Here is a 72,089-nt window from a genome sequence, read left to right as displayed (position 1 = left end):
TAAATATAACACCAGTAGCACAGACACTGAGAGAAACAATCAATCAATGGGACCTGTTGAAACTGAGAAGCTTTTGTAGGACAAAGGACATGGTCAACAAGACAAAGCGACAGCCTACAGAATGGGAAAAGGTCTTCACCAACCCCATATCTGATAGAGGGCTGATATCCAGAATATATAAAGAACTCAAGAAATTAGACATCAAAATGTCCAACAGTCCAATTAAGAAATGGGCTATAGAACTAAACAGAGAATTCTCCACAGAGGAAGTTCAAATGGCTGAAAGACATTTAAGGAATTGCTCAACATCCCTAATTATCCGGGAAATGCAAATCAAAATGACTCTGAGATACCACCTTATACCTGTCAGAATGGCTAAGATCAAAAACACAGAAGACAGCTTATGCTGGAGAGGATGTGGAGCAAGGGGAACTCTCCTCCACTGGTAGTGGGAATGAAAGCTTGTACAGCCACTTTGGAAATCAATATGGCACTTCCTTAGAAAATTGGGAATCCATCTCCCCCAAGATCCAGCTGTAGCACTCTTGGGCATATACCCAAGGAATGCTCAATCACACCCCAAGGGCATTTGCTCAGCTATGTTCATATCAGCAATATTTGTAATAGCCAGGACCTGGAAACAACCTAGATGCCCTTCAACTGAAGAATGGATAAAGAAAATATGGTACATATACACAATGGAATACTACTCAGCAGAGAAAAACAATGACATCATGAGGTTTGCAGGCAAATGGATGGATCTAGAAAAAAATCATCCTGAGTGAAGTAACCCAGACTCAGAAGGACAAACATGTTATGTACTCACTCATAGGAGGATACTAGATGTAAAACAAAGATGACTAGACTGCTACACAACTCCAGGGAGGCTACCTAGAAAACAGGACCCAAGGAAAGACCCAGGGATCACCCAATGACAAAGAAATGGATGAGATCTGCATGAACAACCTGGACAACAGTGGGAGTAATGCAGGGCACGGTCTGAGGGAAAGAAAGCTTAGGGGAGCAGGAGATCCCAGCTGGATCAAGAACAGAAAAGGAGAACGAGGAATAACAGACCATGATAAATGAAGACCACATGAGAACAGGAATAGGCAGAGTGCTGGAGAGGTCCCCACAAATCCACAATGATACATCCTCTGTAGACTGCTGGCAATGGTCAAGAGAAAGCTTGATTTGACCTAGTCTGGTGATCAAATGACTAAACACCCTACCAGTCAAGCTGGAACTCTCATCCAATAACTGATGGAAGTGGATGCAGAGATCCTCAGCCAGGCCCCAGGTGGAGTTCCAGGAGTCCAATTGTTGAGAAAGAGGAGGGACTGTAAGAGTGTGAATTGTTGAGACAAAGATTAAAAGCACAGGGACAAATAGCCAAACTAATAGAAACACTTGAATTATGAACCAAAAGCTGTAGAGCCCCCAACTTGATCAGGCCCTCTGGATAAGTGAGACAATTGAATAACTTGAACTGTTTGGGAGGCACCCAGGCAGTGGGACCTGGACCTGTCCTTAGTGCATGAGCTGGCTGTTGGAACCTTGGGTGTACACAGGGACACATGCTCAGCATGGAAGGAGGGGACTGGACCTGCCTGTACTGAATCCACCAGGTTTAAATGAATCCCCAGGAGAGTCTTGGTCCTGGAGGACATGGGAATGGAGGGGAGGGGCTGGGTGGAAGGTGGGTGTGGGTGTGGGAGGGGGGAGGACAGGGGAACCCATGTCTGATGTATAAAATTAAAACACATAATAATAATAATAATAATAATAATAATAATAATAATAAAAGGACATGAAATTGGGGCATCAATAGGTGGAGGAAGATCTGAGTAGAGTATATTGTGAATATGATGAAATATATTGCATGATATTTGATATTATCATATTAAATAAAATAATTGTTTGAAGCCTTGGGAAAAAAAAAAAAGAAAAGTATCTGCTGCTGTGGACACAGAACCTGAGTATTGTATTTGTGATGTTCAGGAATAAAATACATATTTTATATGTGAAAAAAAACCCCACTGAAACAGGAGAAACTGATTTTGAACACAATCTTGATTCCTTTGGTATTCTTGGACCTGTAATCTGAGGCCAAAAATGCCTTTTATAGATGGATTTTTTTTTTTTGAGTTCTTCATGTTGTATGTGGTATTGATTTTAATTAGTGTTGTCCAAAGAAAAACATGGTGTTAGAATCCTTGCCTATGGATTCTAAGTCAGTGATTTATCCCTCCTAGGCATTTTGTTTGACCACTAACTTAAAACTTATTAACTTCAGAGAATAACTTTTAGTTGTGCTTTGTAAAATAATAAATGAATTAATTTCTTGAGAAAATAAAAAAAGAAACTAAAGTTATATGTATCTATACTAATTCAAGAAGTACACAGAATACTAAATAGACAAAGTCAGAAAAGAGAATACACTTCTTATCATAGTTAAAACACTAAGTTTACAGAACAAAGAAAGAGTATTAAAGGATGCAAGAGAAAACATATAAGAGACATATAAAGGAAATCACATCACAGTCATAGTTGGTTTCATAACTGAAACTTTGAACACAAGAGACTGTAGCAATGTACTCTAAAACCTAAAAGACTATGACTGCTAACCTAGACTAATGTAACCAGCAAAACTATCTGTTATAGTCTAGGAATAAATATTAACTTCCCACGGCACATACAGATTAGAAGTCATAAGCAGCAGACCAAAACAAAACAAAAACAAACTAACAAAATAACAGAATGCAATATTTCTCTCTGAAGAGAGAATAACCATAGCCAAGACAATTTAGAAGGAAATCAAAGGTAGTTGTAATTACTGAATCAAAAATTGACACTAAGTCACAAATAATAACATCCCAAATCATCAACATAGTGGCAATAATCAACACAAATCTTTCAATAATAGATTTAAATACTAATGGCCTCAGTTCTCTAATCAAAAAGGCACAGGCTGGGTGACAGTAAAAAGCAACAAAATTCATCTATTTGTTGTCTGCAACAAACACTACTTAGCTTTAAAGATAAGCACTATCTTAGAAGGAAAAGATGGACAAAATTATTCCAATCATATGGGACCAGGAAGCAAGCAGGCATGGCATTCTGATGAAGAAGTAGACTTCATTCTAATCAAGAGCAACAATTAACGAAGAAGATGCTACTTTCCTAAATATATACCCACCAAACTCTGGTGCATTAAATCTCATAAAAGTACACTACTGAAATTAAAGATACAGATCAATATTAAGTCATTAAGAGTAGGTGATTTTAGTACACTATTTTCTACAATAGACAAGTCATCTGAACAAATTAAAGAGAGAAAAATCATATTAAATGCCATAATACATCATAATCTTGCAGATATACAAAGACTGTTCAATTCAAACACCAAGAATATATTTTATATTCATTAGCTCATTGAAGTTTCACATCTTGGGAGACAAAAATAAATCTCTACTACATCAGAAAAGATGAAATAACTCTGTGTATCCTATTTGACCATAATGCAATAAAATTTAAATGTAACAGCAAGCAAATCTGTATCAAGTACACAAGCTCAAAGAGAATCATTATTTCACTAAATGATGAGTGGGTCAAAGAAGTGTTCAAGACAGACAGAAAGAAAAATTCCTGGAATTAATGTAGAAACAATGTAATAAAACCTCTGTGATATATTCATTTTAGTTATGGTTTCTATTACTATGATGAGACACCATGACCATGACAATTCTTATAAGGAAAACATCTAATTGGAGATAGCCTACAATTCAGAGGTTTAGTCCATTATTGTCATGGTGGGAAGCATGATGACAAGTAGACAGACATGTTGCTGGAGAGGTAGCTGAGAGTTCTGCATCTGGATTGGCAGGCAGCAGGAAGAACATGTGACACTAGGCCTGGCTTAAACATCTGAAACTCCAAACAAAGCCCACTCACAGTGACACACCTCCTCTGACATGTCCATACCTGCTCCAACAAGGTCACACTTCACAGTAGTGCCTGCCACAACTAATTAGCATATAGGGGCCATTTTCATTCAAACCACCACAATAGTTAATAGTCTTCATGGGAAATTTAATGAGACAACTAAAACCTGTAGGAAAGCAAGAACAACCCAAATATAAACAGAGTAGGTATATTACTTAGGGTTACCATTGCTATGAAGAAACACCATGATCAAAGCAACTTGATGAGGAAAGGGTTTGTTTGGCTTACACACACACATACACACACACATACACACACACACACACACACATACACATACACACAACACACATATCACTGTTCATCATTGAAAGAGTCAGGACAGGAACTCAAGCAAGGAAGGAGCTGATGTAGAGGCCATGAAAGAATGCTGTTTACTGGCTTGCTTTCCTTGGCTTGTTCATCCTGCTTTCTTATAGAAACCAGGACAATCATCTCAGTGCTGACCCCACCTACAATAGATTTGGCCTACCCAATATGATTAAGAAAATGCCCCAAGGGCTTGTCTGTTTACAGCCTGATTTTCTGGAGATATTTTATCTATGGAACATCCTTCCTCTAAGATAACTATAGCTTATGTCAAATTAAGTAGCCAGCACAGTAAAGTTCATGAAATAATGGAAATGAGAAAAGTAATTAATGAAATGGAAACAGTTAAAACAATACAAAGAACTAATGGATCTAAGAGCTGGGTCTTGGTGAAGACACAACTAACCAAAAGAAAGTGATGACCCTAATTCATATAATAAGAAATGAACAGGAAAAAGTTATAACAGAAATAAAAAATTCAGAATATTATAAGGGAACACTTTTAAAATCTGTACTTCATTGGGTTGGAAAGTCTAAAGGAAATGGGTGAATTTCTATTATTACCAAAACCAGTAGAAGTAAGTAAAAAATTATTATCAACAACCTTAACAGACATATAATGAAGGAGGAGATTGAAACTATAAAAAGCCATTATCCTAGCTGCTGCTGAGGGCCTTGTCTGGGTCTGTGGTCCAGTTGCAGCTGGGGTCTGTGTTGATGTCTATCCTGTGTAACCTCAGGGGATGGGGCATATGAAACTTACATTATGAAGTTAGATGGTCATACTGAGCCAGACCTGCTATCACTGATCCCAGGAATGTTAAGCTCTGCCCCTTACTGAATGGTTCAGCAAGAGAGCTATTCCTGATCTTCAATGGGGAGCTTGAGCCTGTACCCCAGAGAAATGACTCCCACCCCTCCCCACAGGTAAGCGTGAACTGACCATAATGGCATGGTATACAGGAGCTGGCTTCACCCCTTTCCCGAGGCAGGCAGCCCCAGTGGCCCAGATTGACAAGCTCAGCTCCCACACAGGCACACAGCTGTGCTTTAGGTTGGTCAACCCTAACATCTATCCCATCTAGGACCTGCTGGAGCTCATGAAGGGACTGGTTCTATGGAATGATACCCACAGGATCTCCATGGCAGCTGTGGGATATCCCAGAGGAGTTTCAGTGAGAATCCCATGATGATGGTGTACCAGAAACTAGAAGCCTTGAAGGAGACTAATGACTCATTTGCAATGAACATTTGCTAGTAAAGCTGACTGGACAAAAGGTTATACTATATGACACATCAATCCCAATGACACCAGGACAAATGAAGAGGTCTGGGAGAGGCAGAAAAGATGGAGAAGTAAAGAGGTTTTATTTGTTTTGTTCTTTGCTTGTTTTATTTTGTTTTAATTTTTTGGTGGGGTTGCTGCGGGATTGAGGGAAGGATAGGTGGGAACTGGAAGGTGAGTGGAATTGGGTGCATGAAGTAAAATTCACAAAGAATCAGGCCCGGTGGTGGTGGGGGATGCCTTTAATCCCAGCACTTGGGAGGCAGAGGCAGGTGGATCTTTGTGAGTTTGAGGCCAGCCTTGTCTACCAAGTGAGATTCAGTGTTAGGGACCAAGATGTCAGGAACCAAACATGAACCATGGAAAGTACTAGCTAGACCAGAGAACAAGTCATAAGCCCCTTCCCAGAGCAGTAACCAGAGGCCCCCAAAGATAAGAGAACGTCCCACAGTCAGGTGCCATGACAACCGAATGTAAAGAGCATTCCATGGTCAGGTAGCCTAGCAACAGAATAAACTGCCCCTAACCAGTGACCTTAGCTGACATCTCACAGTTGCACGATCTGCCTCACACGTCTTGCAACCCTTCCATGTTCTACATGCCCCTTTTCCCCTTCCCTCCTTCCTGCCCCTTCCCCTCTTATGCTATATAAGCCATGCAAAGAAAAATAAAGATTGGCGGCTTGATCAGAATCCTGTCTTGCTGTCATCTCTTGTGTCACCCTTCCCTTTCATTTGCTTCCACAGGTGGGTTGCCCCTGTTGAAACCACGCTGGGCGGGGCATCTGGCACCCAATGTGCGGCTTGACCCTTGTGTCATCGGGAGTTGAACGTCCTTCTCCAGGAAAGTCCCGATGTCTGGTGGAGATTTGAACACATCCTGGTGTTCCTGGGGTGTGGGGGTGTGGGGGGGAAAGCGGGAAGGATGAGGTGAGTCTGAGCTCTAGACTTCACCATGGGACAGGGAACTTCTCAGGACTTGTTCGTAAAGGGCATTAAAGATGCCCTCCAGACACAAGGGATAAGAGTTCGTAATAAAAAGACCTCATAAAATTCTTTAGTCACTTAGAGGATTGTTGTAACTGTTTTCCCCAAGAAGGGACGATTAATGAAAAATGCTGGGAAAAAAAAAGAGAGAGAGAAGGCAGCCAGCAGCTCTGGCAGGGTGTGAGTTGTGCAGTGTGCGGGATGTTTGTTTGTGTGTATGTGTATGTGTGTGTGTGTGCGCTGTGTGTGTCTGTATGTGCACGCAGTGAAAGGCAGAGGGAGGAGGGAGCTGGGAGGGCCAAGAAATGAGAGCACATGGCACCTCTCTGTGGCTCCTTCGCCTGGGTGGAAAGAGCCAAGCCAGCCTGAGTGCTCCGTTAAAAGGGCGCAGCAGCAGCGCCACAGTGTCTGGTCGGTGGTGAAGTGACCTTGCTGCTTCTTTCCCCACTGCTCCCTTTACCCTTGCATTGCTTGAAAACCAGAGCGAGGCTTGGTTTCTGAGCACATCCACCTTTGTGCGGGAGTTGGCTCCGCCCACACCATCAGTCTAGCTATTGGTGCAACCCTAAAGTCAATGGGTGCCCAAGAATTGAGATTCCCAACAAAGTCGTCTTTGCTTCTCCTGTAAACAACTGGGATATTTTGTTCGGGAATGCCCCAAGCGGATCCCTGCCCCCTGGGGGGGGCACGGTCATGGTGCCCCAGCTCGGCGTCACCACTACCAACCACCCCATGTCCTAGATGTGGCCATGGTTTTCATTGGGCGAGGGAATGTAAATCTAAAACTGATGCTCATGGTCACCTGCTCCCTCCCCCGCCTGTCGGGAAACTTTCTTCCGGGCCAGCCCCTGGCCCCTCCACTCCAGGGAGTGCCTCATGGGGCCTTGCAGGCCACTCCCCAACTGTCTGCTCTCTCCAACGGGCAACTCCAGGCAGCGCAGGACTGGACCTCTGTGACACCACCGACACAATACTAGATCCATTACAGGGCCCCCAGGTCATCCCTACTGGGATTTGAGGCCCTTATCCTTGGCCATGCCTCATCCACCTTAAAAGATGTCCAGGTCTACCCTGGAATTATTGATAATAACTATACAGGAGAGATTAAGATTTTGGCCTCGGTACTACAGGGTCTTGTTGCCATCTCCCATGGCACCTGCCTTGCCCAGCTGGTTACTTTCCCTGTGCTTTCCTCTGATAACCCTGTTCAGTCCACCCAGCCCCAAGGAGCTGCTCAGATTGGCTCATCAGAGGCTTATTGGGTTCAGCCTATTTCTCACTCTCGACCCGCACTTGCCCTTAAACTAGATGGCAAAAAGTTCCAGGGGATTTTCGATACTGGTGCTGATGCCACTGTAATCCCCCATAACCATTGGCCCACCTCTTAGCCTCTCACCCCCTCCCTTAGTGACCTCAAGGGCTTAGGTCAATACAGTAACACCCTCCAATCCTCTAAAGTCCTGGCCTGGACAGATGAAGAGGGTAATCAGGGTACTGTCACCCCCTTTGGGGTCCCTGGGCTCCCTGTCAACCTTTGGGGTCGAGATATTCTCTCCCAAATGAAGGTCATCCCCTGTAGCCCAAATGATATGGTTACCCAACAAATGTTATGCATGGGCTTCATCCCAGGAAAGGGTCTCGGTAAACTTCAACAGGGCTGAACCCAACCCGTCACTCCCACTAATAAAACAGATAGGCTCGGTCTTGGGTTTGAGGGTTTTTAATTGAGGCCACTGCTCCCCCTGTTAACCATGCAGATAAAATCACTTGGCTTACCCAAGAACCTGTGTGGGTAGACCAGTGGCCTCTGCCACAAGAAAAACTACAGGTGGCAGAGATGTTGGTACAGGAACAGCTCGCTGCCGGTCATATTGAACCATCCAATTCCCCCTGGAATATGCCCATCTTTGTCATAAAGAAAAAATCTGGGAAATGGAGACTCCCCCAAGACCTGCGAGCCATTAATAAGATTATGCAGCCCATGGGCGCCCTCACCCATCACCATCCCCGAAGACTATCATAAAATGATTATTGATTTAAAAGATTGCTTCTTTACCGTTCCCCTACATCCTGATGATCGAGCTTATTTTGCCTTTAGCCTCCCTCGGGTTAACTTTCAGGGCCCCATGCTCCGTTTTCATTGCCGCGTCTTACCCCAGGGAATGGCAAATAGCCTGACTCTCTGCCAAAAGTTTGTGTCCTAGTCGATCCCATACGCCAAAAATGGCCCGCTACTTATATCTTGCATTACATGGATGACCTTCTATTGGCCGCCCCTAGCTCCTCCATCCTAGAAGCAACTTTCCAAGATCTGTCACAGGCTCTTTTTGCTGCTGGCTTACCCCTGATAAGATCCAGTGCTCCGAGCCCTTTAGTTATCTGGGCCTTGAATTACATACCAATCCAGTCTTGGTCCTGCACATCCAGCTGCCCACAGATAAGCTTACCACCCTTAAAGATTTTCAAAAACTTCTCAGGGACATTCAATGGCTTTGGCCATACCTAAAACTCCCTACTACTGATCTTCTACCCCTCTATGACATTCTTTGGGGCCCCAGCGAGCCCACCCCCCCTGTCAATTGACCCCAGCTGCTCACAAGGCTCTATCTTTAATTGCCAAGGCCATTTCCTCCCAAGCCTCTTTTCAGAGTGATTATTTCCTCCCGCTAGTTTTTGTTGTCTTATCCACTCCCCATGTGCCCACAGGGGTCCTTTGGCAGAGTTCCCCTTCTACCTTAAGGGCCCAGGATAAACTTAAGGGTCACTTCCCCTTATGGATTCATATGCCTGTCAGTCATACTAAGGTCATTCCCACCTATCCCCAACTTGTTTCTTCTCTAATCATGCGTGGCCGCCAGACCTCGCATCAGAATTTTGGTAAATGACCCCAATTCCATCTTAACCCCCTACAACCGTGAACAAACTCAATTTTTGTTTCAGACACTGGATTGTTGGGGTGTTGCCTTTTCAGGGTTCCTGGGCCTTCTTGACAATCACCTCCCCAATGACCCAGTCCTTCATTTTGCATCCACTCATCCCTTTATTTTCCCAAAAGTCATTTCCCTCAGCCCCTTGCCTGAGGCCCTGACCTTTTTTACAGATGGGTCAGCCAATGGCACTGCGGCTTATGCCTTTCAAGTTCGCTCGTTTCCCTTCCCTTCACCCTTTCCTTCAGCTCAGCTGGTTGAACTTTTTGCTGTTTTACAGAATTTCCATGATCCCCCCCCCTTAACATTTACATGGATAGTGCATATATCGATCATTCGATACCCCTTCTTGATACAGCCCCCTTCATTAATCCCACCTCCAATGACACGCCCCTTTTCACTCAAATTTAACAAAAACTTAGAGAACACTCCCATGCTGTTTTCATTGGCCACATTCGTGTTCACTGGGAGCTTCCTGGCCCCCTCACAGAGGGAAATGCTTTGGCCAATATAGCCACTCGTCAGGTTTTTCCAGTTCTACAAGAGCCCATCCTGTGGGCTTCTCACACCCACCGCCTCCACCATCTTAATGCCAAAACCCTTCTATTAAAGTTCAAAATCACAAAAGAACAAGCTAGAGACATAGTAAAACAATGCCCTTCTTGTGTAGTTTCCCATCCCGTCCCCCATGTTGGAGTTAACCCCCGAGGGCTCTTGCCTAATATGATCTGGCAAATGGATGTTACACATGTTCCCAACTTTGGTAGATAAAAATATCTCCATGTTTCTGTTGATACATTCAGTGGTTTTATTTTTGCCTCCCCTCATACTGGTGAGGCCATCAAGGATGTTATTGCTCACCTCCTGGTCTGCTTTTCTACTTTGGGTGTCCAGAAACACATAAAAACAGACAATGGCCCGGCCTACACAAGTGGAGGACTTAAACAGTTCCTCCAACAATTTGAGATCTCTCACACTACTGGTATCCCTTATAATCCTGGATATCCACAGCTATGAGGAGAAAGATATCTGACTGTTGGAAATCATGCAATTCTGACAGCTGTGAATTGAAGGTATCTTGGATACCTATAGCTGTGAGAGGAAAGATATTCTGACTTTTTGGGAAGTCAGGCTATACCTGAAGCTGGGTTCCAGTGGGGGATGATCTCCCCGCAGCAGGATGTGGCAATCTTGCTCCACTCCCCTAAGAGAGTTTCAGCTGTTCCTTGCTTCTCTGCTCAACTCCACCAGGGAGTTTCCCAGCAAAGATGTCCTTTTATTCTCAGCTCTGGCCCACATAAATTATTTCCCTGCTTCTCTCTGCTAAGCCAGAAATGTTGCAGAAATGTAGCATTCTGCTCCAGCTATAACAAAGAAAAGTTGTTACTTCTGCTTTGCTCCTCTAAGGGAGTTTCCCAGCAGAGATTTCAATTGCTTCTCTGCTCCACTCTGCAAAGAGAGTTTCCCAGCAGAGATTCTGCTCCACTCTGGTAAAAGAAGGGCTTCACCCAAAACTCTTTGAAGAAATTTATTTGGGATGGAGGAATCCAAGAGAGTGGCTGCCTCTGCCAGGTTGGAAAAGGGCAGCTGCCAACTGAGTAGCACAGGGCTTATCTAGGGGTTCTTAGAGGCAGTTTTTCCAAGCAGAAGATTTTCAGGGTGAGAATTAGTCAGATTTTAATCCCCTGAGCTAAACAAACTCAGAGATTAGTTAAATTTTGTCCTCACAGATTGGTTGTTTTCATGCTGAATGATTATTTGTTTTTCCAGCTCAGAGATTGGTTGGTTTCATGTTCAGTTGGTCAGGGGCAGAGTGTGTTTCTTTAGCTCTAGTTTCAGAGCCAATGTGTGTTTCCTTCACTGGCCCTATTTTAAGATTTTGGCTCTAGTTTCAGGGAGGGGGGTGTTTCTTTCATTGACTCTGGTTTCAGGGTCTGGGTAGGTTTCACTGGCTAGCCCTTTTACCCTACAAAGGATTATGAGAGTAGTGTAAATAGAATACTCCCTTAATTTTGGTTTTCTTTTGTCCCAAGTGAGATGATTCTTTCTGACATGAGACAGAGATTTTATATTTTCCTTTAATAAGCATGCCTGGGCTAGAGGAGAGAATCACACTTCAACACCAAAGCCAGCTTTGGTTTTTGATTGAATTGGGACCACAAAAAGACCCTTTGCCTTTTATCTTTGTACAGAGCAGCAAAAACAAGCATTTGGGAAGATTTATGATATTCTACACTGTTAGAGGTGTGCTATGCCATTAGGCCAATTTATTCTTTTTCATGGGGCATTTTCTCTTGATGATTCCTTATTCTTTTTCACATGTCTCATTTTTCCAATTGTCTTTATATTCCTTAGTAAGATGCTTTTATTCTTCTGGAAAAAAAGTAGACAAAACCCTAACTTTGGGGAGTTCCTTTTATGGTAGGTTTTATCTTTGTTTGTTTGTTTTTGTTTGTTTGTTTGTTTGTTTGTTTCTTCAGGACAGGGTTTCTCTGTGTAGCTTTGTGACTTTTCTGGAACATACTCTGTATCTCAGGCTGGCCTTGAACTCACAAAGTAGCTCCTCCTGCCTCTGCCTCCCAGTGCTGGGATTAAAGGCGTGCACCCAATGCCTGGCAGGTTATGTCTTTGTTAAGACAACATGTTTTTTCACAACAGAAAAAACATAGTCTTTTAATAATAAATATATTTTTGATCAAGTGAAAGGCACTTAATAGTCTTAGAAATTAGTTGGATGGAATAGCCAAGCTGTTTGATGAACTATCAACTCTCCTAATCAAGATGTCTCTCCTGTCCCATTCTAATATTTATCAGTCTTGGTGATAACCATAGCTTTTCTTCTCCTGTGTAAATAAAAGCAAAATTTCTTGCCCAATGTAACATACATCCTGATATCCCCACAATGGACATGACTTCTAGTAAATGTGTAATTATAGAATCAGTCTTTTAAGAACTTAAAGCAGTTACCCATTGTATAAGTATATATGGTATGGTGCACATATTTTAATTTTACAAATTCTTCAAAATGTAACACAAACATTTGCTAAATTTCATTTCTTTGAGTACCTTTTTGGTTACTTCTGGCAGGTAAAGGAATTTGGTTATCCAAAGAACATGTAGATCTTCTTATAATTACTTTGGTTTGTTGCCAAGTGGTAGAAAAATCTTTCTTCAATCCTTTGCTGTTAACATTGTGTTTCTTATGAAATTATGAAGCTTTGAGCACATTTCCTACCAATAGCTGATAAATCATAATTACCTGGTAGACCCATGTGAGATCTCATATGTATTATATACAAGGGGTGATTTATATTTCTGATTATTTCTTGCAATTGATTAAAAATATTAATTCTGAATCATCTGGAATAATTTCACTGGTTTCAATATGTAAAACAACTTTTTCTGTATATTGAGAGTCGGTAACTATATTAAGAACTTTGGGAAATTCCTAGAATACCTGGAGAATAGCATATAATTTTAATTTTTAACTGACTCATAAAGGCTTTGAGCCACATTACTTATATTTCCTGATTTATAACCTACTTTTACTGATTCATTTGCATCAATAAAGAATCAAAGGGGTTCCAGAAATTGGTGTTTCTCTTACTATTTGAGGGAGAATCCAATCAGTTCTTTTTATATACTGAAGTATCTTGATTTTGCGATATTTGCTGCTAATCTTTCCCAATAAATTACTGCAAGCTCTTTGTCAGTGTTTGTTTTCTGCCCATAATGAATCAATTTCAGCATTAGTAAAAGAACCACAATTTCTGCTGGATCTATGCATGTTAATTAATGAAGTGTCAATTTCCTTCAGAATCTATTAAGTACCCTTTTTTACATTGGCTTATAATTTTTATTCTGTGTTGTAAAATTATCCATTTAAAATATTTTCTTCTCTCTGCATAAGAATTCCTATAGGAGAATGAGTTAGAAGGTAGTATGACTTGTATATAATAAAGCTCTGGATCCAAGTTATCCACATATGTACCCTTTTAATTTCTTTTCTACCAGAACCAATTTTCTTTCATCTTTAGCTGATAATTTTCTTAGACTATTTAATTTAATTCTTTATCACCTTGTAAGAATTGGAATAAATTACTTAGCTCCTGAGTAGTTAATCTGATTGTGGTCCTTAACAAGTTAATATCTCCCAGCTCTTTTTGAAAATCTTTAAGAGTTTGTAGTTGATCTCTCCTGATTTGTACTTTCTGTGGTTGAATTTTCTGTAAACCCATCTTGCAGCCTAAGGTATTAATAGATTCTCCACTTTGTATTTTTTTCAGGAGCAATTTTTAATCCTCAACAAGGCAAAATTCTCTTTACTTCATCAAACATTTTTTCTAAATCATCTGTATCTGAAACATCCAGTAAGATATCATAAATATTATGGCAAACTACAGATTGAGGAATTGTTTATGAATTATGTCTAGTGGCTGTTATATAAAAATTGACATAAGATGGGGCTGTTTAACATTCATTGTGGAAGAATATTCCAATGTTACCTTTTAACAAGCTGGGAATTATTAAAAGTAGGTACTGTGAAGGCAATTTTTTTTCTATCTCGTTCTTGTAAATGTATAGTAAAATAGAAGTCTTTTATATCAGCCATTATAATAGACAATTCTTTAGGTAATAAAGAAGATAAGGAAATTCCAGGCAGTAAAAAATCTCATTGGCTGAATCACCTTATTAATAGCTCTGGGATATGTTACCATTTTCAATTTTTCAGATTTCTTTCAAATAATAAATATAATTCCAAGAGCTTGTTGATTCTTCAACATGTTGAGCATTTAATTGCTTCTGTACCAGATTTTTCAGTGCTTATCTTTTTTCTGATGTCAAAGGCCATTGTTGTATCCACAGTTTTATTTTTAGTTAACCATTTTAAAGGTAGGGCTGTTGGTACCTTAAAAAGTCTTACAGCTGTTGTGCCCTGCTTATTTACAACTTTAAAGATGTGTGACTTTCCTAACAATACCTTTTAATATTTTAATATCAGAAGCATTACTTATTTTGTGGTTTGTGTCTGAGATTGGAGGAATGTTGCTCTATGGCTCTAGCTTCTTTTTCTTCACCATTTCTTCATTGTAACTGAGGACTATCCTCCTATATTTCTGTAGATATATTTCTATTCTTGGGGGATAGTTCTGTTCTGAGTTGACCATGAATTTAGCATCCACTTCAAATAGAGTGAATACATACCATACAAAATGACTGCTTCTTTAAATATCCTCAAATCGAATGTTTCTACAGGATTCCATTGAACTTCTATATAACCTTGGGGATAACTATCATATACTAGTTGTTTTTGTATAGTAACTGGATAACCAAAGGTTGGTTTTCTAATAACCTTGGTACACACCCTTCAGTTTTATTATGCAGTGGTGCAGTAGACACTTTTCTAAATTACTCTGTCTGAGTCTTTTTTTTCTTATTTTTATTAGTAGTTCTAAGGCTTGTGTCTTATCTACAGTAAGTCTTTCTAAGGCTTGAAGCTATTTGGTCAATTTTTCATATAACATACATATGATATTTTCATAAAAAACATCTGACCATGTCTTTAAGGATAAAATATGAATTACCAAACTGATAGTAATTGTAATAGCTATTATGGCAAGCCCAACTAAGTCAGTTCTTCCTTCATGATTTTTTTTTCCATTCTCAAGCCATCTATTGTGTCTCTATACAGAGTCCTAACTTCCTGCCTTGTGATATTTCCCATTCTTAACATGGAAAGATCTTTCTGTGGACTTCCCAGGTGTTTTACCAAATCTGTTTGTTGCAATGTCTGCAGTGGCCAAGCTGTGAGGCATTTTGCGCCAGGTTGAGAGGCAGCTGCAGCAGCATTGGAAGTAGCTGGAGTGGCTGCTGTAGTAAGAGCTGATGTGGCAGCAGGGCTATGAGACACAGGGTGTGGATGCAGAGGGACTGGTGGAAGAAGGCACCTGAGGAGCAGCTGTGACAGCAGGCCATGAGTGGGTTGAGGGGTGATGGCTTCCAAGAGATCTCATGCTACATGATGGAAGCCACATGTTTTTATATGAGTTGTTTCATTTATAAAATAAAGACTCAGGATTCAGATATTGACGTGAAAATCTGTTATATCAGAAAAGCTAAGAAGCAACAAGCTTGCTTTCCTTTTTGGCTGAAGAGCCAGGAAGAAAGCATGTCTCTTATCACCCCAACAAAAAATGCCTATGAATTTCCAAGTCCTTCCCTACACCTTTCTGTTCATCTCTCTATCCTCCCAGGTCTTCAGTACTCTCTATAGCTAATTCTAGTCAATAGTAACTGGCTCTGCCTCCTAATCCAAGGTTAATTTTATTAACATAGTCTCAGAGTATCACAGTGTGATCATATATACCACAATATCTCTTAGATATCCTGCTGTCATGCTGTGTCATAGAGATCTTGTAGCTTTGGATCTACAGATCTGGCCCCTTCACATCCTCCGTCTGTTCATAGATGAGGTGGTTATTATGGTGGACAAACTTATAACCCTGGACTGGGCCTGGCTTGTAGCTGGGTTGGTCAGCCTTCCAGCATCCCCTCATTGTCAACACCAGGGTGAGTTCTCCACTATCAATGCATCAGGCAGCAAGAAGAAAGGCCAGTTCTTGTTCTCCCACACCCACACCACCAGGGATAGCTCTACTATTTTGCCTAGGTGAAGTGTATGACCTACTTTCCTGATTGCTGCACTTGGTGAGGGATAGGGCTGGCTCTTCTAATCCTCATGCCCCTGAGGTCAACTCTTACACCTGCCGTAGGTGGTAAGGGGCAGGGGGGTCAAGTGCATCTTTCTCTCACCCATGCTACCAAATGAGTAAGTGGGATCAGTTCTGCTTTCACACCCTCTGGGTTGGCTCACTTGTGCCCCCGCCAAGATGGTCAGCTCTACTGTGCTGTCCTGGTAAGGTTCAGTGCCAATTCTCCTACTTTCATGACCCCAGGGCCAGCTTTTGCACCCACCACAGGCAGTGAGGTACAATACTCTAACCCAGTCCAGCATATGGCATATGGTGGCTAGGGCCACATCTCCCATGGGCAAGGTGTGTTTCAGACCCCAATTGTAGCCAAGGACCATGACTGGGTTCATGGCTCTACTGTGGCTTGGGTCTATGTTGATGTCCATGGCTCAGATTACCAGTGAAAGCAAAGTGGATGCCTGGTATCTGAGCTGCTGCTACCTAGGGAAATGTTAGAATTTGAGGGCCAAGCTGTCACTGGGGTCATGCTGATCTGAATGATCTTCAATGCCAACTATTGCCATGACATCCAGGTCTTGACTGTTTCCAAGGACTATGTCTGAGTCCATGGTCCTACTGCATCCTGAGTATATGTTGATGTCTGTGGCCTGTCTTGCCACCAAAGGCCACATGGAGGCCCAGAATCTGAGATGCCACTTGTCCCCATGTTCGTGTCAGAGGGCTGTGGCACTTCCAGGCCCATACAGACTTGAGTGACATGCATGTGTTATCACCTGGGCCATGGCATTTTATGGGTCCTAAGATATAGTTGGAGCTATGTCTAGGTCTGTGGCCATGCTACAGGGTCTGTGTTGATGTCTAAGGTTCCTGTTGCCATCAAACAATATGTAGATGCTTGGGATCTGAGCTGCCACCTTTGGTCAGCTGGGTATTCAAGAGCCATGCTGCTGCTGTGTCTATGTCAATCTCAATGGCTTATACTGTCCACTGGGGCCATAGTGGCATCTAAGTCTAGGCTGCTGCCAAGGACCATGTCTGGGTCCATGAACAAACTGCAGCTAAGGTTTATGTGGATATTCATGGTCTAAATTGTTACCAAAACGAATGCAGACATCAGGGGCCTGGCCTTCTACCTAGGGCCATTTTAGTGCCCAAGGGCTGATCTTGTGCTGTACTGCACAGATCTGAATATTATTCAGCTTTTAAGAAAAATGAAATTACACGTAAATGTATTTATCTGGAAATATTCTATGTGAGGTAACTACCACAAACTCAGATAGATAGGTCTCATGTTCCCTACTATATGTGGATTCCATATTTTAATCTTTAGATATATGTATTTAAATTGGAGTTTCAAAAGAATCTGAGGAGCCATGGAGTTGGTGGGGCTTTTAAGATAAGGAAGACAGAATGCAGGTAATATGAAAGAGGTAGGGAGTAACAGAGCACAAAAGGTTAAGTGGGGTAGGAGCTCAGGGTAAAATAACATATATAAAGAGGGATAACTAATATAAAAGATTTTTTTAAAGTCAAAATAAAAAGCTACTACTGAAGACACTTCCTGAAGCATCCACATACATTTTTGTTATCTTTCTTTTCTTTGCTTTGTGAGACAGGGTCTCAGTATGTAGCTGTAGCTGTCCTGGAACTTACTATGTAGACCAGGTTGACCTTGAACTCAGAGATATGCCTGCCTCCTTCCCCCAAGTGCTGAGATTAAAGGCCTGCACTACCACACCTTGCTTCCTATGCATTTATTAAAACACGTTTAAATTGAGTTACTTTAAAACAAAATGACAGTGATTCTCCTAGATAACAAAGGTTATCAAATAAAACTCTCTGTGCTAAGAATGAGTTACCTCTTTTGGAGCTGTTGGTCAGTGGTGTCTCACGGATTCTATAGCATTGTAGACTATTGGCATTTTACCCTTCAGAATTGCTAGTAAGATTGTGTTGCTGCAGACTCCACATAGAACATGGAGAAATTATGATGGTATTATTTGGAAAGATTCATACCCATTGAATGACTTTGATAGTGCTGGAAGGTCTTCCTCAGATGTGAACCACATAACTCACAATAATTACTAGCCTGGCAAAATATTCCAACTGCTACAATAGTGACACAAATGATGTAGAAATAACCAACTACTTTTTAAAAATAAGATTTAAGGTCCACTACACAAGACAGAACTCATGCGTGGCACTTGTGATGGGGACAAGAACCCGAGGTTACATAGATAATAGGGGGAAATCTAATACTCCTGCAACTTCAGGATGGATCAGATTTTTAAGCACTAACATCAGTGGTTGCTTACAGCAAACCTGTTTTTCAGAAAGAATAGCCAAATTTCACGTGAACTGAAAAAAGCTGAGACTGCATGCATGCAGGTGACATAATCAAACCAGCTCTTTTTAGCCTTGTCTTCTAGCCCATTCCTATATTTTTTTGAGATCTTCAGAACCACAGACACATTTTCTACCTGGGACTACTAGTTATCATACTAGGCTGAGACTTGGTAAGAAAATTGTGTTTTCCTTCCTGTCTCCCATCCTGCTTTTACCAGACTTACTCTTAGTCCTGTTGCAGTCTATCAGTAGGAGTGCCTCCTGCCACACAACTTGACCCCCTAGGGAATCTGCCTCATATAGTGGACCCAGGGTCCTCCTAGTTCTTTATAACTACTTCCCCTAGCCTCCCTATTTGACTAAGATCCAGAGTGGACAACAATAATCAAAGAATGGAACATAAATACAATACCAGAAAAAAAACAATACTAGATATGTAGTCCAAGTAATGCTTTAAACATCACAATAATGGATGCTAGTGCAAATATAATCATAGACAGCCAAGACAATACCACTTCTCTAGAAGCCAACAATCTTATTGCAAACAGGTCCTGAGAAAAATCAATTTAACTGAAACTCAATGCAAGGACTTCAAAATAGCAATTATGAGTATTTTCATGAAACTTGAGGATGATGTAAATAAATGCATTAATGAAGACTGTAAAAACACAAATAACTATTGAATGGAAGTAGAATTTAACAAAACTCAGAATCAGTATATACATAGAGGACCTAGTGACAGCACTTGTAGGCCATGTGCATGTTGCTTAAGTCTCTGAGTTCCTAACAGCCTTTGCTCATGTTGATTTAGAGGGCCTTGTTCTCCTGATGTACTCCATCCCCTTTGGATTTTACATTTTTTTCTACATCTGCTTATACAAGATTTCCTGATCTTTGAGGGGAGGAATTTGATGGAGACCTCCAACTTAGACTCTCTCTCTCAGTGTAATGTTTGGCTGCTGATCTCTACATCTGTTCCCATACACTACAGGAGAAAAAATATCTTACACTAGCTGAATATGACACTGATCTACAAGTATAGCAGACTGTCACTAGAAGTCATGGTAGTGATACAATTTTTTTTCTTTTTTATATCAGTAGAGTTTGGTTTTATCCTAGGTCTCTGTGCTATCTAGACTCTGGTTCTTTGCCACCCAAGCAGTGCCAGGTATGGGTTCTATCTCATGGAGTGGGCCTTAAGTCAAATCTGTCATTATTTGGATACTCCCACATGTTCTTTGCCATCTTTACTCTAGCACATCTTGCAAACAGGGTAGATTATAAGTCAAAATGTGAGTGTAAGAACAAGTAGGTCTCTGGTTCTTGTTCATGAGTTTATATGCTAGTTTTTGCTTTATCTTATTACATTTTATCTTGTCATGTTTGGTTTTTATCTCTTAGAAGCCTGTTTTTTTTTTTTCCTAAGGAGAGACAAAGGGAATGGATCCAAAGTGGAAGGGAGGTGAGGAGAAACTTTGGAGGAACAGAGGGAAAGGAAACTGTGCTGTGCGATGTCTTTCTGTATTCTGTGAATGTGTGTTACTCACATTGGCTACTAAAAAAAAAGCTGCATTGGCCTATGTCAGGGTAGGAAAGAGCCAGGCAGGAAAATTCAAGAGATATAGTAAAAGGAAAAAGAAAAGTAAGGGAAGATGCCAAATCGCCATCCAAGGAGCAACATGTAATGGGACACAGGTAAAGGAATGGAACACATGGCAATACATAGATTAATAGTTATGGGTTGAGTTAAGTTGTAAGACCTAAGTACCAAGAAGCCTGAGCTGGTAGGCCATAGCATTTGTAATTAATATTAAGCCTCTGAGTGATTACTTTATAAATGGCTGCAGGACCACAGAGCTGGGTAGGATAGGAGAAACATGGGACCCTGGGGCTGGGTAGGACAGGGAAACTTCAGGCTACAAAAGTGTAATCAAGATTTATTGTATGAGAAAAAATTAAATAAAAAGAAAGATAAAAAATATCAGTTCTTCCAATGAATGAATATAAAAGACATCCCTATTTTTCTTTCCTTTTTTTTAAATTTAATTTATTTTTTAAGAAATTTTCTACTCAGCCGGGAGGTGGTGGTGCACGCCTTTAATCCCAGCACTTGGGAGGCAGAGGCAAGTGGATTTCTGTGAGTTCGAGGCCAGCCTGGTCTCCAAAGCAAGTTCCAGGAAAGGCTCAAAGCTACACAGAGAAACCCTGTCTCGAAAAACCAAATAAATAAATAAACAAACAAACAAAAAAAACAAATAAATAAATAATAAATTTAAATTAAAAAAATAAAAGAAATTTTCTGCTACTTACTCCACATACTATCCACAGATTCCCCCTCCTCCCTCCTTCCACCCCCCAGCCCTCTTTTCCCAAGCCAACCCTATTCCCCACATCACCCAAATCGAGGTCTCCCATGGGAAGTCAGCAGAGCCCAGCACACTGAGCCTAGGCAGGTTCAAGACTCTTCCCACTGCACCAAGCCTGTGCAAGGTGTCACACCACAGGCACCAGATTCCAGAAGACTGCCCATAGATCAGAGGCAGATTCTGATCCCCCTGCCTGGGTGCTCCCAAAACAGTTTGAGCCAAACAACTGTCTTCCATATCCAGAGGGCCTAGTCCAGTCCCACGGGGGCTCCACAGCCACCAAACCACAGTTCATGGGCTTCCACTAGTGGGGCTGGTCATCTCTACATGTCCTCTCATCATGATTTCAACGTCCCTTGCCTGCAGTATCACGCCTCTCTCTTATCAATTGGATTTCCAGAGTATTCTATAATTTTAATTATAGTGGTCTTTTCATGTCTTGGTTAAATGCATTCCTAGGTATTTTTATAACTTCTGTGAATGGTGTTTTTTCATGATTTCTTTCCCAGTAATTTCATTGTTGATGTATGAAATGCTGATATTTGTTCTTTTTTTGCATGTTGCATCTTAATTCATATATCAGTTCTAATAATTTTGATAGAGTTTTGTTTCTTTCAATGAAGTCATATCATCTGAAATCTGAAAAAAATACAGATTCACTAAAGAAAACTCAACTGAAATAAAACTGGAAATGGGAAACTTAGGATGTCAAGTAATAACCTCAGAGGTAAGTCTCATGAAAAAAATGAAAATCACAGAAGAAAGAATTTCCAGTCTCAAAGACAAAGTAGAAGAAAAAGATAGCCCATTCAAATAAAATGATAAATCTGAAAAAATCCAGCACAAGACATCTGGGAAATCCAAGACTCTATGAAAAACCAAACGTACAAATGATAGGTGTAAAAGAAGGGGGAAAACCAAGGTCAAAGGCACAGAAAGGAATATTAACAAAATCAGAAAAAAAATTATCTCCAATCTAAACAAAGAGATGCCTATAGATCACACAGAACACCAGATAGACAGGACCAAAAATTGAATCTCCCAAAACACCACATAATAATCAAAACATTACATGTACAGAAAAAACAGTATATTAAAACCTGTAAGGGAAAAACATAGACTTATACATAGAGTCAGGACTATTAGAATAACGTGTGGCTTCTATGGAGACTCTGAAATCCAGAAGAGCCCTTGCAATGGATATTCTACAAGTTCTGAGAGACTACAGGTGCCAACCCATACTTCTATACCATGGATAAATATCAATTTCCATAAATAAAGAAAACATTCATGATAAAACCAGATTTAAGCAATTTGTATTCATCAATCTAGTTCTACAACAGGCACCAGAAAAAGCAAAAATAAAAATTTCATTCTGAAGAAATCAACTATGCACAAGCAGACACAAGGAATAAATAATTCCTGAAGAGTAAATAAAAGAGGTGGGGGGGGGGGGTGAAATCCATACCTCAACAACAAAATAATAGGAGTCAATAAACACTACTCATTGATAACTCTTAACATTAAAGATCTCAATTTTCCAATAACTAGACAGAGACTAATATACTGATTAGAAAACAGCATGCATCTCTCTGCTGCATCTAAGAAATACACCTCATCACTGAGGACAGGCATCTCCTCAGGGGAAAAATTTAGAAAAATTTATTTCAAGCAAATAGAACAAAGCAGCAAGCTGGTATAACTACTTTAATATCTGATGAAATAGACTTCAATTAGAGATAGTGAAGTATACTACATATTTACTGAAGGAAAAATTCATCAAGAGGATTTTAAAATTCTAATTATTTATGCACCACAACAAAAGCAATCAAGTTCATAAAAGAAGCACTACTACAGCTAAAATCACATATAAAGCATCACTCAATGATAATTGATGAGTTCAAAATTCAACTCACACAAATAGTCTGATCTTCCAGACAAAAATGAAGCAGAGAAATGCTAGAGTTAAATAATGATATAAATCAAATAGACGTAGCAAACATTTGCAGAACATTCCACACAAACACAACAGAATACACTGACTTCTCAGCGCCTCATTGTCTTTAAAGTTAACAACACAAAGAAAGTCTCAGCAGATAGAAGGAAACTGAATGATACCCTGCATTTTTTTATGACCACTATAGATTAAAGCTAGACATCAATAACAACAGAAATAGCGGTAGTGGAAAACAGTGTTATTGCCCATTAACTAATGAATAGATAATGAAAATGTGGTGCATTCACAGAATGGAATGTTATTCAGCTGTTAAGAAAAATTAAATTATGAAATTTGCAAGTAAATTTATTGAAATAGAAAAAATTGTTCCCAAGTTAGGTAACACAGACACATAAAGACAAATATTTTATGCATTCTTTTCTTCATGAATTTTAGCTTTTAAGCTTTAGGTATATGTACTGTAATCCAAATAACAGCAGTTAGGTAGCTAGTAAGGTCCTAGGAGGGCGAGGAGGATCCTCCAAGGAAGAGAAGTAGAATATAGTGTTATGATGAAATAAAGATGAAACTAGAATAGCAAGATTAGGTGGGAAGGAAGATGGGAGATAGAGGTATAGCAACAAATATAGGAAGGAACAATTAACTTTATTAGGATAAATGACCTTATAAAAAGCCATGTGCCAGGCATTGGTGGCACATGCTTTTAATCCCAGCAGTTAGGAGGCAGAGGCAGGCGGATCTCTGTGAGATCGAGGCCAGCCTGGTCTACAAAGCTAGTTCCAGGAAAGGCGCAAAACTACACAGAGAAACCCTGTCTTGAAAAACAAACAAACAAACAAAAAAGCCATCTGGAGATATATTACTATAAAAATTTCTGTATGTGTATGTATTTGTGTATTTGAAAGGAATTTAAATGGAATAACTGTATAAAGGGGGAGACAATGCCCCAAATAGACATCTTATGCCACCAAGTAAAACTTCCAGTTCTAGGAATAAGTTATTTCTCATTAAATCATTGGACACAGGATTCCAATGGAACACCTACCCACCGACTACCAAACATCACAAGCTGTTGCCAAGGCTATTGGATTCTCTCTACAACTTAAGGGTGTGATCATATTGCTTACTTATGTCACTGAACCCTGAGAATTCAAGTAGAGACTTCACCCCCTACTAAATAGAATTCACTGCACTGTAAGGTACTCTGCATACTCTGTGCCCTACAGTAGTGACTGGCATACAAGACATACTGGTAAAATAGAGACACAAATTTTTTGGAGGTAACCAACTACACTTTTATTTGTTTTAAGGCTCACTCCATGAGATGGAATTCATACCTTAAACTGATAACTATGGCCAAGAACCTGAGGCTAGATAGGTCATAGTCCTAGGGGAAGACTTACTACTTACTATTTTTCTGCTAAAAGAACATAGCATTAAAATGATTTCTAATGACATATTGCTATACCCATAGTTCAATGCCTCACTCAACTCTCAACAGAGAAGCATCTTGCAGCAGATGGGAATGAACCAAAAGACTCACAAATGGACAATGTTCAGAGAGTGAGAGACATTAGAACACTCTTTTCTAAATGGGATATCTTTATCAAATCCTTTCTTCAAGGCTCAGTGTTCTACAAGGAAGAAAGAGTGCAAAGTTTTTAAGAGCTAAAGGGAATGGATGACTTCAAAGCAACAGTTTCTTCCAGATACTCTAGGACTTATGCATCTTTGAACTCAAACAGACTGTAGTTGCAAGCACAAGGCTCACATAGATTCAATCCAAATTGTCCTAGTACTGAGAAAGAAAAGACATGAGGACCACCTCTGAGAAGCTATTTGAAATTGATACTTGCTGGCAGAGGGAGAATCAATTTTCTCCAATGAAGTGGCCCTGGTTTTATCAACCACATTCCATGACAGGTTCCATGCCCAGGAGTAGTAGGCCAGCACAAAACAACTCCATGATTGTGTGTGTGTGTGTGTGTGTGTGTGTGTGTGTGTGTGTGTGTGTGTGTGTGTGTGTGTGAAAGAGAGAGAGACAGAGACAGAGACAGAGACAGAGAGACAGAGAGACAGAGAGAGAGAGTGAGAGACAGAGAGAGACAGAGAGTCTTAGCTTTTTGTTTAGTTTGAATTCATTTTTGTCTTAATTTTTATTGTTTTGAGTTTCACTTTTTATTTTTAAAGAGAGGAGAGAGAATGTAAAACTGGGTAAGTTAACATCTGAGAGGAATTTCATCACCGGGCATTCAAGATGTTGAATAGAAGACATGGTGGGTCCTCTGGAGTGAAATTCTGGATTTCCCTGGGTCTTCCAGTAGGAGCTATGATCAACTGTGCTGACAATACAGGAGCCAAAAATGTGTATATCATCTCTGTGAAGGGAATCAAGGGATGACTGAATAGACTTCCTGCTGCAGGTGTGAGTGACATGGTGATGGCCATGGTTAAGAAAGGGAAACCAGAACTAAGAAAAATGGCCCATCTAGCAGTGGCAATTCGACAATGAAAGCCGTATCAAAGAAAAGATGGGGTGTTTCTTTATTTTGAAGACAATGCAAGAGTCATAGTAAACAATAAAGGTTGAGATAAAAGGTTCTATCACAGGTCCAGTTGCAAAGGAATGTGCAGACTTGTGGACCAGGATTACATCCAATGCAAGCAGCAGTCCATGATTCTTCAGTATATTTGCAAAATATATTCATTAAAAAGTCTTTGCTCCAAAAAAATTCATCAAAATATACTGGGTGAAAAAAAACTTTAGGGGAAAAAATAAAATATTTATACCATACAAAAATCTCAGCATAAAAGTGATAAGCATCAGAAAATCTCAACTCTAGCTGAAGTTGGCAACTGATGTCTCTTGGGAAAGAAATTTAGTTTTCTTCAGGAATGCACCCATAAGAGGCTACCTACGTATACACTGGCTACATTAAATGGAGATTGTAGGTTAAAAAAAGACAAATTGAAAAAAGAAAAAAAAACATGGAATTGTGAAGTCATAGTGATGGTAAAAACAGGGAGGAATTAGAGGAGAGAAAATTAAGGGGTGTAGTGTGCATAACACACTATGTTCACTTATTGATGGTTGTCTTGTTATATAAAAAACACAGAGCCAATTGCAGAGTTAAGGGTAAGGTTTTCATCTTTCAGCTATTGCTCTGACCTCTTGGCTTTTAACTGTGTAATTGGCTCTGTGTTTCTTATTTAAAAAGAAGGTTACATCTACAGACATTCTTTTTTTTGTTGTTGTTGTTTTGTTTTTTGAGACAGGGTTTCTCAGTGTAGCTTTGTGCCTTTCCTGGAACTCCCTTTGGAGACCAAACTGGCCTCCAAACTCACAGAGATCCGCCTGCCTCTGCCTCCTGAGTGCTGGAATTAAAGGCATGTGCCACTACCGTGCTCTACAGACATTCTTAATCAATAAAAATATTTTAAGTCAACTTAGTCTCTACAAATTTGCTTTAACTAGGCATTATCCATTCATCTTTATTTCAATTTGTTTTAGAGTTGCTACTATTCTATGCTGTATACAATCAAATAACATGTTAATAATACTGATATTGCCTAGTTTCTTTTAATTTATAGTTAGTTTTGTTATTGTTAGTACCTCACTATCAATGCCTAAATAAGTGCTCATTACTTTGTGAAATTCTGGTACACACATATTTCACACAATACAAATTATTCATTCATCTACTCTGCATAAATGTTTTAGCAAATGATAAAGACAATGGCTTTGTTTTAGGTAATTCTGGAACTGAGGTAGGATTAGCCTCCTCACTCTCTCCACACCCAAGGAGATAATAATTGTAGCCACCAAAGTGACTAGTTTAGAAAATAAGATCTTGGCCTTTCTCATCTCCCATCCCAGGTCATCCATACTATTACTCGTCTGTAACTTCCCCCTTCCTTTGAGGTGACCTCTGCAAAATTTGTCACACTATCAACTGACAACTGTATTTCTGGGTCTTCTTCTCTTATAATTTTTTGATTTTTTTTTTACAATATCCTCAGTGCCAATCTTTACTATGTCATTAGAACCTAGTTCTTGGGTTGAAATCTCATGATATAAAATTTTCCTAGAATGCAGAATATCCAGAAGGATATGTATTACAACAAAATACATCAAATTCCAGTTCACCACTCACATTTGTCTCTGAGATTTCTCATTCCTCAAGTGATATCTGCTTAGCTTTATGTGTAGAGGCATTGAAAATACACATGTACTAAATAGCCTCTGTGACTGAAAATGAAAACAACAACAAAAAAGGATTCAACACTATGAAGAATGTGACCTTGATCATCAGAAACAGCTCCCAGTTCATGCACAACTCTGATGTTATCATATGTGATGAGGACACATAACAGGTTTCTTCAGTAGGGATGTCTAAAGATGAAATGGTATACTGATATAGATGTGATAGGATGAAAAGGTAGATTATTGAATCAACTTTTAAAGAACAACTTGTTTAAAATATTTTACATTGTTATAGATTTTAGTTTATTGATACAAGTTTAAACTTAATTTTGTTATACTGTATTTATATTTCTATTCTTGTTTGAGGTATTATGTTTATGTAACTCATTTAAATTGTAATGGATAATTAAGAAATACAGATTAATAATTTGTCTTCTATGATAGTCAAAATTATAGTCATGTTAAGTTTCCTTGATATAAATGGATATAGTTCAAATAGGTAGGTAATCTTCAAACACTTAAAAGGCCTACAGAATATGGCATTTAAAATACTTTTAAAATTTAGACTTTCTGGACAGTGAGACATGTCTGCTCCTGGCAGCACCAATTTACTTCAGAGAGGAGGATGGGCATTGAAGACACTTCATATGGAGTTTATCTTCACCTTGACAAAAATAGCCATTTAGACAAGAAACTGTTCTTGCCTGGACTGCTTGATCAACTGGACATGCAGGACCCATATAAAGGTGACCACTGAACTTTGCTTGACAGAATGGTCCTTCAGGCTCCTGCTTCACAGAGAAAACTGCCAAAAATTTTACAATGTGAGAGAAAGGCGTAAGGTGGTATCTCAGAGTCGTTTTGATTTGCATTTCCCAGATAATTAGGGATGTTGAACAATTCCTTAAATGTCTTTCAGCCATGTAAGCTTTCTCTGTTGAGAATTCTCTGTTTAGTTCTATAGCCCATTTCTTAATTGGACTGTTGGACATTTTGATGTCTAATTTCTTGAGTTCTTTATATATTCTGGATATCAGCCCTCTGTCAGATGTGGGGTTGGTGAAGACCTTTTCCCATTCTGTAGGCTGTTGCTTTGTCTTGTTGACAGTGTCCTTTGCTCTACAAAAGCTTCTCAGTTTCAACAGGTCCCATTGATTGTTTGTTTCTCTCAGTGTCTGTGCTACTGGTGTTATATTTAGGAAGTGATCTCCTATGCCAATGTGTTCAAGACTGGTGATCGGATGGCCAAACACCCTAATTTTCATGCTAGAACTCTCATCCAAATCCTTCTGTCTAATATTTCCTACTGCTTGCACTCAAGAAACCTCTGGGGAACTGTGGGGTTGGTGGGTAAACACCCACATCCAAGTCTGGGTTAACTCAGAGTAATTGTTTTCATCTCCATCCATTTACCTGTAAATATCATTTAATTTTCTTTAATGTTTGAATATCATCCTTTTGTGTAAATATATCATAATTTTATTCATTTATTAATTGATAGACATCTAGGTTGTTTCCATTTTCTTGCTATTGTGAATAAAGCAACAATGAATATGAATGAATGGGTATCTCTAGAGTAGGATATGGAGTCTTTTGGGTATATACCTGGGAGTGAAATGGCTGGATCATATGGTAGATCTCCATTTAGATTTCTGAGTATTTTCCACACTGTTTTCTATAGTGACTGCACAAGTTTGCCATCCCATTAGCAGGGAATTATTGTCCTCTTTCTACAAAACATTGTTATCATTTGTTATGATTTGTTTTCTTGATGAAATAAAGATTTGTTTTCATTATTCTACTAGTAGCTGTTCAGTTTGGCCAACACAATTTGAAGATGTTGTATCTCCCAAAGTCTATTGTTGGATATATTGTAAAAAAAAAAAAAAGGCAGTTTGAAGAGTATCCATCTTAAATTTTATTCTACAGATTGGTGAGTTTGTTTATGAACTTGATATCAAATAGGCCCGTTTTTATGAAATTTAAATAACTTCTTGTTAGTTATTTGGCGCTAGAAACACGTCCCTTAGTTGGAAATCTTTTTCATTAAGTAACTCTGAAAGTACAATTAAATCTGGTGAGGTAAGTAAGGCTGTCCTCTGTCCCCGACAATAGAAAGAAGGAGTGACATCCTAAAACTCCCAGGTCTGAGTCAATGGCTCTGGTGTCCAGAAGGAATGAAACTGATCGCTTCCCTGTTGAGTTCTGGGTTCCCTGCTGTGTCTGTAGCCAAGCCTAGGTTTGCTGGAGGTCTTAGCTTGCTGTACCCATGCGTCTTGGCGCCTGGGGGCAGTCAGCTGACTGGTTGTCTTTCTAGGCAGCACAAGGACAAGGCTGTTGATGGGCAGGGCATTCATGAGCCCATGGCCTTTTTCATTTAAAACAGGGACCCAACAGCTTTCAAGAGTCGGCGAGTGCCAGCATTTGGCAATTTCGTTTTCGGGCTTTTCTTTCCTGACATACCTTAAATGCCACAGATGACTCTTTTGCCTGTGGGGTCAGGAGCCTTGTTCTCCAGATACTTAACTTTTAGCCGGGAACAAGAGATGGATTTTACTCTATGTCCTGAATTTTTTCTGATGATTGGTGGCTTAAGGACAGCTTTTGGAAGGTCTGCCAGTAGGCAGACTGTAAACCGATCCTTTGGAAGACTTGCCTGAGGCTATAAGCTGATTCCTTTTGGCTTAGGAGCCATCCCGATTATTGTAAACTTAATTGTTTAGATCTCAGCTACTTTTAGACCCGTCTGTGGTTCTCAAGGCAGTTTGAGAATGAGTGGGTGGAGTTAGAGTGGGGGTGGAGTTAAGGTGAGTTAGGGCAATTCTTAGGAACCGCCCAAGCCCACGCGTTTGAGCCCGCCCAGGTTACACATGGCAGACACCTTAGTGGGAAAGGAAAGGGTTTAGAGCTTTAGCAGAAAGTTTGGAGATGAAGCAACTCTTATTTTCACGTTTACTGGCTGAAGTACCTGCCATACTGTTATGTGGTCAGGTTTACCGGTACCTCAAAGCTGTTAAGCGGCCAGATTTACCGGTACCGCCCCATCCGCCAAAGTAAGTGGGTGGTATCTGCCCTCTGTCCCATGGCTGTAACTGAGTGGAAAATAAAAAATTAAAATAACAAACCAGGATCAGACTTCAACTCAGGCGTCCTGAGAATGAAGTAAGATCTAAGATCAGCTAAAGTCCCCCCCCCTTTTGTCAAGGGATGGGAGGAGCTGCGACTGTGCTGCCGTGGATCCACCCAGTAGACCCAGACGCCATTTTTGCTCCGAGCAAAAATGTGCCTGCCAATGCCAGCACAGCCTGGACAACCCCCGGGATTGTCTGCCGCAAACATATAGCTCAGATTTTAGCCATTAGAACAGCAGACTCACTGTGAAAAATCGTGGCGGTATCAGTAATGGAAAGCCACGCTTCTCGTGGCTGGCCACCACCCGTGGCGGCCAGCAGGAGGTGCGTGCTGGTTGGCGGAAGAATCACAAGCCATGGTTTCCTTTTTAGAGCTTTTAGAGAGAGAGAAAGCTAAGATAAAGAGCAACTCTTTCCATTTGCCTGTTCGCTGGTCAGAATTAGATAACTCCCATAAAAGATTGGGATTTTTTTTGTTATTTTTTAAAGCATACTTGGGCCATCTCTCAGTACAGAGACAGATAAGCTTAGGAATCTGTAAGTAGGGCTGATCGAGTTGGAAAACTTATTTCCCATGTCCGCAGTGGAGAGGCAAAAAATAAAAAATTAAAAAAACAAAACGTGATCTAGAGGTCCGATTTTGGGTGTCCCCAAATATCGAACGTGGATCTGCTTGGGCACAAGCTGCCTTATCAGCTTGTCAGCCGATAAGCCGGGGGCCCTGTCGAGTGAAGGAAGGTCTCCCCAGGAGCCTCTCACAGTCAGCCACCCCGTCGGGTGCCGGCTTCACACGACCCCCGGAATGCACCTGATGGTGGTGGTCCCTTTAAGGAATATCTAAAGCTGCAGACGTGGGAAGTGGCTGGAAATCCGGGCCCGCAATGGGGGCCAGCGGTAGCCAGTAAAGAAAAGGGGAAAACTCACCAATCAGTAGTGGTGTTGCATGAGGATTTGTGCGACCAGGCAAATGGAGTGATCTGTCATGAACGGAGCAGAGTTCCTGGTGTGTGTAGCGCAGTTTTCGTCCCAGTTCCCGGGTTTCCAGGCACAGAGTGCCCAGAAGCGCCCGTTTTTGCACGGCACCAAAATGTTAGTTATTTGGCGCTAGAAACACGTCCCGAACATGACAAGACCACGGAAGAGTTTTATTAAAGTGGATAGAGGTGACAGGCCTGGGTGAAACACACGTGGGTGAGGAGAGAAGTGGGGGAGAAGGAGGGGGAGGAGGAGGAGGAGAGAGACTGAGAGCCTGAGAGAGTCATGCAAGGTGGCGCCGACTTTTTAAAGGTTGGGCCGCACATGCGTACAGGGACTCCTGTGTGTATACGCATGCACGTAGATTACATGTAATTATCTATCACTTCTACCATAAAATTCAATGTACATTATGCTGTACGATATTGTAACTTTTTATCCCATGAGGGTCCTTGGATTCTGAAAGTCAGACTTACCTTCTTTCAGCAAACTTTTTACATTTTTATGGAAGTAATATTATATGTAAAAGTCTTAATATCTAAATTTCTAATGTATTCTGAACTTTGGTTGAGAGATATGTCTTTTTATTTACTCTAAAACCCATTTAAATAAAGACATTCCAATGTCTGTCTAATTCAGTATTGGTATTTGTTTGTTGTAAGCACTACAATGGAAATATAAAATCTCCCTAATATTCAATTAATAGATAATTAATATTTTATTTTTCAGCATTGTAATGCATATTGAGATAAATCAGCAGTTCTCTGAAGTTTCCATTCTTATTTTTGAGCCTCTGGAGCTAGTCCTATGTTCTCAGATTTATCATCAAACACACATTGCCAACTAGACCACAAGATAAGATAAACTATAACATATCAATCATCTTTAAGGACAGCTACTTCCAGTGGTTTGTTACACTTACCAGCTCTAGCTAAACCTATACTTGCCAATGTTAAAAAGGCAAGCATTGCAGATAACACCACTTTCATGTTATCCAGTTTAGGGAAAGTGACTTGAGTTTGTGGAAAATGCTGTAGCTGATCTAACTTGTCACTAGATTTGAAGATGAGTACATTTGAAGTGGGTTCTGAGCCAGTAACAGCTGAAATTGTGAGCTTTGTTTTACTTAGTGAGGATACAGATAGGAACCTCAGTCTTTGCCTTCAGAATGAAGCTAGTGAAACGGAAAACCCTACTGAACCTCAGAATAAGAGGCCTTGTTGGTCCACAGAGGATGATTCAACTCCTTACATGCAGATGCTGCATTCCTATGACCGGAAAAGGAGCAGAGCTTTGATTTGGTCACAACTACAGCCACAGAGGTGGCAGGTGAAGAGATTACTGAGGGAACTATGATGCAGTTCCAGATTTTACAGGATGACAAACCAGATGAAGAATTCCCCTTGGCTAGTGCACAAGAGTCAATCATTAGCCAAGCATGGTTAAGAGGTAAAGAAGATAAAGATAAGCTAACCAGACAAGGGCATAAAGGGAAGCAGGGGATGTGGTCCAAGGAAGAAACAGATATTGAACGTTATATGAAGGAACATGGAATAGAGAATGCTGAAGAAATCATTTTTAAGATGTCGAAAGGTAATAGAAAAGATTTCTACAGAACTATATCATTGGGTCTGAATCAGACTTTGTTTTCAGTTTATAGAAGAGTGGTCCGAATGTATGATGACAGAAACCATGTGGGAAAGTACACCCCTGAAGAAATTCAGAAGCTCAAGTAGCTCTGGCAACAGCATGGCAATGACTGGATAACAATAGGTGCTGCCATGGGAAGAAGTCCATCTTCTGTCAAAGACCGGTGCCGACTGTTGAAGGATACTTGTAACATGGGGAAATGGACTGAAGAAGAAGAACGGATTCTCGGAGATGTGGTTCATGAACTGACATGCACTGAGGTGATGAGAAGGTCACACATGGTGTGTGTTGGGCAACAGTGGCTCAAAGAGTAGGTACTCGCTCAGCAAAGCAGTGTCGTGCTAAATGGCTCAACAACCTGAACTGGAAACAGACTGGAGGGATTGAGTGGACCAGGAAAGATGAAGTCACTCTCATTCACATGCTAGCAGAGCTTGATGTAGCTGATGAAAATGAAATTCACTGGGATGACTTAGCTAAAGGATGGAAAAGCGTTCGTTCACCACAATGGCTGCGTAGTAAATGGTGGACCATCAAAAGGCAAATTACAACCTATAAGGACTTTGCATTCCCAGACCTAGTAAAATGTCTCCAACAAATATATGAGAGCCAAAATGCCAGTCTCATGTTTGGGGAGAATAAATCAGAATCTGAAGTGTCAGACAATAACCCTGATAACAGCGTTCAACAAGCCCCTCTCAGAGGCACATGTGTAGAAGATAATAGTACATCCATCTATCCAGACCCTGTGACAGGATTGGAAATTACACTCCAGATTGCCCCTGGTGTCTTAACAGATTACCCGTGGCTATTGTTAACTCTGAAACAATAACCCTGATCAGTGTACCACAGTAGATATTTGATATTCTTCCTTATTACATTTGTGTTCCATTCCCTCACCTGTACCAACTTCCTTCAAACAAGCTCAACTCAAGGACTTCCCTTAACTCTGACAACTAGTCCCAGAGGTAAGCCTGATAGCTGCTGCACCTGCTTTTCCTAACCTATCACATTTTGTATTTTATCCCCAGAACATGTATTGAATACTCCAATAAATGACATGTGGAATGTCATACATCAAGTATCATCACTAAAACTTGCAGAAAATAATACTGCTCTTTCCACTTCCCAAGCAGAATTGGCAGTCAATAGTGACATCTATTATTCTGATTTTCATGGTCTTGCAAGTTCATTCAAAGCAAACAAATTTCCTGAGAGAATTCTTTAGCTAAGAGAGTTCTGCACACGTCATTTAATTGTGCACTTGTTTCTCAATTCAGAGACCAAAACAGCGTAGTGCTAATGAACTGTGCTATAATTACAGCAGAAGAAAATTTCTGTGACACCAAGCATAAGAATAATAAATTCACTCTGATTTATCCAGTGCTTTAGTTACTGAGTATTGAGTCACTCACCATAGTAGGGCAAGAGCATTGCACAAGTGATAACAAAACTATGCTTTGTGCCCCTTCACTACCTGACTTTATCAAGAAATGGGATTTTACAAGTACTGAACCTGTCTTGCCTTTCACAACACTAATAGGTCTCATAATCCCAAAACAGCAAGGATCGAATACCACTGGATTCTTTTTGGAGAGCCCCATTTTTATAGACTTCAAGGATATTGGACTTGCTAAAATATTACTAGCCTATCCTTAGAAACAAGGAAAGTGCTAAAAAAGCATTATTGTATCTGCAGAGGAACATGAGTCATTTCCAAGGGACCTAATTTTGTAATCTCCTGACTCATATAGCTACAGTGAGTTAGCTATGAACATTAAGACTTTGACTTCTATTTACTATTTTCATTACATCTGAGATCTAGTTTTATGACAGAGTGTGTGTGTGTGTGTGTGTGTGTGTGTGTATGGTGAAAAGATTAATTAAACATAGCCCTGTGTTGAATGTTATCAAGAGGTAATTATTTTTTCTTCATCTACTTGAAAGTTTCAAATCACCAAAGTTAACTGCAGTAATATCCATGTCTATAGTTCAGACATGGTACTCACTCAAATCTCCGGAGGGTCCCTTATATATCAAACAAGTCCTAACAATACAGTCCAGTTCTTAATTGTTACAAATATAGCAGCCCATCCACCCCGGCACTCCCATCTGGACCAGAGGTGAGTGCCTGGGGTTATAGCCAGAGAGGCAACTGCCCCTGGGTCCCACCGCTGGACACAGGCCACTCTGGGAGGACATAACCAACTTGGCCCCAGTTTCCTGCCAATTGGTGGGCCCTGCGGGAAGGCTCCCCTTTTCCAAGACTGCAGGCAGACACTGCAGTCTCCACACCCTGCCCCCACACCCATCTGCTGGAGACCCCAGCCACTTCCTGAGAATCAGAGACCAGCCCCAAGCTTCCATCCTGCCTTAGAACTCCCATCTAGACCAGAGACCAGAGGAACTCCCACCTGGACAAAATAAGGAGACCTCAGGGACTTCCTGAGACTCAGAGTCCAGCCCCCAAGCTTCTACCGTATCTTCAACACCAGAGATCCTCTCTTCCATCTCTTGCATTCTGTTGGTTATACTTGCCTCTGAAGTTCCTGTTTGTTTACTCAGATTTTGTATTTCCAACATTCCTTCTACTAGTGTCTTCTTCATTTTTTCTATTTCCCTCTTCAGATCTTGGACTGTCTCCCTTCCTTTTTCATGATTTTCATTCAAGGATTCATTGTTTTTGGCTATGAAGATACAAGAAGCCTATAGAACACCAAACAGAATAGACCCCCCAAAAAAGTCCCCTTGCAACATAATAATTAAACAACTAAACATACAGAATAAACAAAGAATATTAAGGGCAGAAAAGGAAAAAGGCCAAGTGACTTATAAAGGCAAACCCATCAGAATAACACCTGATTTCTCGATGGAGACTTTGAAAGCCAGAAGGACCTGGACAGATATAATGCAGACACTAAGAGACCATGGATGCCAGCCTAGACTAATATACCCAGCAAAACTTTCAATCATTGTAGATGGAGTGAACAAGACCTTCTAAGACAAAACCAGATTTAAACAATACTTATCCACAAACCTAGACCTACATAAAGCACTAGAAGGAAAATTCCAACCTAAGGAAGGCAGATATACCCATGAAAACACAGGCAATAGATAACACCACAGCACTAAACCCCAAAGAAGAGAAGTACACACACTACCACCAAAAAATAAAAATAACAACAGGAACGAACAATCACTGGTCATTAATATCCCTTAATATCAATGGACTTAATTCACCTATAAAAAGACACAGACTAACAGAATGGATATGAAAACAGGACCCATCTTTCTGCTGCATACAAGAAACACACCTCAAATTCAAAGAAAGTCACCACCTACAAATAAAAGGCTGGGAAAAGACTTTCCAATCAAATGGTCTTAAGAAGCAAGCTGGTGTAGCTATCATAATATCCAGCAAAATAGACTTCAAACTAAAATCAATCAAAAGAGATGATGAAGGACATTACATACTCATTGCAGGAAAGATCCACCAAGATGAAGTCTCAATTCTGAACATTTATGCGCCAAAAACAAGGGCACCCACATATGTAAAAGAAACATTACTAAAGCTTAAATCACATAAAACCCCACACATTAATAGTGGGAGACTTCAACACCCCACTTTCACTTCTGGACAGATTGGCCAAATTGAAAATTAATAGAGAAATAATGGTCTTACCTGATGTTATGGTTCAAATGGACTTAATCGAAATCTACAGAACATTCCACCTGAACAAAAAAGAATATACCTTCTTCTCAGCACCCCATGGAAACTTCTCTAAAATCAACCACATACTTGGCCACAAAGCAAATCTCAACAGATACAAAACAATTGGAATAACCTCCTGCGTTCTATTGGACCACCATGGTTTAAAGTTAGATTTCAACAACAACAACAACAACAACAACAAAAAACTACAGAAAACCTACAATCTCATGGAAACTGAATAATGCTCAACTGAATCACCAATGGGTTAAGGAAGAAATAAAGAAAAAAATTAAAGACTTCCTAGAAATCAATGAAAATGAATACACCACATTCTCAAACTTATGGGACACTATGAAAGCAGTGCTAAGAGGGAAATTCATAGCAGTAAATGCCCACATAAAGAAGTTGTAGAAATCCGATAGTGACTTGACAGCACACCTGAAAGCTCTTGAACAGGAAGAAGCAAAGTCTCCCAGGAGGAACAGATGCCAGGAAATTATCAAACTGAGAGCTGAAATCAATAAAATAGAAATAAAGAGAAAAATACAAAGGATTAATGAAACAAATAGTTCTTTGAGAAAATCAACAAGATAGACAAGCCCTTATCCAAACTAACCAAAAGACAGAAAGAGAGCATCCAAATTAACAAAATCAGAAATGAAAAGGGGGACATAACAAGAAATAATGAGGAAATCCAGAGAATCATCAGGTCATACTTCAAAAACCTCTACTCCACAAAACTGGAAAATCTAAAAGAAATGGATAATTTTCTGGATAGGTACCACATACCTAAGTTAAACCAAGACCAGATAAACCATTTAAATAGTCCAATAAACCCCAAGGAAATAGAATCAGTCGTTAAAAGTCTCCCAACCAAAAAGAAGTCCAGGACCTGATGGTTTCACTGCAGAATTCTTCCAGATCTTCAAAGAAGAGTTAATACCAATACTCAATTATTCCACACAATAGAAGCAGAAGGAATATTACCAAACTCTTTCTATGAGGCTGTAATTACCATGATTCCTAAACCAGACAAAGATGCAACAAAGAAAGAGAACTACAGACCAATCTCCCTCATGAACAGTGATGCAAAATTACTCAATAAAATACTGGCAAACAGACTCCAAGAACACATTAAAACAACTATCTGCCATGATCAAGTAGGCTTCATCCCAGGGATGCAAGTGTGGTTCAACATATGAAAGTCTGTCAATGTAATACAATATATAAACAAACTCAAAGAAAAAACCCACATAATCATCTCACTAGACACATAAAAGGTATTTGTCAAAATCCAACACCCCTTCATGATAAAGATCTTGGAGTGATCAGGAATATAGGGAACGTACCTAAACACACCAAAGACAATCTACAGCAAGCCAACAGCCAACATCAAATAAAATGGAGAGAAACTAAAAGCAATACCACTAAAGTCAGGAACAAGGCAAGGCTGTCACTTCTCCCCATACTAATTCAATATAGTACTTGAAGTTCTAACCAGAGCAATAAGACAACATAAAGAGAATAAGGGGATACAAATTGGAAAGGAAGAAGTCAAGCCTTTCCTATTTGCAGATGACATGATAGTATACATGAGTGAACCCAAAAATTCAACCAAGGAACTGATACAGCTAATAAAAACCTTCAGCAACATAGCAGGATACAAGATCAACTCAAAAAAATTAGTAGACCTCCTATATACAACAGACAAACAGGCTGAGATACATTACCATTTACAATAGCCACAAATGATATAAAATACCGTGGGGTTACTCTAACTAAGCATATGAAGGATCTATATGACAAGAACTTTAATTCCCTGAAAAAAGAAGTTGAAGAAGATGTCAGAAAATGGAAAGATCTCCCATGCTCATTGATAGGCAGGATTAACATAGTAAAAATGGCAATCTTACCAAAGCTTTCTACAGATTCAATGCAATCCCCATCAAATTACCAACACAATTTTTCATAGACCTGGAAGGAATAATACTCAACTTCATATGGAGAAACAAAAAAAAAAAAAAAAACAGGATAGCCAAAAGAATCCTGTACAATAAAACAACCACTGGAGGCGTCACGATCCCCAATCTCAAGCTCTACTATAGAGCTACAGTAATAAAAACAGCTTGGTACTGGCATAAAAACCGACCTGTGGAACAATGGAATTGAATTGAAAACCCTGACATTAACCCACACACCTATGAACATATAATTTTTGACAAAGAAGCCAAAAATATACAATGGAAAAAAGAAAGCATCATCAACAAATGGTGCTGGCATAACTGGATGTCAATGTGTAGAAGGCTGCAAATACATCCATATCTATTACCATGCACAAAACTTAAGTCTGAATGGATCAAAGACCTCAACACAAATGCAGTTACTCTGAACCTGATAGAAGAGAAAGTAGGACTTAGTCTTGAACGCATTGACACCAGAGATCACTTTCTAAATATAACACCAGTAGCACAGACACTGAGAGAAACAATCAATGGGACCTGTTGAAACTGAGAAGCTTTTGTAGAGGAAAAGACATGGTCAATAAGGCAAAGTGACAGCCTACAGAATGGGAAAAGGTCTTCACCAGTGCCAAATATGTCAGGGGGCTGATATCTAGAATATATAAAGAACTCCAGAAATTAGACATCAAAATGCCCAACAGTCCAATTAAGAAAAGGGCTATAGAATTAAAAAGAGAATTCTCAAAAGAGAAAGTTCAAATGCCTGAAAGACATTTAAGGAATTGCTCAACATCCCTATTTATCCAGGAAATGCAAATCAAAATGACTCTGAGATACCACCTTACACCTGTCAGAATGGCTAAGAACAAAAACACAGAAGACAGCTTATGCTGGAGAGGATGTGGAGCAAGGGGAACTCTCCTCCACTGCTGGTGGGAATGCAAGCTTGTACAGTTACTTTGCAAATCAATATGGGGCTTCCTTAGAAAACTGGGAAACCATTTCCCCCAAGACCCAGCTATAACATTCTTAGGCATATACCCAAGGAATGCTCAATCATACCACAAGGGCATTTGCTCAGCTATGTTCATTTCAGCATTGTTTGTAATAGCCAGAACCTGGAAGCAACCTAGATGCCCTTCAACTGAAGAATGGATAAAGTAAATATGGTACATATACACAATGGAGTACCACTCAGCAGAGAAAAACAATGACATTATGTGGTTTGCAGGCAAATGGATGGATCCAGAAAAAAAATCATCCTGAGTGAGGTAACCCAGACTCAGAAAGACAAACATGGAATGTACTCACTCATAGTAGGATACTAGATGTAAATCAAATATGACTAGATTGCTATACAACTCCAGGGAGGCTACCTAAAAAACAGGACCCTAGGACAGACACAGGGATCACCCAATGACAGAGAAATGGATGAGATCTACATGAACAACCTGGATGAGAGTGGGAGTAATGAAGGGCACGTTTCGAGGGAAAGAGAGCTGAGGGGAGCAGGAGATCCCAGCTGGATCAAGCACAGAAAGGGAGAACAATGAATAACAGACAATGATAAATGAAGACCACATGAGAACAGGAAGAAGCAAAGTGCTAGAGAGGTCCCCAGAAATCCACAATTATACATCCTCTGTAGACTACTGGCAATGGTTGATACTAAGCCTGATCTGACCTAGTCTGGTGATCAGATGGCCAAATACCCTACCTGTCATGCTGAAACTCTCATCCAATAACTGATGGAAGTGGATATAGAGATCCTCTGCCAGGCCCCAGGTGGAGCTCCAGGACTCCAATTGTTGGGATATTGGAGGGAATGTAATAGTGTGAATTGTTGAGACCAAGATTGTTAAAAGTACAGGGACAAATATCCAAACTAATGGAAACACATGAATTATGAACCAAAAGATGTGCAGCCCCCAACTGGATCAGGCCCTCTAGATAAGTGACAATTGAGTAGCTTGAACTGTTTGAGAGGCACCCAGTCTGTGGGACTAGGACCTGTCCTTAGTGCATGAGCTGGCTGTTTGGAACCTTGGGCTTATACAGGGACACTTTGCTCAGCCTGGAAGGAGGGGATTGGACCTGCCTGTATTGAATCTACCAGATTGAGCTGAATTCCCAGGGGTGTCTTGGCCTTGGAGGAGATGGGAATGGAGAGTTGGGGCTGGAGGGAAGGCAGGGGCGGTGGTTGGAGGGGAGAGAACAGGGGAACCCATGGCTGATATGTAAAATTCAAATTCAAATATAATTTTAAAAAAGAATGAAAGGATGCTAAATGTTTAAAGTTTATAAAAAGTTGTTAGCTCCCAGAAAAAAATGTATATGGCATAGTGTCTTTTTGATATTGAAATGCTTTGGAAAATATATAGTGATGACTATTATACAAGATTGTCGGTCAGTGAACTACCACAAGATTGCACATTGAAAATGGTCAAAATGAGCTAAGCATGATGGTGTACACCTGTCGTGCTAAATTCATGATCCTGAGTCAGGAAGATAGTTTGAGTTTAGGAGTTCATATATACCCAAAGCAAATTATGTAAAGTCTGTTTTTCCTTAAGCTCCAACACCCAAAAGTGAAAATAGTATATTTGGTTATGTATTTGTAGCATAATATATTTTTAAATAATTGAGTAAGTTAAACTGCTTCCATCACATTTCCTGAAATGATTGGGCCAGTTGATGAAAACATTATTTCCTTTGATTGGACCTTGGGATCCAATTGGTTCATACTGAAAGCCAAGTGTGTCCTTCATCAAGTTTGTTAAAATGATCTTTCAAGTTTATATAGAAAATTATTTCCTGAGATTGGACAATGAGATCTGTGGATTCACTGTGAAAGCCAAGTGTGTCTCTTCTACTCACCCCCCCACAGTATACTTAATGTTCTCTCAACTGCCTATGTTTTATTTCCAATGGACTAGGTATCTAATGAATTCTCTGATAAACATACACCTATTTTATAAACACAATTAATTTATTTTATGTTTAATGATAAAATTTGAGTTAACAAGCATAATGGTACAATGAGGATTTAATTTTTAATTCAATTCAACCACTAATTGAATGTCACCAATAAAATTGAAGTTCTTTCACAAACTATACCTCTACTGAGCAAATACAGCAAAATCTATATAATTTCATATAGCATCACAAAAGAAATCGTTAAAACTGTCATCTTAAATTCTTATGGTTTTCAAATTCTATGACATTAATATTCCAAAAGACCCTGTAAAAACATATTTTAAATAAAAATTTGGAGAAATCTTTAACTTTTTATAGTTCAGTTGTACTTAGTATTTTAAGTTGCCATATTCATTTAATAATGTTAGTGTATTAGTATCCTAATTACACTCTACAGAACCTTGCTAATAGAGTTTGAGCCTTGTGTGGCTATGTATTGGGAGATAATTCTGTAGAGGAATATGAAAGAGTAAAGTTATTCTCTTCTAAGTTTTATATTGTTGACATAGATAGAGTTGCTTTTTGGCATCAAAATGCTTTGTGCTAAGCCATCATAAATGAAAATGGAACAATATATATAATATCTGTCCATAAAATTTGTATTGATATATCTTTAATGATATAGGTAATAAAACATGAAACCATAGAATTGGTTTTACGAACTCATTTGTGTTCCTTGGTGGGTACATAATAAAGATCCACAAAACTGCTAACTTTCTAGTGTATCTCCCTGACCACTTCCAGCAAGAAAGCCATTTTAGTAGTGAATTGGCCGTGGGTTGGTGCTATGTAATGGTGTAATACTCTTCATTTGCTGTATCAAGATTCATCAAGCTTGCTCTCAACTTCTTTGATGTTCTTAAGATAAACATCATAACCAGATATGGGCTTGAGACAGGTATGATTATCAATGCCATTACCTAAGGTCTTTCTTAGTTCTGCCTGTGAAAGACCAACTTTTTCTTTAAGTGTAGGATAAAGATTGGATTCAGATTAATTAGCACCATTGGCCACTGTATTGATTGTTGTTATTGTATCCATATTATCATGTTCAGACACCATAGATGTTTTAACTCATTTGTTACTGGGACCTACTTCATCACTGCTAAGTGGAGATGCATTGTTGCAGGGTGAAATGTCATGGTTACCTTCCCATCTACTATTATTTTTAATCGGTTGCTCTTCTTCTTCCTGGGTGTTTCTCTCCAGTACCTTTTCAATACTGATATTGAGTGAATGCTGCGTTTTGTACTTCCTCCTGACTAATGCAACCTCTTCTGAAGCTTCCTACTCATTGCAACCAGGATACATTTTGCTGATGAGTGCATCAAATTGGGGGTCTGGATCTAGTGACCTTTTGGAAATTACTTTTCTCCTGCAGATAGGGCATTCCTTTTTTCCACGTCTAAGGGCTGTGATGATGCAATCTTTACAAAACCGATGGAAACAGGTCTTTGTAATCCTTGTGTTCTTCAGTGTATCCAAACAAATTGGACACTTGAACTCATTGCACTCATTTCTCCTTGAAGCCACATTTTCCAAGTTAGTTTCATTTGCCTCTTGAGATGTTCCTTGTAATTCATGTAAACTCTGCTGTGACGTTTCACTTTCTGGTTGCATTTCGTTTATCTGAACTTCCTGAGACATGGTGGTTTCTGGTGAGGCCTAGGGCTTCCCCAGTTTCAGGTTGAGCTGGATTTGGGATTTTGTATCCTTGAACTTTGGTTCCTTTGTCCAATACTGAGCATTTGCTTACTCAACTAACTGGAACATTCAATAGTATGTATGTAAAAGCCTACAAAAATTGAAAATAAAGAAAATATGTTAGCTGGATAAGGTGAATAATCAGTGATACAATCTCATGCTTCAGCAGTGTATAGATGTAAGATCATGGAAAATTCATCTAAAAGGCTTATATTGGCAAACTAGATTTACTTAAGAAAAAAATTAGAGAAACATTGCAACAAATAAGAAGAAAAAAATCATTATTTTAAGAAAGGAAATTCTAACTTGACTAATTTTAAAAAAGAATATTCAACAACAACCAGAAAAGCAAGGGCATCAAGACATGCCAATGCATAAGGGAAAATCTTACAGACAAAAAACTACAGGCAACTAATTACTGCTGAGACAGGGAAAATTAGCATCTACAATGGATGTTCTCCCTTGCTTGGTTAGCCAATACAAAGTGTTAAGCCTTGAAATCATGTACATTAAACAAAACAGGTTATATTTATATAATTATTCTTCTCTATGTAATGACAACACTCAAAATTTAAAAATACCATTAATGAGACAGAGTGAGAGGGTATGGGAGGAGTAAAGGGAGGAAACAGGAACGAAGAGATGCAATTATATTTTATTTAAATTTTTAAGCAATAAAATAGACTGTAAACTGAAATAAAACTTTTATACACTGCAAATACAAGTAATACATTTTAAATCTGTTATTGTAAAAATATGCTACTCACATTTTCACATTTGTAGGTTCTATATTTTAGTGTAGAAATAGTACATACATTGGTATGACATAAAATCCTAAGTTTGCTTTTCTTGGAGATGGAAATGGGAGGGAGTAGGGGTAAAGGGTGGGATTAAGGAGAATAATATGGTCAGAGTAAACAATATACTTGATAATCTTTATTAAAGCCATTACTATATACATATAATATAGATCAATAAAAAAGAAATGCTAAAACATAATTGGAGAAAGGCACAACCATTACACATTGCTGTTAGGTGTGCATGGGAAAATGATCATGGTCAATAATTACTAAATTTAGAAGAAAAGTTATGAAACTGAACTGATGCATTTTTGCAGTTGCTTTCAGACCATCTAGAAGAGACCTCTGTGAAGACTATTCTCATTAATCATCCTTTGTTTAGCATACACCTAATCATTTATAAACTAGGCTGTGGCTCATGGGGAAAGAGCTAGCATAGAAGGCATGATTCCATGAATTTTATTCTTAGCATCACTCATACACAGAAATGTCATTATGCTATAGGCCACATAAAGTCATAACATTTAAAAAATAATTCTCATAAATTATTAGTCACAGAAAAGTAAGAGAGGAAGGAAAGGGTATACTAGAAGTGGTCACTTTTCTAAAAAGTTATGTGCCACAAATTATGAATATTTTCCAATTCTAAAAGGACTGTCTCTAAGTGCATTATCAAAAGTCCTACAAGTGAAAAGATACTTATATTCAAAATTGTGAAGTTTTTTCATTATTGAGCCATTCTATAATAGGTGATCAACATATCTCAGAGTATTTTGAGCAAACCAACAGAAAAAGCAAATGTCTGAGAAGATGTTTGGTTTGTATTCAGCCTTATGATTTCTGATTGTGTGGTTCATAGTATCTATTGAATGTTGAATTTCTGAAAGCACAAACTTATCTTATAGGGCATCAGAATGTCCTGAAATGACAACTCAATAGAACCAGATGACTTGCCATGAAATGAACTGCACTACTGAAAATGATAATGTAAATTTCCCATTATTTTAAGCTGAGAATGATTTTGCATTTAAATGCAGTGTGCTTGTCATTCAAATGTGCACAGTCTGAAATGTACTAAGGTGTAGCTTACCTCTACCAGAGTTTACAGTCAATAAAGGGCTGATTTTCCAAGGGACTTTGCATTTGTATACAAAGACAGCCCCAATATGCTCAAAACAATTGAGATGTTTAAACTTTCAGAATTTGTTTATATTCCCATGAGATAAAGTTACAAGGTAATATAAACTCTAAAGGAGAATGTTCTGTGTACTATTAGGGATGGTTCTAGGTGAAATCAGTTTACAGTTTAAATAACTTGAAGGGGCAATGTATTTCCATATTCACGTCACTATAAAAGAATATTAACATTGGGCACTCAACTGTTAGAGGGCTCTAAAAGCAAATGTTCCTTACTCCCTGGTTCACTCTACAAAATCAGAACATTTGTGACTTTTGAGTCTTGGTCATTAAATATCTTTTCTTTGAGGGTGAAATCTGAATCAGAACCATGCAGTGTTCTGAATGTTGTCAGTCTGCTTTGAAACATACACTGGAGAGGACAGTGTAAGTACAGGTCAATTCAAAGGTTTGCACAGAGGCAAGCCTGATACCAGGTGGTCACATAGAAATACTTAAACAAGAAACTTGCGTTAGTATCTTGATGCCTGTCTGCTGATAATACAAATGTGTATGCATATATATGTATATATATGCATATATTCGAGTTTGCAGATAACTTGTTGCTGTTATACCAGCAAGTAAGGTGTCAGGGAATTTTCCAACTTGTGCATAATAACAACAGGAGGGTCTAAAGTCTCAAAATGGCCCCAGACCTATTATATCATATACAGTATGGTTTTGAGTGCCACCTTGTGGGCCTTTCTAGAGAATTACTGAAAGTACAAGCAGACAAAGACATCTGGTCCAACAAGATTTGGGAAGGAAAAGGAGTCATGTTATTTCATAAATATACCACCTAGCTCACAAATGTTGGCTAAGCCTTTAAAACCCACAGTGAAGGACACACTGTGCTGCTAATCACTCCTTCAGTCAGGCCATTCCATGCTCCCTTTGTATTGCATGATTTGCTCTCCTTGTTAAGCAAACTGCTTTAATTATCTCATGACTGAGTACATCTCTTCAAGAAGTCAAGAACAAAGGAGAAACTCGCACCTGGTAACTTATTTTTGTGCCATGTTTGGGTGAGCTGGTATGAGCAAATTGTGGGTCTCTGAATCTCTACAAATGGCAAATGACTTGTGCTTAAATCTAAGGTGTGTACTATCTACTGAAACTTGCCCTCACATTCTTTTCTATCAAAATTTCCAGGCCTGAGACTCTCCTGGGTGGAGAGCTTTAAGAGGAACTCCTTAGGTGACAGCCTGCAAAGTCAGTCACTGTCTCCCTGCTGCACTGGCTTCTTGATTGCTCATGCTTAATCTTTTGATTTGTGTTATCTGGTTCTAACCCCTTTTTTTCTCAATAAGGACCCATATGCTATTAATGAATACTTTGAGTGCAAAAGATAGAGAATCTGTCAAAGACATTCATACCCTTTTCCTGGGTTTAATGGAGATATAAATGCTTTCCCAAAAGACTGTACCATAGAGCACTGCAGTCTCTTGCCATTGATAAAGTCAGAAGAGACACCACAAACCAGGTTAATATGAATGGAGTGTGGAGTCAAACCAGAGAAGCTAATTTTATCAATCAAAATGTCTTTAGTTCTTAAATGCATTACAATGGCTACTTTCTTTCCAAGCACTACTTTGGAACCTATAGAGGCAACTTCCACTCAGTCTATCTCTGCTCCTTTAATCTCCTTTAATCCCTCCTTAATCTCTACTGCCACATGGATTGTTTACTTCACTTCTTTCTTTGACTGTTGGTGCAGATGTGAGCATGGCTAGACGTTCAGCCATTATGTCAATACCTCTTATAAACTGAATGTTGTTTGCTGTGTGAGGAACCTAAGTAGGTTTTATAATATAGAAGCCTTTCCTAGACAAAATTCAGTACCACAAACAGTCAGACTTACCCATCTTCAAGATTAATTCCAACGCTTGTGCACTGCCATGTTCTAACTAGCATCCACATCAAGGGACACTTTACCATAGGAAGGAAGGAGCAGATGAGTGAACCAGTGGGAAACAAATGAGGACTAGTAAGGACTTCTCAGTGTATACTTCTGTTTCCATTTGAAGACCTTGAGAGACAAGATACTGCTGAGCTTAATCAGAAGGACAATTGCCCAGCTGCCAGGGCAACTAAATGTGATACAATTCTCCCTCACTCTTTTATTCCTTTTTTCGGTGACCAACAAATTATGCATCTCTGATGGACCTTGGGGTTTATTAAGGACACTGGAGTGTGTATCTATTACACACCCCCCACCCATGGCATGAAGTAACTCCCAGCATCTCCCTGCATTTTCCTGGTATTTTTGGCAATTCTGGTGATTCCACCCAGGTGGAAAGACTTTTCTCAATTCCTTTCACCTTCTATTATGCAATGTTTGGTCAATTAGACATTCAAAGTATATAAAGTCAATTTCCATATATATATTCCACCTGTCAGATTTAGCAAGATGCATTTTTTTTTCCTGAAAGTTTTCCTCTTTAAGGTACAGGAATGGTTCAGAAAGAAAGACAACAGATCACTGGTAGGAACTTGAACAGGCATCTGCACCAATCCTTCTCACTGGACTGGAATACCCTTGTGTCTAGGAAATGAATGCATAATAGATCACTTCTTAATTGTATTCAGGGAAATCAGAGATGCCTGTTTCCCAGGGTATACTTACTTGTCTTTCAGGGTAGAAAATCAAATGTTCTTCTCCACCACAAACCTTCATTGGGATATAATCCAAATAATAAGGGACAATTTGACCCTAAAGTCCTTAATAGAAGAAATTAATTTACTTTTATAACATGGCTTTGCAAAAACAAAAAAATCTTGAGATTGCCCCAGGAGTCTGATACATGTCCCTTTCTTATCTTCAGATTAGTGACTCCTTATGTGCATTGTTCTTGGTAGCCTGCCCAGAACAGTGAGAACATGTTTCAGCAGTCCTCTAAACTCTCAATTCCCGCTTCTCATTCTGTCTTTCCATTCTGTAGTAAGTCTCTTGGTTCTGAGATCTCTGTCAGTGATTTTGTATTCTATTAGTCAGTGAGTATTTTCCTCACAATATCATGACTAATCACCCAGATATTTTGACCTTGTGTTGTTTCAGCATTATTCCAGTAGTCTTGCATGAAGAGGTATTTTTTACTAGCGTGAATACCCAACTAAAGGTTGGGGTCTCTTCATGACAAACAGAAGCTCAATTTGTATTGATCACTAATGATATCTACTGAATTGACATATTCATCAGTAGTTGGACCCACAATTGATCTGGCTCAGCCTTAGAGTTATAATTTCAGAAACTTGTTGAAAGATGGGGAGGAAACTCAGTGGTGAAGGCACTTGCCATTCTAAATGTGAAGGAATGATTTCAGATTCCCAGAGCTCACACAAATGCTACCTGGAAATAGTGACCAACCTATAATTGCAGCTTCTGAATAGGGAGACAGGGACTTCTCAGAACAAGCTGGTTAGCAAGGGTAGCTATATCAGCAACCTCTGCATTTGATTAAGATACTCTGCTTAGCCAGCAGTGGTGGCACACACCTTTAATCCCAGCACTCGAGAGGCAGAGCCAGGCAGATCTCTGTGAGTTCGAGGCCAGACTGAGCTACCATGTGAGTTCCAGGAAAGGCGTAAAGCTACACAGAGAAACCCTGTCTCAAAAAAACCAAAAAAAAAAAAAAATTAAATTAAAATAAAATAAATAAAATAAAATAAAATAGAGAGACCCTGCTTCAATGAATAGGACTGGAGAGTTATTGCACGTGATTTTAAGCTTTGGGCCTCTATGTACATGAGGACTCACACACACACAAAATATGCTCACATGCCACAAATACATACAACCATGCAGAAAATGGCAAAAGAACAAGTTATAAAAAAACTAGTTGAAAGTTGATTTTCAGACTCTCAACAACAACAACAAAATACCCTTTTGTTAATTTGCAATGACACCTGTATATTGCAGGCACTTCTGGTCAAGGAATGCTAGTCTTTCTTCACAATTTCATCTACAAGAGCATTCTACGATTTGTTCTGTTCTTTTACTACCATCTTATGTGCTCAGAGGCTCCTCATATATAGACATTTATGTTCCTATCTCAATATCCAAATCTACAAGAACCTGGTGTTTATTTTTGGGCATAATTAAGGTCCTCAGAAGTACAGGATATCCTGGGGAACTCTTCTTTGTCCCACCTGACATTATTTATGTGTCAAAAGGGTAAGTGGGATTACCAGAAGACAACAAACAATGGGAAAACACTATGCCTAGTGAGCCACTTCCTAGGACAGATACTGGGATCAAGAAAATGATCCTGATTTGTTCAAAACATTTAGCTCTCTGGAAAGAAGAACAGATTCTTTGGGTCTAGCTTGCCAGAATTGAACCACTGAGTTTCTTTCTCTCTTGTTCCCTCCATCCTCCTTTACTCTGTCTGCTTGTGTTCTTTCTTCCTTGTTCCTCAGAGAAAATATGGACACTTGTGAACTTTCCCTGGTCTTCATTATAACAAAATCTCTTTGTATTCTAAAGTGAAATTACAATGTTCACATTAGTACTTTGCCATCCTAATATCTTATCTTTTTGTTTTGCCTTTCAAGGTCATTACAAGCCTTCATATCTTAGTCAGCTATGGAGGATGTAATATTCTGCACTTTTAAGACTCATTTGAAACTAGAAACAATGTAAAATTCCCTTTGAAAATTAAATAATAATAAACTATAAGATGAACAGCAAACAAGAAAATTAAGCTTTAAAAATGTGTGAACAGAGAATGCTAATTAGTTATAATTTGCAATAAGAACTTTTAATAAGTTGATAAATCTATTTTTCTTGATCTGTCACATAATATTAAAAAAGAAATGAACTAAAATGTAGTTGATAAGTAGAAGAAAGGAAATATAAAGATTAAAAATGTATAATGAAGTTTAAAATGAAAAAAGTACATTTTGAATAAATAAGAATTTTTGCATGACACCATAAATTATTTCTCTAAAATAAATTTTCTAGATTTTTTCAAATAAAACAGAAGTGATAGCAAAATCAGAAAGCATATAAAAATCCCAAACAGTCACAAAATTTTGTTAGAAATATAACATAAAGATAGTATATGTGTGATGGTTATGTTTTTTTAAATAAATAAAGACTAATTTTAATATGCTAGAAAAATTAGCTCAGTTGGTAGAACATTTCCCTAGCATACCTAGGATTGACTCTAACTGGAGCTTATCCTGAAAAGAAAGTAGTCATTGGGAGAGATGTTCCTTTTATTTCTAAGGACCAGGAAGACCCTGTCCTATCCCTGTAGATGTTACAACATGTGAGAACACATTAGAGACAAGGTGTTCCTCATAAGTCCCTAAGAGTAACCCTCATAGAGTGCCAGATAACTTTAACAACAAAGTGAAGGCATTGATTTTTGATCTGCCTGCATGTTTTTAAATATCTGTCAGAGATGTCTAACCAAAATGAAACAATTAACAATATTGAGGAAGGTCAATACAGGAGAGGGAGGGAAGCAGGATAACTAACAGTAACTATTATGTTTTAAAATATCATGTTATTTTATATTTACATAAATTTACATATAATTTGAACCTTTTTTTGTTTCTGAGACAGAACTTTTCTGTGTAACAGCCCTGACTTTCCTGGAACTCACTTTGTCAACCAAGCTAGCCTCAAACTCACAAAGATCCACCTCCCTTTGCATCCTAAGTGGTGGAATTGAAGGCATAAGTTACCACGCCTGGCTAAAATACACATTCTTAAAGGAAAGTATGCTACTTGACCTGAGAATGCTACTTTCAAGGGTTATATCTCCAGCACAAGAATTATGTTTTCAAGTTGTTCATTAGGAGAATCGAAAAGACTTCCCAAACATGATAGGATATTGTTATTGCTAGTTGGTATCTCCCAAAGATTGAAGATAAGTCCATGTTCCTGGAGACACCATGTACTTTGGATATAGGACTTAGAGGACTGGAATTGGATCTGACCTGAAAGCCTCCTCCTGGAGGACCAGCTTTCCTAGTACCTGAAGATGCTACACAAGCTGCCAAAGTAGAAAAGTAATCAATAGTCTACCCACTTGTAATACCTGTAAACCACAACAATGCTCAGCAAGATAAAATATTCCTAAAGGTACAATAGTGACACTCTTATCTTGGCAGTAACAAATAGTTCTATACTATACTTGGACTTGGTGTCAGCTCAAGAGGAAGGAAATTATGCTTGATTCTCAAAACCTAGCCAACTATTTGAGACTAGTGCAGTCATGGGTCTTAGAGGAAAACCTACTACCCACTACTTTATTAGACTGGCATAACTCCTACCTACATTTTAAATATTTATCCTTATGAACACAGATGAATGAAGCTCTCATTCCTAACAAAAGAAGCTTCTTTTGCAGTAGATGAAAAATATTACAGAAAATCACAACAAGTCAAAATGCAAAGAATAATTGATCACAGGGTCCCTAGTCCCAATAGATATATCTATAATAAAACTCCTGCACCTAAAGTTCAGAGAACATTGCAGAAGAGAAAAAAAAAGATACACTGTAAGAGCCAGAGAACAAGGAAGTCTTCTGTGAGATATTCTTTTCTCCTAGAAATGACAAGGAAGCTACACACATGATACCTCAACAATATGGCTGCCTAAATAAGATGTGAACAATGACAATACAAAGGGCATGCTAATAAGGAAGGGGTAAATCTCATAGGGTCTCACTCCTAGATGAAGAACTATGAACAAATAATGAATGTTGTGAGAAGAAGACTTGTTCTTCCCTAGGAGTGAACCCCCAAATTTGTTATCCAACATTCAGTGGTCAGCCTTGAAATCACATGCATACGAACAACACTGAAAGGACCCAGCACATTTTATTTATAAAGTTAATGAAGGTGATCAGATGGCCAAATACCCTAACTGTTGTGCTGGAACTTTCATCCAATAACTGATGGAAATGGATGCAGAGATCTTTGGCCAGACCCCAGGTGAAGCTCCAGGAGTCCAATTGTTGAGAAAGAGGAGGGACTGTAAGAGTGTGAATTGTTGAGACCAAGATTGGAAAAGCACAGGGACAAATAGCCAAACTAATGGAAACACATGAATTATGAACAAAAGCTGTGGAGCCCCCAACTGGATCAGGCCCTCTGGATAAGTGAGACAATCGAATAGCTTGAACTGTTTGGGAGGCACCCAGGCAGTGGGACCTGGACCTGTCCTTAGTGCATGAGCTGGCTGCTTGGAACCTTGGGCTTATACAGGGACACTTTGCTCAGCCTGGAAGGAGGGGACTGGACCTGCCTGTACTGAATCTACCAGATTGAATTGAATACCTAGGGGAGTCTTGGCTCTGGAGGAGAAGGGAATGGAGGGGAGGGGCTGAGAGCAAAGGTGGGGGTGGGAGCGGGAGGGGGGAGGACAGGGGAACCCATGGCTGATATGTAAAATTAAAACACAAATATAATAAATAAAAAAGAGAGAAAAAAGAAATGATCAAAAAGAAGGAACTGTCAAAAAAAAAAAAGAAAGAAAAAAGAAAAGAAAGAAACAGCTAAGCATGGTAATCCATGCCTGAAAACCAGAAACTAGAAGCATTTTCTGGTTCAGCATTTTAACTGGTTAAGCTTTTAGGCTTTGGAGCAACAGTTCAGCTGAGATTCATTCTGGATGAGGACTCAGAGGCATCCAGTCTGAGGAAATAAGACCAGCTGAGGAACTGGCAAGGTGAGGAAATTGTGGCTTGTTCTGTGTCTCTGATCTTCCAGTATTCACCCCAATAACTGGCCTCAGGTTTGATTTTGTTAATAAGACCTTCTAAGATTCATGCTACACACAACTAACTGTAATACCAGTTCCTAGGGATCCAAATCTTGTGGACTTTACAGGTACTTTCATTCATTAATGTATACACACACACACACACACACACACACACACACACACACACACAATTAAAAATAAAATAAATCTTTCAGAAATACACAATATTCATTCTTCCTATCACCTCACAATACTTTCTCCAATGTAAATATAGCTTTTAAAAATTAATTTTATTACTTTGAATATTACTACTTTGAATGCATATATGCATGTGCACCACATATATGTCTGACATCTGAGAAGGACAAAGAAGGCATCATGTGTGCTGTATTTAAAGTCACTGATGTTTTTCTGCTAACCATGTGAAAGCTGGGAATTGAACCATGGTCTATGTATACAAGTTTCTAAATGGTTTATTAAATAAGAAACACAGAGCCAAATATAGGGGTGAAAGCCTTAGAGGTCAAGGAAATAGTGAGAGACACCAGCTAGCCTTAACTCACCATGCCACCCTAGCTTCCCAAGAGAGCTAGTTCCTGTATACCCAGGCTTTTATTACCTTGCTGTTCTGCCCTGTCATTGGCTCTTAGCTGAGCTACCTCACTTCTTTGTTGCTGTCTGTCTGTACAGACCTCCAGGTCTCTGTGGTTGGTACTGGGATTAAAGGCATGTGTCACCATGCTTGGCTGCTCCCTAGTGTGTCCTTGAATATACAGAGACTCTGCCTACCATGTGATCGGATTAAGGGTATGTGCTACCACTGCCTGACTTTTGTGTTTACTTTAAAATGGCTTGTTATTCCCTTTGATCTCCAGACAAACTTTATTTATTAACATACAAATAAAATATCACCACATTGCAGCACAAATAATATATCACCACATTTTCCCTTTTTTGTCTAATAAAAATAAAAAAGTCATAACTCTCTAAGTAAAACTATATATAATAAGTACAATAACTATATACAATATATACAAGCAATAAATACATCAACAATGTCTTGTACATTTGCATTTAACAAATTCAGAGAAAACATTCCTTTATCCTATTTTGGAGAGTCAAAAATGTACCTAATTTACTTTCTATCTTGACTTATATTATCAACAGAAAACTATCCTATGATGTCTTTCAAACTTATACACTTAACACCTCTTTATGAGTTTCTTTTCTGAAATTTCTTAACAAGGAAAACTGTAACTACAACAATCTAATCTTCAACACCCTCAGAGACCCAAGAAGGAAATAATATTACCTAGTAAAAAGAAAGTAAAAACAAGCGACTTCCAAAAGAAATGTTAGTTGACAGAAACAGCTAGCTGACTGGACAGTCACCTGAGGTTTCTCATCAACATTGGGGCATCATCTTCGGCCCATAGGCCTATTCTCTCAGTCATTTTTCTCTGTGTCCTATAGAATGTCTGGCAGTCTCCTCTGAGAAGCAGGAACCTGAAGGACCTTTTTGCCTTGCAAAATTCAGTTGTCACCTTCCTATGGGTCCTGCATGTCCAGTCAATACAACATTTTGTCAAGCAGTCCAGGAAAAAACAGTTTCTTGCCCAAATGGCTATTTTTGCCAAGAAGAATATAAACTCCACATAGAGTGTCTTTCATGCCCATCTTTCTTTTTGAAATAAATTGATGCTGCCAGGAGCAGATGTGTCTCACTGCCTAGAAAGTCTAAGTTTTAAAAAAAATTTTACATGCCATAATTTGTAAGTCTGAAGTGTTTGAAGATTATCTACCTAATTGAATTATATCTATGTATACCTAGAAACTTAACATGACTATAAGTTTGACTATCATAGAAGACTATTAATCTGTATTTCTTAATTATCCATTGCAATCTAAATGAATTCCATAAAATATCACCACATTTCAGCACAAATAAAATATCACCACAGGTTTAGTGGTACAGCAGTAAAGATACATAACTACTGAGCTATCCCCTCTCCAAGAAAATGACATTGTAAGCCATAAACCAAGACTTAACAAGAAAAGTTCAATGATTTTTAAAAAATATTTTTCTGATTAGAACCAACTAAAAGTGGAAATGAAAAGAAAGAGAAACTGCAAAACATACAAAAATTCATGGTGATTGAACACCCTACTGAGTGATGAACTCATCACTGAAAATCAGGAATGAATCTTTAAAATTCATACAACTGAGTAAAAAGAAATTCATAGCATATTAAAACCTGTGAAAGATAAAGGAAAACAGCTAGATGAAAGCAGTTTATAGTTAAAATGACTTAATAATTAAAATTCAGAGAAATCCCCAGTAAATAACTTAATGATTCACTTCATGATTTTAATCAAACAATAATAAACAAAAACAGTAGAAACAAATATTTGAGATTAGGGAAAAATACTGAAATGTAGATAAATGGAATACAAAGAATCAATGAACCAAAATTTGGTTCTTTGACATGATATACAATAATGACAGACACTGAATCTAAAATTATTAAAATAGAAAGAAAACCAAAATTAATAATATTAGAGAAGAAAAAGTAAATATTGTAGACATGCCAAAGAAATTCAGGTTATTAGGAATACTTTGCAAATCTATGTCCCAATAAAATAGTGAAACTAGAAATGGACATATTTCCAGGTACATATATTCTACAAAATTAAAAAGATATAAAGAACTTAAATATATCTTATTTTAGTTACTTTTCTATTGCTGTGATAAAACATTATAACCAAGAGAATTAGTAAAAGAAAGTGTTTAATCTTAGATTTCCTGATAGCTAAGTCAAATAACTGAGGGATCACATCTTGATCCACAACCAGGTAGTAAAGAGAGATCACTGAGTATCTCATTTGTCTTTTGAAACCTCAAAGCTTTCCCCCTTTGACACATATTCTCCTAAAGGGCCACATCTCCTTATCCTTCCTAAACACTTTCACTAACTGTGGATCAAACATTGAAATATATGACTGTATGAGGGGGGTCATTCTCATTTATACCACCATAGTCCACTCACTGGCCTTAGTAGGCTCATAGCTATATCATAGTACAATAATGTATTTAGTGAAATTTCTGACGTTACCATAGTCTTTTGCACTATTAACATAGTTTACATAAACAATGAACAAAATATCTTGTGGGAATCAAGGAAATCTCTTAATTGTAACTTCTCATAAAAACAAAAAGCAAATCACATACATCCAATACATAGTAGCACAGACTATATGTTACCATTCTGAAAGGGAGGATTTGAGGCATGATTAGACAATACTGAACCTAAAATACATGGTGTCTTAGAGTTCTATTGCTGTAAAGAGACACCATGGCCATAGCAACTCTTATAAAATAAAGTATTTAATTGGGGCTTTCTTACAGTTTCAGAGGTTTGTGTTCATTCTCATAATGGCAGTGAGAATGGAGGCATGTATGCAAACGTAGCTGAGAATTCTGTATCTGAATTCACAGGCAACAGAAAGTGAGACTGGGCCTGACATGAGCTTTTGAAATTTCAAAGCCTACACCCACTAACACATCTACTCCAATATGGCCACACCCATAGGAGTTTATTGGGCCATTCTTATTCAAACTACAATTGCCTGAAAGCCAAGAGGGCAAATTCCAACTCTTTTTTTTTGTTTGTTTGTTTGTTTTGTTTTGTTTTTTGAGACAGGGTTTCTCTGTGTACCTTTGCACCTTTCCTGGAACTCGATTTGTAGACCAGGCTATCCTCAAACTCATAGAAATCTTCCTGCCTCTGCCTCCCAAGTGCTGGGATTAAAGCTGTGTGCCACCAACGCCTGGCTAATTTCCAACTCTTAAAGCTCCATTTTTTTTTTTTTATGTCGAAGGGCTTAGATTGTTCTGCCTTTCCAGTTTTGCTGCTCTGCTTAAAATATACTCCTCTCTTTTAGAATGGTTCCACTACTTGCATGCAGCTCTCCCTGGCAAATACTCCACAGTTCTGATATCTCAAACATCTTGGGGTCTCTAACACAATCTAAGCTCCACTTTCATAGCTTCATGCAATGACTTCTCAGGGCTTCCATTTAGGGACTCCACTGCCACATGCCTATCTTTAAGAGTTCTCCCTAACCACAGAGAAATATTAGACAACCCCTTTAGTCACATAGCTCTCATCACTCTAAAGCCTGAACCATGTGGATCACATTGCCAAGTTTTAATACTAAATTGGGGTGAACCTTGGCCCCCTTGAATCACATTTATAGCAGCTTTGATTTGTTCTAGCTTTCTAGGAACAGAAAAAATTTTAGGCCTACTTCATCAAGTTGGAAGCTTAGCTTGGTGGAAGTTAGCCATACGTTATATTTCCAAGTGTTCTTTATTTCTCATAAAAACTATGTATTTTTAATTTCTTTTTGCCCAATTTATCTGATAGTAATATCATTTATTTTAGCCACTATGGAAGTAAAAATGAAAAGGAGAAAATAAAAAATCTCTAAAAAATTGAAAATGGAACTAATACATACAGTTACTATGTAGATATCTACAGAGTAGAATCTAAATGAATATACCAAAGTTGTACTTACACATTCATGTTTACTGTAACTCTATTATGATATAATTAACCCCAGTGTGTTTTGAGACATGAATAAATAAAAAATATGATATATATGTACAGTGCAATTAATTCACACATAAAATAGAATATAATGTTCTCTCAAAAAAATAGAAAAAGCTAATGATCTCCATATTAAGCCAAATGCAAAAGGCCAGTATCATATGGTTTCTCATACTTGTGGATCAGATACAGAAAATTATGTGTACACATATGTGAATGTATATAGAATCACATATATGTATATATGACATGAAAGCAAGGGAGAATGAGGCTAAAAAACAAAATTCATATTGACAGGATGGACTATAAAGAAGGGAGAGAAAAGAAGGTATGGTGAGTGAATATGTTCAAAGTGTCTGTCAATACTTGAAGGAAATTGTCTTGATAAAAGGCAGGAGTATAAGGTTTTCAGGTAGATGAATGTAGTGGTAGATAATCATTCTTAATGAAGTTACCAAGATCCAGAAAGACAAACAACAGATTTCTTCTGTCAAATTGAAATGTTAGCAATAAATTCCAGTCAAAACCCATGCCAGGGAAAATAATTATTCTTAAGGGTGAATTTATAATTTTTTTAGCTAAATAGACATGACATCAAACTACCCTCTAATTATGCTTATACCAATTAACAAAAGCTATTTTCAGCCTTCATCAGAGAAACTTCTGCTTAACAGTAAACAGCAGTGAATAGAAGACATATGACTATTCAAGGTTCTTCTTGGGAATATATATTCATTCCAATTATAAACTTAATGTAAGTTTGATTACTTATATGTAGTTTGCACAAGAATGCCTTTATCAACAGCCAACCACAGAGTATGTTGGACATGGAGAACCACTGCCATCAATTGTGTACCTACTGTTGATCTCTTAAGCAAAAATGGAGAGTTACAAACTCAAAATAATAGATTTCTCAGATTGAACTCATTGGATATCAAACAAAACAAAAGTATATGAATATAAAAAATAGACTTGTAGAGAAAGGAAGGAGTTGATAAGGAAAGGAAAGAGAAGTAGGTATAATAACCAAAGCCCATTTTATACGTGTATAAAAATGTCAAAGAACTATGGACAATTAAAGAAGAGCGTGAGAGAGATCTAGTTTTCCTCTGGATCCACCCATCCTCTGAGTTGATTATCAATAATTGCTCATCCCAGAAATCATACATACAACTAGCACAAGCAGAAAAAAAATTTGTATAATTGGATAGTATTTACATATTTATACATTCACACACACAAACCAACACATGCACATACACACAAAGGAAAAGAGGCCATGGGTATAGCAGAGAACAAGGGTGAGGTACCTTGAAGTGGGAAGAAGATGAGAGGGAAGTGGGATGTTGTGGAATAATCCTTCTGTACACTGAGGGAATATATGTCACAATTTTTGGTTTAATAAACAAGCTTACTGCCCAATAGTTGAACAGGATAAAGCCACAAGCCTGGAGCAGCACATAGATTAATAGAAATGGGTTAAGTAATAAGAACTAGTTATCAAAACGTCTGACCTATTGACCAAGCACTTACAATTTAGTCTCCAAGTCAGTTATGTAAGAAACAGCTGCCAGTTACTTGGAAGCAGGTGGTTGGAATAGGAAAACTCCATCTACAAATGGGTGTAGCTCCACATAAGACCTAACAAAAGAACTTTAAAAAGGTTCTAAACACACAAAAATGGAACCAAATGCAGCTTCTTCATCTCATAGTCTCACACTAGCCACAGTGCAGAGATTCATCTTCCTACAACTGCCTGTGAGATGAAGCCAGTCATGAAGCTCCATGAGTTAAGTCATATGGCAGGCTACTACAGTCTCTCACATAGGCTGCAATACAGAGATTCTTCTCCTAGCTGATGCCTATAGACTTAAGTGACCACTGCAAGCTCTGCCAGTACACTGACAGAAAAGGTTACAGACATGCAGGAAAAATAGATTCAGATGAAAAAAAACTATAAACAGGTTACAATGTGTTTAAAAATATATGTATACTTAGGACAGAAATGAAAAAGAGAAGAGAAATTCCTTCAAAAAGGAATAGAGTGATAAAAATTATAATAAGCAATATAGAATTGGAAATATACAAAGTCTGGATTCTGTATGATATTGTGTTGTCTTTAAATATTTTGGCTACTAAGAGACACTGGATTATAAAAGCTGCTAGATTCAACCAACCTATATATTTTAAAAATATCTTGATATAAAAATCTACGTCTAAATATGTGTTTCCAGGTTAAGGAAATCAGGTGTGATCTAGGAAGACCCCCTGAAAAATATGAGTATAAACATAAAGAAATAACATAGAAAAACTGTAAGACACATGATGGATATTTTACCTACTCAAACATAAAACAAACCATCTTTGGCTGAATTATATACAGTGCACATTCTATACTTTTATTATTGCAGATATGTTTGTTACCTCTAAAAGTTTATGTATTTTCAGAGCAAGGGGACCAAATGCCAATGAACATGGATGCCCCATATAATTCAGCATTTCAAAATGCCTCTGTTACAATCTCCCCATAATTCTCTATCCAAAACAGCCTCACATAATACTCCAGTCAAGACTTAATTATAATCTTAAATTTTCCCAGGATCCCCCTATAATAACAGCACCCACAAACAACATGAAACGGTCTAGAGAACTATGCTCACATTCCCAAAAGATAGGTTATGGATTTTTATTAACATTTTAGAGGGGTTGGGTTACAAGTTGTTATTGGTAAAGGTCAGGAAAAAGCTAAACAAAGGAGATTAGGTTCAGAAATCTCATTCTATAAGAAAAGGAGGAATTTATAAATCAGAGGATAAAATGGTAGATTATTGAATCTACTTTAATCCAAAAAAGCAACTATTAATCTTAAATATTTTACATTGGCATGGATCTTGATTTATTGATACATATTTAAAATTAATTTTGTTACACTGCATGTGCATTTCTACTCTTGTACAAGGTATTGTGTTGATGCAGCTCATTAAAGTTATATGTATAATTAAGAAAAACAGATTAATAGTCATTCAAAACAGTCAAACTTATAGTCATGTTAGGTATGTTTTTGAGGGCATACAAATATATATTTATAGAGATAAATGGTCTTTGAACACTTCAAAGACGTATAGAATATGGCAATTGACATGTTTAATATCCTAGGGTTTTTCATGGCAGTGAGACAGGTCTAGTCCTCAAAATACCAAACTAATTCAGAAAAGATGACCAACACTGAAGAAACTCTGTATGAAATTTGTTTTCTTCATGGCAAAAGTTAGCCGCATTGGGGAAAAAACTGCCCTTTGCCTCATTAGTTGAAAATATAGTGTCCAAACTTGACCAGTATCATGCAAGAAAGGCAACTGCCAAACTTTTCCAAAACAACACAAGACAGGCCTTCAAAATTCCCTGTTTCACATTAAAGTCTGTCAGATATATTAGGCCTTTAGGCCAGAGTTGGATGTCCCAATGTTATAGAGGAACTTTAGGTGCCTAATATCCCTGTCATCTGTCATTATTGGTGAAATTATTAAGGCCACTCCACATATTTAAAAGGGAGGTTTATTTTGTGGGGTAACTTACAAATGAAGGGATAGGTTGTAGGGTCTGGCAAAGGTATGGTGTAGTCTGGCAGTGTTCTCTGGAGAACTTTGCTTGGTCTACCTCCTGCATCCAGCATCCCAGAACCAAGAGAGAGACTTGATCCTCTTGATCCTCTTGATCCTGGGTCTTCTGCTTCCTCCTCTGCCCTGCCTTGTGGGCGTGACCATTATGGAAGCCTCAATGGGTGTTGGAACTTCCAGGCCAATGCTGGGATGGCTCCCCACTACATCTCCTCATTTTGTCTAAATAAGAAAGTTCTAACCTAATACAAGACTATATACAAAGAGATGGTTAACAAATATTGTCCAGGAGTAACAGGGGATAATGACCTAGATAAGTTGGAATTACAATAAGTGCAAACAATATCAAGCAAAAAACACATAGTAAAATCCAGGGAAGTCTAGGGCATGGGTAGGTGGCATGTTACTAAGATCATTCCAATAGGTGTCCTATCGTAAAAACCTGAGTCTAATACTTAATATATTCTATCTAAGATATTATATATGTATAAATACTAAGTTATAACTATAACTGCTAATCTTCAACCTCATCAAAGACCTGGGAAGCAATATAATAATACCTGAGAAATGGGAGAAGGACGCAAGCAACTTTCGGGAGTCTTGCAATAGTAGACAGAGACAGCTGGCAGCCTGGACAGTCACCTAATGTTTCTCAGCATCATTGGTTCATTCAAATTGGCTACAGGCCTAGAGTATCTAACAGACCATTTTCAGAAGCAGGAATTCTGAAAGACCATCTTACCCTGTCTTGGCAAAGTATAGTGGTCGCTTTCCTTGTGTCCTGCTTGTCCAGAAAGGACAGCATTTGTACTGTCAGCAGTTGAGGCAAGGGCAGTTCTTTGCCCAGTAGGCCATTTTGTGCCAAGAAGACAAACTTCCAAATGGAAATGTCTTAGAAGCCCAACATTCTCTCGGGATCAAATTGGTGCTGCCAGGAGCAATTGTGTCTCACGTCAACAGAATTCTAAGTTATTTAAATGCCATGTTCTCTAGGTCCATGAAGTGTTTGAAGATTACCTGTCCATCTGACCTATGTATTTATAAATCTGGATAACCTAACTAACATAATTATAGAGATGACAAGCATAGGTGACAATAAATCTATAAGTCTTATCTACCTAAACAACCTAAGGACTAAGGCTTCCTATAAATAAGGCAAACAGTCTGTAAGCCAATGTACAGTAAAAGGACAATGACTTTAAATTGTGACAATACACAAAATATCTTTAACAGAGGTAGGAATGTATAGTGCAATATGCAATATGATAATAATCCTAAATATATATCAGTATACAGAATATCTTAAACAGAAGTAGAACATACATACAGTATGACAGATATAAATTCACATTTGTATCAATATACAAATATTTCAAATAAGAGTAAAATATGTGTACAATATAACAAACATAGTTCTGTATTTGTATCAATATACAAATTATCTTACATAGGAACATTTCACCCTTCTTGGGTCCTTGATGGAGTTAAAGACTAAATAGTTAAACTTATAGTTATCCTTAGTCATGATTGAAAGCAAATTAGGTATAAATCTATAGACTCACCAAGATAAGATAGGTAATAGAATATTTTCTCTAATTTTGACAACTACAAATAGACTGGATAATGTAACTGTGATTCTCAATAATTGTTTTTGTTATATATATAACTTTAATATGTTAAAGTTAAATCTTTTTTAGTTAGACAAAAGGGGGAATTCTATAGAATAATCCTTCTGTACACTATGTGAATATATGCCACTAATTTTTTTTTTAACAAACAAGCTGATTCACCAATAGGAGAACAGAATAAGATAGGTGAGAATGTCAAACTGAGAATGATGGGTTGAGAAAGAACTGAGTCAGAGGAGTAGCCAGCTAGATGGAAATGAGTTGGACACACAAAATGGGATAGAGGTAAGAGCCATGATCCTCAGGGCAGCACATTGATTAATAAAAATGAGTATAAGCCTGAGCTTATTTTTAGTTTATTTTTATTTTTAGTTTTAGTTTAGATTATGTCTCCAAGTCAGTTACTTGGGAAGCAGCTGCTGGTAATTTGGGACCTGGCAGTTGGGACAGGAAAACTCCACATATAGCAGGGCATGATGTATATTTTAGTTTAAAAATTTTTAAAAAATCAAATGTCAAAAAATTACAGGCAGAATGCCCTTAGAGACTATGAATAAAAATCCCCTTATGTCTGTTATTGCCTATGAGCTTCATGAACAAATGCTGACTAATAAATATCAGCAGTACTGCCTCTGAGCTTCATTAGCCATGGTTAATATGATTCTGGTAGCTACAAATCTATCTAAGAGTTAGCATTATGGAAGGTATAAGTCACTATTGTATGGCAGATATCTCCAAGTTAAAACATACTTTCCTGGAGGACGCATGGCTCATTATACTCAGCACATAAACAAAAGTTCAGATGGCTAGCACAGCAGAAATTTGAAAGTCTCCATAGCCCCTCCCTGGATTCATAAAAGGAATAAACTATTTCTGGGGAAGTATACTCTGACAGTTCAGCTGTTGAGCTGCCTGCAAGCTGTTCAGAGTACTTCAGAGTTGCAGCTTCTGAGAGCTGTCACCTGTATTAGGATAGGATTTTCTTCCATTGATACAAATGCTTATGATTCATCCTTTCTCTTTTTAAGTGACCCATATTCCTATTGGTATTCCCAATAAAAGCCATTGGTTCACCAAGTGGGAGTTTGATGTAATAATAGCTTTGTTATGTTATGAGTTGCAGCCCAATAAAGCTTATCAGAGAACAGAGCCAGCCACTAAATTAGACATAGAGCTAAGACAATGGTGGCACACACCTTTAATTCTATCACTTGGGAGGCAGAGATCTGTCTGGATTTTTGTGAATTCAAGGCCACATTGGGCTACATGGGAGGAATAAAACCAGACAGTGATGACACATGCCTTTAATCCCAGGAAGCAATATGCCAGGACAAAGAAAGGTATATAAGGTGTGAGAAAACAGGAACTCACTCTTTTGAGGCTAAGGATTTCAAAGAGGTAAGCTAGTAGCTGGCTGTTTTGCTTGTCTGATATTTCAGCTTTTACCCCAATATCTGGCTTCAGGTTTTCTCTTAATAAGACCTTTTAAGATTCGTGTTGTAGATGTATCCTGCTTGTTAAATAAGAAACACAGAGCCAGTTGCAGAGTTAAAAACCACGAGGTCAGAGCCAAAGCAGAAAACCTTACCCTTCACTGCTTCTGCGGTTCCTCCTCTCCGCAAGAGACCTACTTCTGTGCGTCCTGTCTATTTAAAGACTTTCTGTTCTCCTCCCTCATTGGTTGTAACCCAGCCACATGACCTCCTCGTCACTGCCTGTTTGTACAGACCTCCAGGTCTTCTATGGTTGGTATTGAAATTAAAGGCGTGTGTCTGCTATGCTGGCTGTGTCCTTGAACACACAGAGATCCGCCTAGCTCTGCCTCCCAAGTGCTGGGATTAAGGGCGTGCCCCACTACTGCTCGGCTTCTGCTCTGGCTTGCTCTGACCTCAAGGCAACTTTATTGACATACAAATAAAATCACATTTCAATACAAATAAAATATCACTATATTTCCCCTTTTCTATTTTAATAAAAAGAAAAAAAGGAAAAAGTTATAACTAATATAAGAAAAACTATATACAAAAGTACAATAACTATATATACCATATATACAAACAATAAATACCTAAACAATGTCTAGTCCATTTGTAATTGACAAATTCAGAGAAAATAATTCCATTATCTATCCTATTTTGGTAAGTCCAGAATGTACCTGATTCACTTTTTATCCTAACTTATATAGCTAACGGAACTGTCTTATAACGTCTTTCAAATTTATACACTTACAGCTCTTAGTGAGTTTTTCTGAAATCCTTAACAAAGATAATTATAACTATAACTAACTGATCTTCAACTCCCTCAGAGACCCAAGAAGGAAATAATACTACCTAATAAAAAATAAAAACAAGAAGTACATGCAAGCAGCTTCAAAAAAAAAAAAAATGTGAGTTGACAGAAACAGCCAGCTACCTGGACAGTCACCTGAGGTTTCTCCACAGTGTTGGGGCATCATCTTCAGCCTACAGGCTTAGCGTTTCTGACAGACTCTTTTGTGAACTAAGATGTATACAAGGTCAACAGTTTGACCTCACATTTGGTGAGAGCAGTCCATGTACCAGAAACACCTGAATTCCATTAGTGTCATGTCATGATTCAGGATTTTAAATTCTGGAAATTATTGATGTCTTTTCAATTCAGCTGTCCATTTTTCTTGGCTGTGTATATGTGGCTTCATCTTGGCATCCTGTTCTTCTCCACATCTCCCTATTAAACGCCATTCTACTATTGAGAGAGGTGAGCTTAGTTATTCCTCAAGAATAACTGTTTCATCTGCTGTTCCATTGCACATCAGAAGCCATTGGCCCACTCCCTGTTCAGCTGCCTTCAAAGAAAAGGACATGGTACCTTTTACAGATTGCAAAGGTCATTCACTTCAGGGATGGTGCCATATTGTCCTGGCTTCAGAAGATGCCTTTTGTTAAAGCCACAACCACACTTGTTTTGGCAAGAATTGGTAGTCCTTGGTTTCATGTCCTGTCTGTCCTGTTTGTCAGCAGTTGATTCAAGGATACTTTGTTGTCCAGTGGCTGACTTTTGCAACAATGAAAGTTAGTTCCATATGCAGTTTCTTCAATGCCCATATTTTCTCTGAAGTAGATTGGTACTGCCAGGAGCCGTCATGTCTCATAGTCATAGCAAAAAAGAAAAATTCTTAAGTTATTAAAACATTTTAAATGCCATATTCTGTAGATCTCTGAAGGGTTTGAAGATGACCTGTCTATCTAAAATATATCTGTTTGATCTTGACAACACACCTAATATGACTACAAGTTCAATTGTAATGTCTAACCACTAATTTTCATTTCTGTATATCCTAATAGTTGGTAATACTAACATTCAAGGATTAGCAAATTACAATTACATTGTTAAATGAATGGTATAAATACAATATCTCGAACAAGGTTAGAAATACGTATATGGTATATTCTAACAATCTCAATCTCAATAATAATAATTTGTATACAATATAAAACAATCCAATTGAATGTAAAATATTTAAAACTAGTAATTGTCTTTTTTTTTTTTTTTTTTTTTTTTTTTAACAAGCACCTTTTGCCTAGCCCTTTACCTAACCCTTAACAACACCTTGTAACCAACCCTCCTAAACAATGAAAACTATCCCAGACCCAATACCCATAAAAAGACCAAAAAACCACCCACCCCACACCACCCCTTTGGGAATGTGGGCGTCGAATTCTTAAAATTGCTTCCTGCTGGGTATGGGCGAAGTTATCTTTATTCTGAAAAGAAAAATTTTGGGTTAATTGACAAATTCTAGGAAAGATAACTATATTCTTTGTTATCCATAATGCCAAAGTTCAGGGTTTATCTCAAGTCCTTGTTCAAGCAGTCTTTGAAACTGGATCATCTCAGCTAGCCATCTCAGAATTGCTCTAAGCACTTTGTAGTCCAAAGCTGATCTGTAGATGATGTTTGTCAGCTTAGTGATATTATTTTCCACGTGGAATTGTCGTTGTGGGGCCCCATCTTCTTCCTGGAGATTTCATTTGATGTTAGGCCTGGCCGTGATTTCCTGCAGAAAACTGAAAAGAGACTCGAACACAAAGACATGTATAGGCAGCTAATCGAAGCCTTTTCTCTAAATTAATTAGTACTCATATGACCATTATTATCTCAACAAAGTTTAAAATATATATATATATATATATATCTTGTGAATTCTGATATAAAATTCATACTTTAAGAAAAGTTTAAAGAATCAGAATAGAGTCAAAGAATTGAGATTAGTAATAGAATAGTCCCTTAATTAATTTGGTTTTTCTCCTGTCCCATGTCAGAAGATGGCTCTTTCTTCTGGTATGATACAGGGAGTTTTCATTTTCTTTTTAACAACATGCTTGAGTTTAAAGGAGGAGAGAGCCATTCTCCAACTCCAAAATCAGCTTGGAGCTTTAATTGAACTGGGACTACAAGAAGACTAAGAGTATTAATTTTTAGAGAAGAGCAGAAACAAACATTTAGAAAGATTTATGAAATTTTGTAGATGATATACCAATAGGCCATTTTACTCTTTTTCCTGGGACAGATGATTTGTCCTTTTTTTCCAGTTCTCATTTGTCCAGTGTTCTTCAGATTCCTTAGCCTTCATTCTCCTAAAAGACAAAAACAAAAACCCTTCCCCAAGACTAATTTTGGGGAGGTCCCCTTTTGGCAAGTTACATCTGATTAAATGAAAAGGCATGTATTAATGGTATAAGTGAGTTTAAACTGGATGGTCATGTTGGTTGATGAACTATCACCTCTTCTAATTAAGAGGTCTCTCTTGTTCAAATCGAACCTTTATCAGTTTTGATGGTACCCACAGCTTATCTTCTCCTGCAGAAACAAAAGCAAAACCTCGTCCCCAACGTAACACATGCCCTGGTTTCCATTCTGAGGTCAGCACATCCTTGAAGTATATAGGCTGATTTAATTCTGTTGTTTTTTCTATTAACCAATGTCTCTCTGCAGCTGTTGTTCCTTTCTCATTAGCATTGAGAAAATTCAAAGTTAGTAGAGCATTGTGCAGTCTATTTCTGGGGGTTTTTGTTACCCCTTTTTGTTTATTTATCATGTCCTTTAGAGTTCTGTTGGATCTTTCTATAACTGCTTGGCCTGTAGGATTATGTGGTATACCTGTAATATGCTTTATATTATAATAAGCAAAAAACTGTTTCATTTTAATAGAGACATATGCTGGAGCATTGTCAGTTTTAATTTGTGCAGGTATACCCATGATGGCCATAACTTCTAGCAAATGAGTGATTACAGAATCAGCTTTTTCAGAACTCAAAGCAGTTGCCCATTGAAATCCTGAATAAGTATCAATAGTATGGTGTACATATTTCAATTTTCCAAATTCTGCAAAGTGAAACACATCCATCTGCCAGATTTCATTCCTCTGAGTACCCTTTGGGTTACATCCTGCTGGTAATGGTGTCTGATTGTAGAAGGAACAAGTAGGACATTTCTTTACAATTTCCTTGGCTTGTTGCCAGGTTATGGAAAAATCCTTTTTTAAACCTTTACTATTGACATGATGTTTCTTATGAAATTCTGAGGCCTCCAGCACATTTCCTATCAATAATTTATCAATCTCATCATTACCTTGTGCTAGAGGGCCTGGCAGACCAGTATGGGATCGGATGTGAGTTATATATAAAGGATGACTCCTTTCCCTGATTGTATCTTGTAATTGAATAAATAGTGAAGTTAATTCTGAAGCATCAGGGATAAATTCTGCAGTCTCAATATGTAATACCACTCTTTCAGCATACTGAGAGTCAGTAACTATATTGAGAGGTTCTGAAAAATCCATTAATACCAAGAGAATAGCATACAATTCTGATTTTTGAACTGAATTATAAGGACTTTGAACCACTTTACTTAAATTTTCTGATTTGTAACCTGCCTTTCCTTGCTTGTTGGCATCTGTATAAAATGTCCGAACTCCAGATATGGGTTTTTCACGTACAATTCGAGGCAAGATCCAATCAGCTCTCTTTATAAGATCAATTCTATTGCTTTTAGGATATTTGCTGTTAATTTCTCCCAAAAAATTACTGCAAGCTCTTTGCCAAGGTTCACTTTCTGCCCATAATTTTTCAATGTCCTCTTTAGTTAAAGGTACAACAATTTCTGCTGGGTCTATTCCTGCTAATTGACGAAGTCTCAATTTTCCTTTCAAAATTAAGTCAGAGATTTTTTCCACATAAGTTTTTAATTTTTTATTTGGTTTATTTGGTAAAAATATCCATTCTAATATAATATCTTCTCTCTGCATTAATATTCCTGTAGGAGAATGCCTAGAAGGTAAAATAACCAAAATGCAATCCAGCTTTGGATCAATACGATCTACATGTCCTTCATGTACTTTTTTTTCTACCAAGGCCAATTCTTTCTCAGCTTCAGGTGATAATTCTCTTGGACTATTTAAGTCCTTGTCACCTTCTAAGGTTTTGAACAAATTATTCAGTTCATCATTTTTTACCCCAACAATAGTTCGTAGATGAGAAATGTCCCCAAATAATCTTTGAAAGTCATTAAGAGTCTGTAGGCGATCTCTCCTAATTTGTACCTTTTGAGGTCTAATTTTTTGTAGCTCTATTTTATATCCTAAATAATTAATAGAATCTCCTCTTTGTATCTTTTCAGGAGCAATTTGTAATCCCCAGCCAGGCAATATTTTCTTTACTTCTTCAAACATTCTTTCTAAAGTATCTGCACTTGAGTCAGCTAGTAAAATATCATCCATATAATGATAAATTATAGATTTAGGAAATTTTTTACGTATCACTTCTAAGGGCTGTTGTACAAAATATTGGCACAGGGTTGGACTATTCAACATTCCCTGTGGGAGGACTCTCCATTGAAATCTTCTAACCGGTTGAGAATTATTGTAAGTAGGCACCGTGAAAGCAAATCTTTCTCTGTCTTTTTCTTGTAGGGGTATTGAAAAGAAACAGTCTTTTAAATCAATAACTATGAGAGGCCATCCTTTAGGTAACAGAGTAGGCAAAGGAATTCCAGATTGTAGAGAGCCCATTGGCTGAATTACTTTGTTAATCGCTCTAAGGTCTGTTACCATTCTCCATTTACCAGATTTCTTTTTAATAACAAATACAGGAGAATTCCATGGGCTAGTAGATTCTTCAATATGCTGAGCATTTAACTGTTCTTCTACCAGCTCTTCTAAAGCCTGGAGTTTCTCTGTTGTTAAAGGCCATTGATGAACCCATACAGGCTTGTCTGTTAACCATTTTAAAGGTAGAGCTGTTGGTGCCTTTGGAAGATCATCAGTTTTTCTGCCCTGTTCTTGTATAATATGGATGGCTGGTGACCACTCATTAGAATAATACCTTCTAATATTTCTCTCAGAAACATGTGCTAGTTTATTATTTATTTCTGAGGTTGGAGGGATGTTAATCTGAGTATTCCATTGTTGTAACAGGTCTCGACCCCACAGGTTCATGGCTATGTTAGCCACATATGGTTTTAATCTGCCTCTCTGTCCTTCTGGGCCTATACATTCGAGCCATCTTGCACTCTGTTTAACTTGAGATAATGTTCCAATTCCTAACAGTTGAACATTTACCTCCTGAAGAGGCCAAGATGGATGCCAAAATTCTGGTGCAATTATGGTAACATCAGCACCTGTGTCTACCAGACCAGACAACAAAACACCATTTATTTTTATTGTTAATTGTGGTCTTTGTTCATTTATAGAAGTTTGCCAAAAAATTTTCTTTATGGTCTCTCCTGAATTTTCTGTTCTCTCTGTCTCAGTTGTTCCATTACTCTGAGTAGCCTGGTTTATTCCAATAGGCATTTGGTCATTTAACTGCTCTGAGTAGGGGCCTCCTCTACGATTGCAGGAAAAGTCTGAACTGGATTCACTGTAGGGGCCTGCCTGAGGCCCCTCTGGGAGTTTCCCAAAGACTGAGGCAAAGTATTACCTTGTCTGTCCCTTGTTGATCTACATTCATTGGTCCAATGTCTTCCCTTACCACACCTTCTACATACTCCTGAAGGAAGGGGCATTCTGTTGCCATTGTTCCTTGAAGAAACATTGTTTCTAGAAGTGCCCTGTTTACAGTCCCTTTTCAAATGTCCTTGCTTTCCACATCCAAAACATCTAACATTCCTCAAACCTCTTGAAATTGCTTCTCCTACCCACATATTATCATGATCATGAGCCTCAACATTAACCGTGTCTCTAATCCAATCTTCCAGGGGTGCAGATCTCGCCTTTAACGGCCTGATTATTCTCTTGCATGCTTCATTTGCATTCTCAAAAGCCAAAGATTCAATTATTATCTGGCTAGCTTCTGAATTTGGGACCATTCTCTTTACTGCTGAAGTCAATCTTTGTAAGAAATCTGTGAAAGATTCTTTTGGGCCCTGTATAACCTTTGTAAATGACTCAGTTTTCTTCCCTGGTTCCTCAACTCTGTCCCATGCATTCATGGCTGCCATTCGACATAGAATTAGAGTTTGCATATCATATAAACATTGTGTTTGTACTGCAGCATATTGGCCTTCTCCAACAAGCTGATCCTGGAAGATTTGTATACCTCTATCACTACATTGTTTTGCTATGGTTTTAGCTTCCTGTTTGAACCACATTTGCCACTGGAGCTGCTGTCCCGGTTCTAGAACCGCCTGTGCCAGCTCCCGCCAGTCCTGTGGTATAATTCTATTATAAGTCGACCAGGAGTTTAACATTTGTTTTACATATGGAGAATGCATGCCATAAGATACTATTGCCTCCTTAAACCTTCGTAAGTCTAACATTTCAACTGGAGTCCAAATATTTTGTGTAGTCATTTGACCAGGCTGCTGTTGTATGGTTACCGGATAAATTAAGGGTGATTGTGTGAAAACAGGCTTTCTTTCTGTAACCTTATAATCCAATCCTGAAACAACTTCACTGTTAATTTCTTCTGTCTGAATCTGAATTTCTCTATAATTCATTTTAACAGGTTTAACAAGTTTTTCTAAAATTTTTATCCTGGCACTTAAATTGACTGTCTTTTTAAATTGTAAAATAAGGATAAGAAGAATAATAATGTACATAATTCGATCAACATTAATCTTCTCATATAGTTGTTCCATTACCATACTGCCTAAAATTTCAAACAAAGCCCAATTTTCTTCCAATGTACACATAAAACCCATTTTTTTTTAATGTGGAAAAAAATCTCTTTTAAATAGTTTCCTTTAAAATATCTGATATAAATGACTTACCAATTCTGCGCAGAACAGTAGAAATCCGAGGGAATTTCCAAACAGCTACCTAGCGTCCGAGGTGGGAATCCAGAGAGAGAGA

General features: G+C 38.3%; 2 pseudogenes; both read left to right on the top strand.

The window, feature by feature from the left end:
* The first annotated feature begins 25,151 nt into the window (after positions 1 to 25,151).
* On the top strand, positions 25,152 to 25,572 carry LOC118574770 (annotated as a pseudogene).
* A 6,697-nt stretch (positions 25,573 to 32,269) lies between these two features.
* On the top strand, positions 32,270 to 33,857 carry LOC118574769 (annotated as a pseudogene).
* The last annotated feature ends 38,232 nt before the right edge of the window (positions 33,858 to 72,089 follow it).

The sequence above is a fragment of the Onychomys torridus genome, chromosome X, assembly GCF_903995425.1.
Source record: "Onychomys torridus chromosome X, mOncTor1.1, whole genome shotgun sequence".
NCBI lineage: Eukaryota > Metazoa > Chordata > Mammalia > Rodentia > Cricetidae > Onychomys > Onychomys torridus.
The sequence above is the reverse complement of the archived record's forward strand: the minus strand, read 5'-3'. Positions and strand labels throughout refer to the sequence as shown.